Genomic DNA, 72089 nt, shown 5'->3' with positions numbered 1-72089 from the left:
GTCAAGTGAGGAGAGGTGGCTACAAAATAGCATGCACAATGAGATAGAGATCTGGACCTTGACATGGAAAGGGTGTCAATGGAGACGGCAGACTCAGAATAAGCCCCTGTTCAAGTAAATAGCAGCCTTCCAGTATCCATTTCTCAGTTTTGGTCCTTTTGCTGTGGGAAACTGGTCCAACATTGGACAGGAATTTAGTGTTATCTTTGTGATCTAGAATTAGTCCAATGTTTAAAAAATGGCTTTAAAATTATATTTTCATAGGAAATGAATCTTTAAAAAGATATAGCCAAAAAGGTAAATACTGGGTTTTGTTTTATGTTTGTTCAAGGGAATTGTTTTTTGTTGTTGTTGTTTGGTTTTTCTTTGTGTGTGTGTGTGTGTGTGTGTATTTGCCAGGGACAACAGGGACTTTTGCGTTACTTTAAGTTGTTTTATTCTTAAGTAGCTGGACTTGGGGGTGCATGGCTTTAATCCTAGCACTTGGGATGCTAAGGCAGGTAGATCCCTGTGAGTTCAAGGCCAGGTTGGTTTCCATAGCATATTCTAAGACTCTTAGGGCTACATAGAGAAATCTTGTCTCAAAAAGAAAGAAAAAACTTGTGAGTGTATGTTGTGAGTATTCCTGAGTTCATGTGTGTTCCTGTGGAAAGCAGGTACATTGCACTTACTCAGCAGGAGACCAGAGCTTGACTGTCTTTCTCACCTTACTCTTTTGAGACAGACTCACGGAATCTGGAATCCATCAACTGACTGGATTCTCCGATCTGTGAAAGCCCCAGGACACTCCTGTCTCTCTGCCTACTAGCCCTGGGATTACAGTCATTCACTGGCATGCCTGGATTTTTTATTTTATTTTATTTTTTAATGTTTATTTATTGTGTGTGAATGTGTTGAGTTTTCCTTTTTTGTTTGTTTGTTTTTATTTTGTTTTTTGAGACAAAAAGTTACTGTATAGCTCAGGTTAGCCTTGAACTTGAGACTCTCTCTCTTCCTCCATAATGTGCTTCACCAAGCCTCATCTTGATGAACATATATTTGTTTGTTTGTTTGTTTGTTTATGGTGTGTGTGTGTGTGTGTGTGTGTGTGTGTGTGTAAGTGAAAGGACAACTTGCCTGAGTTGGTTCTCTCCTTCCATCATGGGGATTCTGGGGAGCAAACTCAGCATTAAGCGTGGCAGCAAATGCCTTTATCCTATAGCCATCTTGCGGTTCAATACACGTTAATTTTAAGTAGCAGAAATAAAATGAAATGAAGGAAGGAGGGAAAAGAAGAGAATTGAGTAGCCAGCACCTTGGCTGCCTCTGCACCTGTCTCCAAAAGCTAGAGATGGGGAGACCAGGGCTGAATGACAGTCCCTGACAAGGGCTCCATGGTGAGCGAAGAATCCAGGAGAAGCACTTTGGAGAGGGTGAATGAAGAGCAACCAGGAAGGTTGCAGGGCAGCAGCTGGACCAGGCCTCCCAGCACTGAGCTTCCCAGCATGCCAAGCTTCAGGATGCTATGAGAGTAAGAGAAGAGGAAATCGAAAGCACTGACAGAACCAGATGGCTCCTCTTCCCTCTCCAGCCCAGTTCAGGGATGCTCATGGCCTCTGGGTCTTGGGGTCACTATGCCCCACCCTAATGGATGTCACAGGCCAGAGAGCCTTACAGCTGTTGACAAATGAGGTCATCACTCTCATAGCTCAGGTCACAACAGCAGGCTTGGAGAAAGCTCCCCTCAGAGAATGTTCTGGAACCCTTCTATGAGGAACCTGTCTTTTGCATTCAGACTTCCTTGTTGAGGTTGTTGGGCTCTCCTTCTCTGACCTGACCAGGGGAATCCCCAGCTGTAGCTTCAACAAGCAGGGGCAGAGTGTGGGGGGAGAACAAACAGAGCAAACCAACAGGATGGGGCTTGGATACTGAGTCCGTTCCTGCTGGAGAAAGCTCATGGCTTTTTCATGGACAAAGTAGTGTCTAGAAAGGGCTTCAGAGGGCAAACTAAAACTAGGATCATGGGGCGCCAACCAGAACAAGCTTTTGAAGAGGTCTAGAGGGAGAGAGAGTTCACCTGGAGACAAGGCCCAAGTGATTTCAAGTAGACCTTAAGCAAGGTGGAGGACACTGAGGCATTGGAAACATCAGGGTATGGGGAGGGTGGATGAACTGCGCTCTCTCCCCCCCTTCCCCTGCTTCACAGGTACCACATGAACAGCCCAAGGTGCTTCTTCTTGTGGGAGCTTCAGTAGGAGGCTACACTGGGATTAGTTAGACACCTGGCCAGCTACCTGAGTCAGGCCTCTGAGATCAATGCATAAAAATAAAGCTGTCTCCTTCCTCACAGAGGAAAGCGAATCCCATACCTCCCATTAAGTCTCCCCACCCCCACCCCCTGTGTCAGTCACTCTCCCACCTGAGTGACTGCAGCAGCAAGCCTCAATGCCAGGGAGTCAACTGTGTATCTTTGTGAGCACTTGAACACTGAGATCTGACTCAGCTCAAACTGCCTGCAGGGCTAACTACCCCATTCAAGAGAATGAGGAAGAGCCAGAGTTTTAGCCACTCCACTTCCCGAGGAAATGGAAATTCTTCACCAGCTAGCCTCTGTCACCAGGAGACCGCTCCGGTGAAGCCAATGTGGGCTGTGGTATCACAGCTCAATAGACATCACAGCTGTCAGTTCTCATCCCACTAACGTTTGTTTAAATAACAAGTGATAGCCGTGCTGGGCATAGGGTTAGGTCACTCTGCCTGCAAGGGTCAGATGAAGGATGCTTTTAACAAGTGGAACATCCTTGGACTCAAAGCAGGTGTACCCATCCTGTCTTTGGTATGGACTTCTACATTCAGTGCCACGATGAGGTAGAAACAGCTAGAAATAGGTTCTGCCTCAGAGAGATAACAGTCAGCCCCGGGAGACTCAAAGTGGTGTCCAGAAGTGACTCAGCCCTGTGTCCCCAATCACAACCTCTGCAGGCTCTGCACCAAGCCTAAATGTAAAGATACTCCTGGCTCAGTGAGCCAATCAGGGAAGTGGGCAGAGTAGAGAGGCACTGGGTTTTTAGGATGCTGGTAAGAGGGTGGCGAACACTGGGTTTCTGTGCTGGGCTTCACCTGGAGTTGGTTCTCACAGCTGTGTCTAAAGTGGGCAGGGACCATTTTGACAGTTGGGAAAACTGAGGACAGGCAACTTGCCTAAGATGGGAGAGCTGAGGAAAGTGAGTCTTGAGTGCCCTGTCCTGCCATATGGGGATATGGGGACTGGCTCTGATGAGCCAGCGTTAGCACTGGACCCAGCCATGTGACAGCAGCAGCAGGCCCAGACAGAGTTCACTCAGCTGAGGATCACAGAGAGATTTGGTTTGATTGTTTTTTACTACTCCAGTCGACAGAGTAGGAAGAGCAGAGGGGTCAAGAAGGGGCAGGAGGATACAAGAAGGGGCAGGAGGGTACAAGGAGACACCCTGGGCTCATGTCACACAGCACGAAGAAGAGAAGGGTGAGAAGTCTTCTACACTGTCAGTGCTCCCATGGTGTTTACTCAACCGGTGTGCTAAATGGAAACTGAAAACCAGAAAAACATTGGAACCACAGCAAGAAAGATGACAGCCGGGCTGGCAGAGGGACTTCCCGTGGTGTCTCAGCAAGCTATAAAATCTAACCTTGTTCTTGTGTCTACTGACCCTGAACCCAGTGCAAGGTAACCCAGGGTAGCAGGCAGGTGAGATGAACTGGCTCCTTCTTAAGGGTCTGAGGATGCTGAGAATTGGGATGGCTAGCAAGGACCAGGAGCTGTGTGAGCAAGGCCAGCGCCAGAATGGCTCTGGTAGTACTCACTGCTGCAGCTGGTCCCTTGTGTGTCTGTGTCTGAGGAAGCCAGCGGGGTTGATACCAAGTTAAGTGGCTATAAAGTGATTCTCACGGTGCTGATGCAATGCTCAAGATAACAAGTGAGCAAGTCATTAATAACCAGGTTCTGAAGGAGCCTCCAGCCACAGGGTGCACACAGCTTATCTGGCCTCTGGGAAGGAGCGGCAGTCTGATCCAGGTATCTGGGCAGGGACATGGGCTCCAGAAGTGGTTGTGTTGAAGCCTAAGGGCTCCGGGACAAGAAAAGGGAGCAGGGATAGCTACCTTAGTTCAGTGAGACAAGTCAGATGCCAAAGCAGTACATGAGACCACATCAGCCATCTTGGATGTATGGGCTTCACCAGGAGCACTGAGGCAGTACTGAGACCAGAGGACACACAGCAGACACTGGGTCAGAGGAGGGGCAGCTGTTCCTCCACCTCTCTCCTCACTTCTTCCAGCTGGCTTCTCTCCTCCTACCCTAGCTTAATCTCATGCCCATATCCAATACAGGTACTCTACAGACCCAGTGGGGCATGAAAACCAGGACAAGGGAGCTGGTGAGATGGCTCAGCGGTTAACAGCACTGACTGCTCTTCTGGAGGTCATGAGTTCAAATCCCAGCAACCACATGGTGGCTCATAACCATCTGTAATGGGATCTGATGCCTTCTTATGGGGTGTCTGAAGACAACTACAGTGTATTTATATATAATAAATAAATTAAAAAAAGAAAAGAAAAGAAAAGAAAACCAGGGCAAAAAGTCAGCCCTTACTTGAGCTGGCTTGTCTATAACCCATGCTATATGCTAGGGACCTGACTTTGCTGAAATAGATGGATTCTTCTGTAAGATTCAGATGGCAGAATTTATTGCACAGGCTAAAGGGCCAGTGCACATTGGAGTACAGGATGGAGCACTCCCCAGGAATCCCACTTTCCTGTCCCCAACCCCTCACCTGCAGCTAGCTCTCCGCCTTGGCCTGCAATGCTTGCTTGTGTGCATGGCACCAAGTTCAGATCACCTCTGTCAGCACATGCCATGGGTCCCTCACAGCTGAGAACGGTGAGCAGAGGGTGTCCATTCCCCTTTATAGGATGACAGCCCCGCACTGGAGAGCAAGCGATTGGCTAAGGGCCGCGTGGGCAGAATGGCAGTTCCGGCTGTAACTCTCAGTGCTCCCCTTGCCCTGGGCTCCCCTGAGTCACATGGACATTTCTAGAACCTTCACAACCTTCTCAAGCATCAAAGACGAGAGAGGTGCCACCAGCAGTGCATGGAGTCACTCCCTCTCCTTCCACCCAACCCCAGGAGGTAGAACAGTAGGCTTTTCGAAGCCAAAACCTACCCTATCTTATTCTTAAAGGCCTCTGGGCTTAAACAGGAAGCCAGGGCCCTATCAGAGATGTAGGCATACCACCCTGGGGGGAAAGGGGGGGCTGATGAGAGATGAGGAGTCCCATGTGTGAGCCTGCATAGTCAAGGCATGTGCCAGTATAACCCTACATGGGCTGTCCCCAGCCTTGGGGACAGAAGCCCTTCCTACTGGGGAAATACTCTGTGTTTTCTACAAGCTGATGGGACCTGAGTCATGCTAGTGTCTTGGTGAGCACATCTCCTTTGTCTACCCAGACAGTGTGAGCAGAAAGATTGTAGCTCATTTAGTGAGTGTTCTTGCCTGGGCTTCCTGGTTTTCAAAGTGGTTTTTGTGTGCAACCTGTTATTTGGTTCTTACAATGACCTTGAGAGACAGGTGTTATTATGGGGCGGAAATGTAAACTCAGAGGAGCAATGAGTGACTTGCTGGGCCACAGAGCCTCTGGTGCAGGAACCCAGCCTTGCCCTCTTCTCTTCAAACTAGGTCATTCTCTAGGGAAGGCACCCCTAGGCAGGACTGTACACTGTATGTATCTCTGCTCCCCCTTTAGGAAAGGAGCATTTTTCTTCCCTAGAGGAAGCAGCATTCTGGCCTTGTGCTGTAGAATCCCCAAACATGGTGGAAGATCAGAGAGGAGGGGGAAGGTGTCCAGAGGATGTGTGGCTGCCCTGTGTCCTTCCCTGCTGGGCAGCTAGTCTCTTCTGGCTCTCACACTCTGTTCTTTGGCTTAGGCCAGGCTGGAGTTGTTGAATACATTTTGCATTTTGATTCATGTCCCTTCCCACTGTGGCTGTGAGTATGTACCACCCTCTGCCCAGACAAGGCCACATAGCAGCTTCCTTCCATGTCCTGGTCTCCCTCAGGCTTGGTGTCTTTGTCACACGGAGGATTATTATATATTCCCCAGAGAGAGAGAGAGAGAGGCCTGTTATTAGGAGCTGACTTCCCACCTCCCTGAAGCCACCATTTCTCCTGTCCTCTCTAAGAATAATTCAACTTACTCTCCCAGGCCGTCTCCCACACAGGCTGCAGAACGGATGTGGGTGGGATAGTCTCTAGCAGACCAAGGGCACACAGGGTAACTCCCTGGGGTTGGTCACCTTTGTCTTAAAGAATTGATGTCTCAAAGAAATGGAGCCGCTTTGACTGCTGCACTCTGCCTACCAGGGAGGGGAGGAGTCAGACAGCAACAGGTCTCTCTCAGATATCACTATGGAGCCCCTCCCCAAAGGTCTAGGAAGCTGCTGCTGTTGCTGCTCTTTCTTCTCCTCCTCCTCCTCCTCCCCCTCCTCCTCTTCTTCTTCTTCTTCCTCCTCCTCCTCCTCTTCCTCCTCCTCCTCCTCTTCTTTCTTCTTTTACTTTCTGGTCTTTCCAGACAAAGCTTCTCTGGGTAGCTCTGACCAGCCTGGAACTCGATCTATAGATCAGACTAGCCTTAAACTCTGAGATCTGCTGGCCTTGGCCTCTTGAGTGCTGGAATTAAAGGTGTGTGCCTTTCAAAGCCTGCAGCAGAGCCCTTGCAAAGGACTGGTCCCCTGGGGTCAGCCCTTCATTATCGCCACACAGACCTCTTAGACAGGCCCTTGACTCTTTCCAGACAATAGATATCTTAGGGCCCATAGTCTTCACAGTCTTAACTCCGATTATAGCACATAAGAAGCCATAGATATCAGTGAAGGTGGTATTGAGTCTAATGAAATGTTACCAACAAACATGGAAGTATAAGTTTCATGTGTCGCTCAAAGTAATTTCTTCTCTTAAATGCTGCAGATAGAACCAAGGGCCTTGTCCTGGCCAGGAAAGGCTTGGACCAGTGAGCTACACACCCAGCCCCATCCTCCTTCAATTTTTTTTTTAACCACTTAGAAATGTAAAAACCAGGATGGGAGAGATGGCTTAACAGTTAAGAGCACTGGCTGTTCTTGCAGAGGATGGCAGCTCAGTTTGCAGAATCCACATAGTAGCTAATAACTGTAACTCCAGTTGCAGGGGACCTAGTGACTATTTCTGGTCTCCATGGGCACCAGGCATGCACATGGTAAACAGATATACATTCAGGCAAAATTCTCATACACATGAAATAAATAAATCCGAAAAACAAAAACACAACAAACAAAACTCTTCTTTCCCTGTGGATCATAGAACCCCATTAGTAGCCTGGCCTCAGACTGTGGTTTCTGTGTCCCCCACCCTGCCACCACCCTATCAGAGTGCCTGCCAGTGGCCAGCTTCCGTTCGTAAGTGGAAAGTATGACAGCGCTGATTAAAGGTATAAAGAAGAACTTCATAGCCCACAACTCGAAGCTGTTCCTCTCTCTTGGATAAGCTCGTGGACGTAGGTTGAAGCCAGAGTGTATCCCACACCTATTTCTTCTTTCATATAATCCCCTCGTCCTCTCCAGACTCTCATGAGAGCCACATGGTAGCAACGTCCACTGTATCAATGAGGAAAGCTCAAGTCAAAAGTTCTGCCTCTACCTGGGCTTGTAGGGCACAGGTGCTCGTGGCTACTGCTCTTTTGCTCTAAGACCCACATTCTTCCCATCACATGGGCCTTTCTCAGTCCCAATGAGACCTCAGGTGCTCCCCTTGGCACCCCCACAAAATAATTCTTAGGCTCCTTTATTATCTGGGGGCACATAGGTGAAGTCCCTACTGATGCAGAGAATATATTCCCTCCCCAGATCCACACTCCCTCCTGACTTCGGATGGTGATGCAGAAGGTCAGATAGGATGGAGCTTGTACAGTAGGGCAGGGAGAAAGCCCTGGGGGTGATGTTTGTGCTGATCCTGAGAAGGCACCCTCCCCTCCCCCGGGGAGATCTAGGAGAGAAGCAGTAGGAAAATGGAATTTGGAGTTTCAGGAAGAAAGCCAGTCAGGGCAAGGGGAAACAGAAACAGGGTCAGGTAAGCTGGCAGAAGTCAGAGTGTGTGGGTCTCATTCTTCTGTAACGGGCAGTCCATCAAAAGGACACACAGAGGTTTGACAGGATTTAATTTATAGTTTTAAAGATCACTTTGGAAGTTGTATTTGGTGGGGGGGGAAAGTATCAATTCATCCACTGAGAAAAAGTGCTGATGGTGATGGTGGTGGTGGTGATGGTGATGGTGGTGATGATGGTGATGATAGTGGTGGTGGTAGTAGTGATGGTGGTGGTGGTGGTGATGGTGGTGATGGTGGTGGTGATGGTGGTGATGGTGGTGATGGTGGTGGTGATGGTAGTAATGGTGGTGGTGGTAGTGGTGATGGTGGTGGTGGTAGTGGTGATGGTGGTGGTGGTGATGGTAGTGATGGTGGTGGTGGTGGTGGTGATGGTGGTGGTAGTGGTAGTGGTGATGATGGTGGTGGTGGTGGTGGTGGTGGTAATGGTGGTGGTGATGGTGGTGATGGTGGTGATGGTGGTAGTAATGGTGGTGGTGGTGGTGGTGGTGGTGGTGGTGATGGTGGTGGTGGTGATGATGGTGGTGGTGGTGGTGATGGTGGTGGTGATGGTGGTGGTGGTGATAACGTAGTTTGATCCCCATAGGCTCAGAGATTTTAATGCTTGGTCCTCAGGGAGGGGAACTATTAGAAAGGATTAGGAAGTGTGGCCTTGTTGGGTTGTTAGAGGAAGTGTTGTCACTGGGGAAGGGCTTTGAGGTTTCCAAAGCCTACATCAAGTCTAGAGTCTCTCTCCTGGCCAGTGGATCAGGATGTAGCACTCAGCTATTTCCTTAGCCTCTTTTCTGACTGTGTTCCACCATGCTTCCTACCATAATGATCATGGACTAAACCTCAGAAACTGTAAGCAAGTACCTGTTTCCTTTTATAAGGGTTGTCTTGGTCATGGTGTGATTGCTCTGAGAAACATACATCCCTAGAATCACATGAAGCACTCTGTTTAAAAGATTTTATTTGTGTGTGTGTGTGTGTGTGTGTGTGTGTGTGTGTGTGCGTGTGTGTGCACGCAAGCCAATGCCCAAAGGCCTGAAGAGGGCATTGGATCCCAAGAAGTTATAGATGATTGTTTGCTACCCAATCTGGGTGCAGGGATCTAAACCCAGATCCTCTGGGAAAACAGTCCTTCTAGCTCCTTTGAAATACTTTAAAACAAAACTTTAGCGGTGGACACAGGAAGGGATGGAAGGTGGTTTGTTGATAAAAGGGCAACGTGGGAAATCCTTGGAATGTGTAACATTCAGAGCTGGATTCTAGTGATGGTTGTTCACATATACATTGTATAAACAAACGCACACACACACACACACAGGCCCACTCATCTGTCTGCTTCCCACTCCCTGGCCTGCCCAGTGGAATATCTGAGTAAGAATGATGGCTGCATCCATGCTGATATCCTGGGCTCTGGTACCATACCATAGTCCCACACACTGTTATCATCGGGAAAGACAGGGCAAAGTGTTTATGGGTGAGCTTTCTAAGTAGATTTTTTCCCTATTCTTCTCCTGTATACCTTGGTATTGGGGAATCAAAGCCTGAGTCCTATTCGTGCTAGGTAAGTGCTCTACCACCGAGATACCGTCCACTTTTCTATTTATTGGTTCTCTGGGATGGGGTCTCACTATGTACCACTGAGTAGCCTGGAACTCATATTTACTTGCTTCTGCTCCTCGAACGCTGAGATTAAAGACATGTGCCACCATGTGCAACTTTTTTTTTTAAGTACGAGAATACAAAACTAACTTTTTTAAAAATAATTTTTGTGACAAGGTCTTGTGTAACCCAAGCCTTGACTTCTGATCTTCCTGCCTCTATCTCCCAGCTGTTAGGGTTATAGGTATGTGCCACCGTGCCACTAATTTAGACAACATGAGGGATTGAACCTGGGGCTCTGTGTGTGTTAGACAAATGTTCTATCAACTGAGCTATGTGCACAACCCTACAATAACATCTTTAATTGAAAAAAACAAAAAAAGGAAGCTTGACTGGGGTTTGGTTCAGTGGTTTATGGCAAGCCCTTAGTTCTGTCCCTAATGCTATTTTAAAAAAAATAATTTTTTTTTTCAAGATTGAGAGATCTGTCCTTATGGGTTTATAGTCTCTAATGTATCCTGGCCTCTTCTTTCTGGTTCTGAAGAATCTGGCTCACTGTCCTGATTTTCCTCAGGGAAGAAACTGCTGACTAGCCAGCAAAGGACCATGAATTCATTTCCTCATTCCCCATCCCTGTCACCCCCAATGGCTGGTATTTTGTTTTTCTGGAGAACTGGAAGGGATGACTAAAAGGGGGAAAAGAGCATCCTGGCTCCCTGCCCTTACCTCCCAGTTCTCTCTCCTCCTCCCTTTCCACAGTGGTCCCCAAGGGTCACATCCTGCACTGTGCTATAGGAATGACCACTCTAGCAAAGCAGCAGCCCAGATGTTTCCTGTCCCCACAGCTGTCCCCTCTGTCTCCTCGCCTATGGCCCCACAGAGACTGTTTTCTAAAACCACCTGCCAGGGAAGGCACTGACTGAGGAAAGCCTAGTGGTAAGCCTGTCCTGAGACTCCAGCCAGTGTCACCTGCTCCCCACTGTGTCTGTGCTGACCAGCCAAACTTAAAGCGCTCATTTCTGTGTCCAGGAGCTGTCCACAGCAGTGGCAGGGGACAGACACACTCCCAGGACAGACACACTCCTGGGCATCAGCTAAAGGGCTGAGAATAAAAACCTTGACCCTTTCAGGGTCCTTCTCCAACGTATCATCTCATCTTTCGCTCAGCTTCTCTGGAAGTGCTCATGTCTCAGCTCTGCCTTGCGGCAGGTTTGGAAGCTTCTGCAGGCTGAAGGAAGCAGTCGCTGTCCCAGGCTAGACTGGGCTCCCTAGCAAGAATAGAGAAGGTACAGGCGAGGGAAACAGCTTCTCTTCTTTCCCTTCCCAGGATACTCATGAGGAGGGGGCATCAGGGACTTGGGTTTCCCAGCTCAGCCCTGAAACTATTTCCTTTCATTACAGAAGCATGTAATTTGTCTGGGGAAATGGGAGAAGTCTGAGGAGGAAAGCATCCCAGCATCCCAGAGTTTGCCTCTCTTTTTAGGGTTCAGAAAACAGTGTCTCAAGAGGAAGGTCCCTGAAGCCTCATTTGAGGAATTCTCTGGTCTCTTGTCTCTCACCTTTTCTGCTGAGACAAGCTCCACCCACTAGACTTTCTACCTTCTCTCAAGGTGAGATACAGATGCTGAGGTCCTTTTCCCGAAGCCAGCCTTCTGAACTCTAAATCCCTCTTTCTGTAGAAGAGTTGACCATAAAGGGATTTTTGTCAAGGTCAAAGACCACTCCCAACTCTCTCTCTCTCTCTCTCTCTCTCTCTCTCTCTCTCTCTCTCTCTCTCCAGCAGTGTCCCACCCCACAAGTCACAGAGAGGCCAAGGAGAACCCAAACAGCCTTGCTGGGTCCTCCTTGGTTGTCATTCCAACATGCAATTTTTCTGTTATGTCTGTTCCTTCTTCATCAATTCCACATAAACATGGAGAGTTTCCCCTGGGTCTTTGGGTCTTCAATCTAAAGGTTTGCATGTCACATAAAACTTTGATTACATAAATCTATTTTCTTTCATTAACATGTCTTTTGTATTAACAAAGGGTGAGGACAGAGGACTGAGAGCAAGCTGTGTCTGGATGCAAATGTGGGCCAGTCTTAGAAGGGTAAATGGCCTGGATAGCTGGGCGGGCTGCAGTGGTCACTATGGAAAGCAAAGGGCTTTCCTTGAGCTCCTCTGAGCTGCGTACAGAAATTAAGGGCCAAATGTTGGGATTCTTCACATCAGTCCACTCTACCCTTGACCCTTAGAAGGGGGTCTCTGGAACAAAAGCATCAAATCAAGTCACTAGGAGAAACTCCCAGGAAACAATTAGGTTGATAGCTTTCAACTCGAGGCAGTTTTGTCTCTTGGGGCACATTTGTGTGTCTGGAGACATTTTTTATTATACCATGGAGAAGGGGAATTGTTAGCACCTGCTGAGTGAAGGTCAAATATGCTGCTAAAACATCCTTCAGCACAGACTTGGCCCCCAGCAGAGAGTCAAGGTTGAGAGGTCCTGATCTAGATAAACCAATTCTTCTGAGGTTTCAGTTCTGAATTTCTCTTTCCTCTCCCATTCCAAAAAGAGGAATGAGCCAAGCTGGATTTCTAGCATTTGGGAGACTGAGGCAGGAAGATTAAGCGTTTGGTATTCTGCAAGCTCCACAGGGAGCCAGAGGCACCTAAAGTTGTACTGGTGGAATATCTTAATTGAAGCCAGCTCCACAAGACTCAGGCAGATTCAAACAGGGTCCAGCAAAAGAGAAGGAAGAGCTTCTGGGATTCTCTGGCATCTGCTCACCCTTCCCCCTCCACTGCAACATCAGAGAGGGAGGACCAGGTAGGAGCTCACCACAATATGTTCCTTATCAGACTAACTAGGGGATACTAATTATCTGCCACTCCCACCTGCTTACCACCCGTGGTCCCTAAACGGGAAGATCTGATCTGCCAAGAGACTACTGGGAGGTAGGCCTAGCTTGTACCCGTTCCTAGATTCTAGGACATTCCAACAAAGGCCCTTCTCTGGATCACACTCCACATGCATAAAGACGAACAGAAGCACCTTGTTTACCAGTGGTTCTCAGGATGAGAACAAATAGACAGACAGTACCTAAGGCAAGGCATGCAGAGGGAAGGCACACTGAGCGGAAGGCTGTGTGAGTCCCAGCTGGCACTCCCTTTTGCTTATTCACCTAGATGACGCCATCCTTCCACCCTTAGAGAAAACAGTCAGAACGATAACTTCCCTGTGCAACAGGAACGGTCGGCACTGTGGTCCAGTTGCTGCACCTTGCTTCTGCTCCAGGTCATTGTCCTCCAGAGAAAAACCTTCTTTGAACCTTTGTAAGGTATTTCCCGTGTGTTCCTCACAGCGATGATAAGAAGCATTTGCTACAGACAGCTCACAGCAGCAAAAACTGGAACTCAGGAAGACTAAGGAGCTGACTGAGGCTCTGGCTGGTCAGTGGAGAACCAGAACTCAAACCCAGACCCTTGCTTTTTCCTCTATGTTACTACAGCCGTGTTCCTTTTATTTAGCCTTTGGTCGCCTGGTGCTTTTGCCAGAAGCTGTTCTGGGACACATGCAAAGGGAACCAAATTGCAATTGATCCCAGTTTGACTTTAGTCAATACATATTTGTCCAGTGTTGGGGTATCAGGCTATATGTGATGTGGATGGGGAGCCCATTGTCTAACCATCTCTAGGTTCCAGTTTCTTCCTTTTTTAAGGACACTCATGTCACCTTGTTCCATGTAATTGTGTGTGCTGTGGGCCACGCTTGAGTATGATCACCTGAAGGTATTTGTCCAGTTGTCTTTCTAGAGTGGGAAAAATAATCCATACAAGGCCTGACTCTGTAGGAGGTCTGATAGCAGGCAGGATTCTTGGTGAGTTAGTGCATATGTGCATGTTATACAGGTGTGGTGCATGCACATGGATGTACAGGTGGGTGTGCCTGTGCACACACATATGGAACCCAGAGTAAGATATAGGATGTCTTTAAAAAAAAAAAAAAAAAAAAAAAAAAAAACAAAAAACAAAAAACAAAAAAAAACAAGCGGTCTAGCCCTGGCTGTCCTGGAACTTGCTCTGTAGACCAGGCTGGCCTTGAACTCAGAGATCTGCCTGCCTCTGCCTCCTGAGCACTGGAGCATCAGGTGGCATCAGGTCTCTTCTATTGCTCTCAGCTTTACTGCCATGAGATGGGGTTGCAGTGAACCAGAAGGTCACTCTTTTAATGAGGTTGGCCATCAGCAATCAAACTTGTTGGAGCTATCTGTCTCTGAGACACAGTGTTGGGCTAGAGGCCTGCTCAGTTTGTTTGTTTGTTTGTTTGTTTATATAGGGGCTAGGGACTCAAACTCAAGTCCTTGTGTTTGCAAAGCAAATGCTCTTACCTATCTATGCAGCAATCTTCGAAGCCTCCTCTTTTAAGACTTATTTATTTGTGTACACATGCACACGGACTGGTACATGAGGTACAGCTTTCTGGAGTCAGTTCTCTTCTTTTACCATATGAAGTTCATGTGGAATTGAACTAGGTGGTCAGGCTTGACAGCAAGCAGGTTTATCCACTGAGATATCTTGCCAGCGCTGTATTGGTGTTTTACATTTTCTTGTTTCTTTTTTGTTTTTGCATTTTGCTTGCTAAGGACAAACTCACCAAGAATTCCACCTGCTATGAGATTTTCCACAGATTCAGGCTTTGTTTGGATTATTTTTCCCACTCTAGAAAGACAACTGGGCAAATACCTTCAGGTGATCATATTCATGAGTGGCCCACAGCACATATACAGCTTCATGGAAAAAGGCAACATGGCTGTGCATAAAAAAGTCTCATTCTGTAGCCCAGGCTAACCTAGAAATCACTATACAACACACACTGCCCTCAAACTTGTAGTTTCTTCCTCGGCCTCTGGTGTGGTGGGGTTACAATTACAAGCCAGCCACCGTACCCACTTAGTAAACAGGATTCTTGAGTCCCAGGATGAAGGGCAGTGGAGTCAGCAGAGGTGTGTAATAGAGCTAGGGAGGAAAGATAGGTCACTTCTATTCCTGGTGACTCCAACAGGGGGAATGAAATATCCAGGAAAGAAGAAACCGATTACTTCTAGGCAGGCCAGAAAGATGTCTCCATGGGTAAAGGCCCCTGCTGTGTGAGCCTGAGGTCAGTCCTCAGAACTCATGGAAGATGGGAGGAGAAAGCCAACTCCACAAAGTTGTCTCTGGCCTCTGTACACATGAGTGGCATACACACACACACACACACACACACACACACACACACACACACACAAACTATTTACCAGGAATAGTAGATGAGGATGAGGTAGTAAGAAATTTCACTGGTGCTGTTAACCAAACCATCAGCCTCATGACACCGTAACTGCCTGTGCCAGTAATTTCTAAAGGCAGTGGGGGGTGAGAAAGAGAAATGGGGGGTGGGGGAAGATGGGGAAGGAGATAGTGAAACTGAGCTCAGTTTCCTTGGGCATACTTCACACTGGACATGGTCATCAGAGTCAGCAGGAAGGCTTGTTTAACTTGAACTTCTCGGTCCTATGCCCAGTTTGGGATTTAGCAGGTCAAGGCAGTACCTAGGATTTTACAGTTCAGACAAGTTCCCAGCTAAGACTGAGGCTACTAGCCAGGGCTATGTTTGGAGAAGCCCTGATATAAAATACTTTTATGGGTAGCCAGAGTATCAATTTGCAGAGTCCTTCCTTATACCTTGTTTTCCAACTGCTCTGGGGTTAGAAAAGGGAGAAGAATATGCTTAAATTCCAAACTTCATCCATACCCTAAATTCTAACACTGGGGAGGCTGAGGCAGCTTGGGCTATTGTCTGAGGTAAGACTGTCTTAAAAATAAAATAAGACATTAAAACCTGAGAATCAGTTCTACAAGAACTGGACAGCCTGGAGGAAGAACATGATTCTAATTTTCAGGGTTTTGTTTTGTTTTGGTTTGGTTTTCAGTACTACTCTTAATGGGAACAAAAATACAGTTCTCACGACCTTAAATGCTGACACTTGTCCAAAATGTCTAGTAGGGGGAAGCGTGTGTCATGCACATTAACGGAACGCAGTGATAGCAACTGAGCAGAGAAAACCGAAAATTTGACTACAGCCAAAACGAACAGCCAGATAACACAAGAGGAACTTAGGACTCCTGGGAGTTATCTATTTAAAAAGCCGAAGAGATGCCTTGCAACGATCTGAGGGAAGATGATAACAGGTTCCTGACCAACTGAGTATTTATCCAGGCTGACCACTGCCCAGCAGACATAAATCACACTCTTTACTATCTGCTGAAACTGGGTCTTTGTTCCCTGCAGATTGAAGAACTCTTGGGGGGGGGGGGGAGGAAGGCATCCATCTTGTAGCTTGTCCCCGGGATCAGCTGCCAAAATATTACTAGTCATAAAGGGGCTCATGATTGGGCCCCAGAAAAAGTATTTCTAGCATGGCTTTAGCATTTGAGAACACGGGGCATCACATTTCGTCAGCTAAGTGATTCTGCTGGGGATTGTGAACCTACTTTTGTGTCTTCCTTTCTGTTTAAATTCCAAATGCAAAGGACACCAAAACAGGCCCATTTCATGTACCAAAAATATGCCATTTTTCTCCATTGCTGGGGATGGAAGCCATGACCTCATACAACACAGTGATCAGTAAGTGCTCAACCACTGAGCTCTGCTCCCTAGCGCTTGACAAACATTTCCAATCTGTTTTACAGACCCACATTAACATTTCTCTAATTTGACTACATCATATAAACTAGGGATACAGTTTGGAATCACTGGGTAAAATTCCCTTTTTCCTGCAAGAAACTGGAAAGATGAACACCAATAGTTCTGTGTACTGACACTAAGAAAAACCACCCCAAACTCCACATTAGTAGTACAGGTGGCTTGGATGCCATGGTCACTGTCTTTCCCTGTAAAAACCACTCCTACTGTGGGCCCGTTAAAGATTACCTTTCTGTAAGTATATGTTCTTACTCATCTATACTTGACAACACTAAAGTCTTTGGTGTGGCAGGAATGGGGCTTTAGACTCCAGGGTACCTTGCTTGGAGATAACATTGCTGCTTTTCTGTGAAGCTGGCGAGTCTACAGTGCCAACAGCAACACTGTGCAGGCAGAGCCTGCTTTCCAGCCTCCCTCGTGCTACAGTGTCCCTTATATCCTCATCATAGAAAAGGACAGGGAAGTTGAGGGGTGGAGAGGCTGGTGACTTGCTCAAGATCTTCCTGTAAATTGATCTTCTGACTTATCAAGACCAGCCACAAGGCTTCTCTGAAGTCACTGGGTCAGAGCGGTTGATGTACGTGTGTTGGGGTGTGGAAAACCAAACCTCTCGTGCTACAGTGAGTACCCTGGGAGACTCTGCTTGCCCCGGTACCTTCTCATTTTCTGAGCAGCTCACATCAGTTTCCTGGGATAATCTACTTATCTATATTGAGCTTTGGTTCCTTAAGTCATAAAATACTGGACATGCCAATGTTCAGAGACCTAAACTGCTCTTAGACTCATTCCTGTCAAGAAATCTGATGCACTGTTTATGAAGTTGTGTGTGTGTATGCAGTTGCTATGTTAGAATATAGTTGCCGTAATTTCCACTGTCAATAAAAACTGCCTGCCAATGATGAGGAATGGGCCTTCTTCTAGGAACGGTTGTTTCCACTGCCTGGCATTGCTAGTGTGTCCCCCACTTAGACTCATGTTTCCCAGAGCAAGCAAGCACCTACTTCTCAGACTGCTAAGCAGTGTTGACTTCTAAAGAAGGCTGAGTAGCCCAGAGGGCAAGTAGTAAGTAGGCTTTATTGCTCCATGGGAGTGGGTGGGGAGGGAATCAAGGAATACCGAGTGCCAGAGAAGATGACCTGCTTTGCCGATGGCCCAACACTGACCCGTTGTGCAAGGTCTAGGACAATACCCACACTCTTCAACTAGATAGTGTCTATATCCTGCACACCTAAAGCCAGACCAGCATTCACAATAGAGCTATGGAATCTAAGCTCTGCATTGTTCCAGGTTTACAAGGAAAGACTGTTTGTCTTGCATTCCGGCCAACTGTGTGGCTCTCCACAGGACAGCTGGCTCCTCATCCACCTCCAGGGGACTGGTTTCCATCTAAATAATGTATTTGTCTCAGAAAAATCTAAGCCTATGGAAAGGAACTGTCTGTTCACAACAACAAGCAGAGGAAAAAGAAATAGTGGCAAATTAGACCAGATGTAGGAGGCAGAGATAAAACACTGAGCTTCTAACTGGGATGAGCCATGCGGTAGTTATGAAGTTAGGGTACCAACTCCCAGGTAACAGTCAAAGATCTAAACAGAATGTCAGGGCTAGGCATGGTGGTGCACACCTTTAATCTCAGTGCTCAAGCGGCAGAACTGAGTTTAAGGTCAGCCCAGTCTACAAAGAGTTGTAGGCTAACCCAGGCTGCATAGTGAGATCTTGTCTCAAAAAACAAACAAAACAAACAGAATGTCAGCTGAGTCTGAAAATATTAAGTATCTTACAAAAGAGCTTTGTTATGTCACTATTTTTAATTACTTTGGAGTAAAACCATCGATTTTTTTTTTCTGTGTTTCAGCTAGATTAGTGAACTGCAGAGTCAGTTGCCAGGATGTGTCACTGTCTGCATTTAGTAAAGACCAGTGTTTCAAAGCCTACTTCTGGTTAGCTGTTTCACTAAACACATTTAGCTATGTGTGCGTAAGAATCACCTCTCACTACATGTATAGTCCTCTGGGAGTACTAACTCGTGGTTATTTTCTCCTAAAACTTAAACTATCATTTTTCTTGGACCAACAACTTCACTTACCTGCCCTAGTCTTATGTAGAAAGGAACACATACAAACTACCTATTCCTGTCCAAGATGAAAAAAAAAAAAAAAAAAAACAATTAGATATATACATAACACTCTACCTCAGCCAAAGATGTCTCTTTCTTAAATAAAAACTGTGTGTGTTTGTAAGGGGGTGGGAGGGAGAGAGAGACAGAGAGAAAATGGATACAGATGCCTCCAGCCTCCAAAGCCCAAAGGCAGTGGATCCCTTGGAGCAAGGGTTACAAACAGGCAGTTGTGAGCCAACTGACAGGGGTGCTCGGAACTGAACTTGAGTCCTCTATAAGAGCAACAAGTGTTTTTAACCATTGAGCCATTTCTCCAGCTCTGAAAGAACCGTCTTTCTTATACACTTAAACAGAAAGCATGTATTTGTGTATATATACATACACATCAACTGTGTACATACACACACACACACGCACACGCACACCTTAACACCTAAAACATTATCCATCACACATGCTGTACACACATCCTTGTTCTGCTCCTAGATTTCTTACTAAACCATCACTGCAGTGTCTGCTTAGAGCACTAAGACCAGCAATCATTTCCAACATTTTGTTATCATGCTTAAAGTAACTATTTGTTTTACTAGGCTGAAAACTCTGGCTACACCCTCTGGCTCCCTGTCCCCAGAATCAGCACAGCTTGCATTCCACAGTATTTGTCCAGGACTTCATTATCGAAACAGGGAGCACACCCCAGAGTACAGATTTCTCCTGGCAGTGGCCCAGCCAGAGCATGTCAAAATGGGTAGCTGTCCACTGGGCTGAGAGAAGGGAGGGAAAGAGAAAAGCCATCAAAATCAAGGAGTGGCCAGCTACTCTACAGTCTGAAGAAGAAGGCTCTGTATTTGTTGTGTGAATACTTGTCGGGGCTGAAACCTTCAGTGAGGAGGACAACTGCAGAAGTCAACACCCGTTTCAAAACAAGAGTTGCCACTGAGTTTTGAAACCTCAACGCACACATTCGTTTTAAGGTGTTATCTACAAAGCTTCAGAATTCTAAGTACAAGAGAACATGTGCAAGAATCAGGAGACCCGACTTCCCATTTAAAACCCAGATGGTTACTGCCACACGTTCCAGTGGACTCACCAATTACAGACTGTAATGCAGAGGTGGCAGGCTGCGCTAACAGAGGGAGGATTGATAAGACAGAGCATCTGAAAATGAGGAGTAGGCATGGCTGGCAAACACTGCCCTCTATTGGCAGAGGACGACTGCTGTAAAGTTAAGCCGATTGTTTTTAAATACACATCATACCTGAGACTAGGGCTATTATTAGCTCTGGCTGTCCAGGGACTTGTATGTAGACTAGGTTGGTCTCAAACCTAGAGATCCACTCGCCTCTGCCTCCCACGTCTTGGTGTTAAAGGCAAGTGTCATTATGCCTGGCCCTTAATAACAATCTACAGACATAATCCTGCCCTTCCATTAAATCTGTAATATAATTTTTTGGACTGGTTCAAATGTCTAAGGTATATGAAGATGCCAAAGAACAGCAAAGGGCGGGCTGAGGATGCAGTTTAAAGGTGGAGCCTTTGCTTATGTGCAAGGCCTCAGGTTTAATTCATAGCACTGTAGGGAGATTGGGGGTGGAGAGAGGCAGGAAAGTTTGAAAGTTTCCAATGAAGTAGGACACCCATATGTCCCCTATACACAAAGCCTCAAATTATTTGAATACCTTCGATTTCTGGTGATGTCTAAATATGGTTATTAATGGCCAGGTGTGATGGTACACACATCTGAAAAATGATCCTGAAAGCAGGCACACCACTCGCTCAGTGCTGGCAAACACTGCCCTCTGTTGGCAGAGGATGACTGCAGTGAAGTCAAGCTGATTGTTTGGCAGAGAGTCTATTGTGTAGCTCTGGATATCCAGGAACCTCAGCAGGCACCAGGCATGAATATGGTGCACAGACATACACGCAGGCAAGCACTCACACACAAAGTACAACAGATGAACCTTGAAAAAGAATTCTACTGAAACAACTTTAACCTGGTGCATACAACTCCATTAAGAATACAAAGTTTGGGGGCTGGAGAGATGGCTCAGCGGTTAAGAGCACCGATTGCTCTTCCAGAGGTCCCGAGTTCAATTCCCAGCAACCACGTGGTGGTTCACAACCATCTGTAATGAGATCCGATGCCCTCTTCTGGTATGTGTCTGAAGATAGCTGCAGTGTACTCATAAAAATAAATAAGTCTTTATAAAAAAAAAAAAATACAAAGTTTGCCCGGCAGTTGGTGGCGCACACCTTTAATCCCAGCACTTGGGAGGCAGAGGCAGGCGGATTTCTGAGTTTGAGGTCAGCCTGGTCTACAGAGTGAGTTCCAGGACAGCCAGGGCTACACAGAGAAACCCTGTCTCAAAAAAAGAAGTGAAAAAAAAAAAAAAAAAAACAAACAAAAAACAAAAACAAAAAAACAAAGTTTGCTGCATGTGATGGTGTAATGGTACACACCTTTCACTCCAGCACTCAGGAGGCAACTTCAAGGCCAGCCTGCAAGTTTGAGAGTTCCAGGACAGCCAGGGCTACAGAGAAACCCTGTCTTGAAAAAAAAAACAAAACAACAAAAAACCAACAGCAGAACAGCAAGTTTGAGAGGCACGGTGGTACATACTGTTTAGTCCAAATAATCAGGAAGCAGAGGCAGGTGGATCTTTGTAAGTTCAAGGCCAGCCTGGCCTACATAGTGACTTCTAGGACAGCAGGGCCTATCCAGAGATTCTGTCCTAAAACAAAACAAAGATACCATTTGTTACAGCAAATATTTGGCTATTTTGGCAAGCAAGTACTCAAATAGCTAGTCTCAGCTGAGCTCCAAAGAGGGCGCATATGCCACGTTCCCAATCTAAGCAATACCACACCACAGAAAAGGACTATGGTTTTTTACCCTTGGGAAAGGCACTTTTCCTTCAGAAAGTAATTCTGGCTTCAGTAGCTGGTCTGGTACTGTGTCTATTACAAGATGGCTTAGCGTATGTAGTTCCAGTGGGTACTTGACACTATGCGTCATGTAAGCATAAAAAGCATTGATTTCCTTATACATCTGGCTGTTCAACTTCAATTGCCCTTCTCACTTTCCAACTTTACAGATGAAAAAAAACCGCAGAGATCACATACATTCCCAATCCCTCTTCATCAATCAGAAACTTAGTTAACCTATTATCCCGTGACTCAATGTTCCTAGGCACTGACTTCTGATATGTGCTCCTTTTTCAACACAGGTGGAGTCAGTGATGGGCTAAGGTAACTGCTGCACAATGGTCAGTGTAATTGCTTTGAATATCCCAAAAAGCACACAAAGCACACATCTGGGTTACAAAAGCCCTTTTATAAAGCCATTTTTAAACAAAACAAACCAAAAGGTTTACAAAAGAAAAGAAAAAGATACAGAAAAAGAATAACTTGCTTCATATGTCCCCAAGAGAAAAAAAAAAATAAAGGGGACAATACCAACATGCTCAACAATAAGGGGTTCTTTTCCTTATTTCTTAATACAAAATACAGGCAAAGGATACACATACTGAAAACAAAGTTCAGGGGCAGACAGCAGTCCTGGAGATCCTTCAATTGGAGCAAGGCAGGAGTTTGTTGTTGCTGTTGTTTATGCAAATGCGTACAGACCAGGATATGTAGATGTATGAAATGAAGTATCACATCAGACCATCACATGAGTCTACCAATGCATGTCGCATCTATAATCCATGAACATGGTCAACAAAATCATGTTTGCTTCAACTCGGTTTCATTTAAAGAAAAAAACCTTTAAATAAAGTGGTTACATTCAAACTTTAGCTCCCTTAGTACCACGCTGCAGATTTCAGCACTGCTAAGGTATTGCAGGAATGCCCAGCCCTCTGTTGTCTAGCTACACTGCATGTCTAGCCATACTGCAGTATGAAGAAAGGGATGCCAGGCTCTCAGCCCATGGCCTCAGACAGTTAGGCCAGTTTTCTGACCCTTTCTGCTCAGAACAGGAAAGATTCAAGACTAACATCGAGGAAGACTAGGAGTTCCTAGAACTGGCAAATTAAGTCTGAAAGATGAGCGAAGGCAAACGACGGCGTCAAAGATGATCGTGGCGGCTGAGCAACCTGGCAATCTCATGCCCTGCGGAAATGAAGCGTGTAAGGTTTGCTGCAGTACGTTCACGGTACACGGACTATGTAGAGCTCCTATGTACAGACCTTGTAACAAATACTTCCAGAGGAAAAGGGAAAAAGTTCACTAACTTCCAGAAGACAAAGGTTTAATCGCCAGACATTTACAAGTGCGCACTCACACATACCCACATCACACTTCAGGGTTTTATACATGTTATTTTAGGGCATAACTGAGTACTATACTCCCTAACCCTCCATAAAAAGCAAAAACAACAAAAACTCTAAAACAAAACCACCAAAAAAAAAAAAAAAAAAAAAAAAAAAAAAAAAAAAAAAAAAAAAAAACCAAAAAAACAAAAAAAAAAAAAAAAACCCCAAAACCAAAAACACCCAAAACTGGGGAAAAAAAACAACACCCCCCCCAAATCAATTCACCCTCCCCTATGATCTAGAAAACCCCTCACCCAATATACAAAGTGTTCACCCAACTGTGATTCTCGACAGAGCCACAGAGCATGCTCAGATGTCACCAGTTCATTCTTCATTGGCATGGCAACAGGTAGGCATATGGGGTCTTCCTAGTGGTTAGTACAATCACACCACTGTGAATTAGGCTTTGAACAAAAGTATAATCTATGGATTTGATATTCAGAATCATGTATTTTCTAAGACAAAGGGAAACAGAGGTTCAAATTAGCAACATGGCTATTGACAGCTTGACATTGTAATACTCAAAAAACCCAAACAAACCCCAAAACCAAAACAAAAAAACAAAAACCCAAACAAAAAACAAAACAAACAAGAACTCCCCATCTTCAAGTAACTCAGCAGCTTCCTCCAGAGAGAAAATGATAATATTCTACCCTCAAGAGCAACCAGTGGCTTTAACTTTCCCTCTCCTTTGGCAAGAAGCGTGTACTGCTTGTTTCTGACCTCTATTTGCACACCATGAAGTGCTGAGCCTGCATTGCTTCCTACCTGGTCACAGGTGGGAATGTTTCTAGTGTAGCTTCTGGTGCTACCAGTAAAGAGAACTGTCCAAACAGGCACTGAATCCACAGCAGCAACAAAGCTTTGTTTCTTCTATTCAAGTCTGCTCTGGCAGGGCCCTAAACCTGAGTTTTGTTTACACTATTTCCCTCTCCAACCTACATGTCCGTGGACGTAAAAATAAGAAAAGCCCACTTTAAAAAGTGTCACCTGTCATAGTGGCATTAATCCCAGCAGTGTTTGAGTGAGGGGTGGGGGGGGAAAAGATTCCGACAGATTAGAGTGAAACAAGGCCTCAAAAAAGGTCAAGATCCGCTGATTATAGTCATCAGAAAAAGTCCTTCTAGATTATAACCTCAAATTCCACTGATTTTTATGTGCTATCTGAACTAGTACCATATATAAGCTTTGAAGACAGGAAAGAAAATCAGTTATTTTGAAAAAACAAAACATGAGTTTAAGATCAGGCATGTAGCAAAGTTCAAGGCCAGCCTGGGGTACACAAAATACTGGGGTTTTTTGGTAAGGTGTTTGTGGGGATCCTCTCATTACCCTAGAAAAAGAAACATTCATCCTACCACTAGTTTTCCTTTGTAAGGTTAATATGGAGAGGGAGGTACTGAAAGCAGTTAAGTGTTTCAGCAGATATTTAAAATACACCTTTTGGGTCCTCTCTCCCAAATCCCATCAGTGGTAGATGGTTAAAAGCAGCAGTAATTGCCACTGGGCAACACAGAGGCTACCACTTCTGACAGGGGGAGACAAAGGCTTTAACCAGAGCCTCAAGAACTAGAATGTAGTGTTAGCTGAACTGCTGCATCTATTAAAGAGGTAAACCTAGCTGAGCTTCGGTAACAGACAAGCACCTTCAAATGAACATCCCATTCCTGAGCACTGCAAATTAAGACAGTGAATACACTGCCACTTCACTATAGGCACACTAGAATGAAAGAAAGAAAAAAAGAAAAGAGGACGGAGAGTAAGCCACGGAGGTGCCAAGGGCCAGTTATTACGAACATATGAACATACCCTCATGTCATTTCTACACCTAACTGCTGAGCACCTGTTTCCAGTTGAGTCACATTAAATGTCTTCCTGTTTGCATGCATGATTGGAAGGGAAGACCAGAGTGTTATAAACCACTAAAAAAAAAAAGTGAAAACAAGGTCACTTAGAGCCTGTGTGCTCACTTGTGACACCATTAACCCAACCAACCTATAATTAGAAAATGTATTTTCAATCTAATGTGTTGGTTTTAAAAGGGATTCTAAACAAGAGACCAATCAGACACACCTTTTGCACAAGTAACCTAGAAGACAGTATTATTTCTCAGTTATAGGTAGATAAAATCAGAGATGTTAGTGCAGATTATTAAAGACTGTTAAAAAAATTGAGGCTTAAGTTGAAAGAGACCCTATCCACAAATTCATGAAACATAATCCAAGAAAAGCCCACATGTCACTAGGAATGTAAGACTGAGTCATAAACCCCTAAAAGGGAGAGATGCCTAGTGGAAATAGTGAGTCTCTTCTTTCTTTAAGGACGGGTTCCTGAGCAAGCCCACCACAGCAAATAGAATAATCTGTAATACCCACTACACAGCTCACAACTATACATCTCATTACAGAATAAGAATACAATAATCGAACTGCTTATGTTCAAGTTTCTATTTTTGGCCATGTTAATACTCAGCAGTGCAGGGTTGAAATAACTCTCTGCCACTAGGTGTTTTATTTATTCATTTATTTTAAAGCAGATCTAAGAATGTTCTTTAAAGTGTCTTAAAAACCAGAGTAAAAATATTTCTTAAATAACCCTTTGTCCTACGAACACCTATAAGAAAATGACATTGTCTGAGACAAACGTCACTTAAAAAACACAAAAGCAGAATACTGAGGAAGCAAATTTAGCTTAAGTGCAGAAAAATATACAGAAATTACTCCCCTAAATCTTTAATTTAGTAGCATAATAGGACCCTCAATCTTTGCATCTATTGGCGAATGGGACCTGAATGTGGAGGATTCAACCTACAGATCTGTCCTTGATGCTTTCCTCAAGTATCTAGACTGTTATCAATGGCACACAGGCACCCTAAAATACAGTTCACTCACCCCGTTGAGGCCCAGGCTCTTGCTTTAAAAAGAAACATGAATAGAAAAGACAGGTCACCAACTAAGAAGCAAATAACTCAACAGTAAGAAAGCAGCAGGAGGAAGTTGTGAGATTATGTCATTATCGTGGTACTCTGAAGGGAAGATTTAAGTATCAAAAGGAAAGAACTGTTTCTATCCCCAAATAGAAACGGCATGGTTCATGGGCCCTCATTTCAATTTTTTGTATTCATACAGTATAAATCTCAATCTTTTGTATCTGCACTTCACACTAACTCAAACTTTATTTGCTTAAAACTTTATCAGCCTGTGAAAAAAACGCACTGTGAGGGGTAGACTCATCTTGTCATCAAAATTCAAAGAAATCCTTTTAATTTTTGATCACTGGTAAAACTTTACCCCAAACCAGGATGTATTTTAAAAACTTGAATCAATGAAAACATGAATGAAATATGAAATTAAGACTGATTCTGGTGGCCCACTTAAAAAAAAAAAAAAAAAGACCATTATCAAGACAAAAGAACCACTGGCTCTGAATCTCTTTGAGAATAACAAATATCCTAAGTTCCAGGAACACCACTCCCTCCACACTCAAGGAAACAGTGTGAGTACCGAGTTAACAATCCAGAATTCATGTTCACCTCCCAACTGCCTGACTAGTACAAATTTAGTCATGATTCTTTTTGACATTTACAGTTTAGACACATAAGCTCATAGTAAATGACAACTGGTCTGTCAAAAGTACAGGAAAAGAAAGAACAATTATTTAATTAAAACCTTACTAGTTTTTTGTTTTTGATTATTGTTCATGTTGCTATTCTCTAGCAAAAAGCAGTTTCCATAGCGTCCACCTCAATTGTATTGCTTTGCAGCCATGGCATTCCTTCCCTCCATTAAAAATACAAAGATAAAACAGTCAATCCAGTGATTAATTGACATGGCTTTTGTGGGGGGGAGGGGACTAGCAAAGAAAAGGCTATGAGACAAAATGGCAACTTAAACACGTCAGCATACAATGGTTTTGAGAGAGATAGATGAAAGAGAGAAAAACATTATTCTAGACAAATGAAATAGCACTGAAAGCCCATGAGTCAAGCCACAGCCCAAACCGTGTCCTACGAAGGTTTCCTTTTTTGTTTTTTTTGTTTTTTTTTTTTAATAAAACCTCTCCCCAAATATCACTTTTAATCTTCCCCCGATGCGGCCTCATCTTCAGACCCTTCATCTCCAGACTTCTCGAGTGGGGGGCTTGCAGACGTCTTCTTTTCTGGAGGGCTTTCTGCTTCCTCCTCCTCTTCTTTGGGAGAAGGAGTTTTTTCCTTTGATGTCTTTGAAGCCGTGGGGCGACCCACTTTCCCTTTGCCTTTCACTGGACTTGGCGTCACTGAAATATGGAAAGTGACAATTTGGGAAACAGAAAAAAATGCCTTAAAAAATCAGCTACAAAAACAAAAGTCTTTATAAAAATGAATCCCATTTTACTAAAAAGGAAACACAAGAAAAGCCGCATTATTTCTAATGAGGATAACTTAATGTTCTGAGCAGAAACTAGAGCTCAAAAAACAGGTTCTGGAGCTCCATCACCCTCAAAGGATGGAGAGATGAGTAAAACTTTATAACAAAAAAAAATATTAATTATATTTGCTAGAATAAAACTCTAAGCAAATCTAGATGTCTGATTTAACAAACTAGCGCCAACCAAGAAAAATACCTGGCAAAAGCTTTGAAGACCCAGGAGATAAACCTTTACTCTCAAGGGTGGTTTTGTTTTTGTGATCAGTATCGTTTTATCCTGACAGAACAGAGGATGAGGACAGAGAGCTTTCCCCAGCTGCTAGGACTATTGGCCCCAGATAGAGCCACTGGACCCTGAATAGAGTAAGGAACACTGTGCCCTCAAACGAAGAGCTCACTCCTACATATAGTTCAGGCCCACTGATTCTTTTCATTTAAAAAAAAAATATCTAACTTATTTTTATTTTCTATATAATGGTGTTTGCCTGCATTCATGTTTGTGTGAAAGCGTCAAGTTACCCGGAAATGGACTCACAGACAATTCTAAGTGGCCATGTAGGTGCCTGGAATTGAACTCAAGTCTACTGGAAGAGCAGCCAATGTTCTTAACCACTGAGCTATCCCTTCAGCCCATTCTGTTTGTTTTTTTCCAAGACTGTATCATTTTTAATTATATGCTTATGTGTGTGCCTGTGCATGCATGCAGCGTAAGTCAGCTGGAGTCAGAGCTAGCTGTTAGTCACCCAATGTGGCTGTGTATCTGAACCTGGGTCCTCTGGAAGCAGTATGAGCTCTTACTGAGCCATCTCTCCAGCCCTCAGCAGTCTTAAAGGGAGCAAAGGCACATGTATAAGACAGAACCCCTTTGGCTTTCTTGTATTTCTACGAGATACAGGACCAATGCTGAGGCAACAGTTTAGTTCTTGAAAAATGTGGTTTTCCTCACAGGCCTCACCTGTAGCCTTTAGTCTGGGTTTGGGCATTTTCTTTTCTTTTCTCTCAGGTTTGGACTTCTTAACCATCTTTTTATTTTTCTTTTTTGAACTGCCATAATCACTATCATCGTCGTCTTCCATTAGGAAATCTTCGTCGCTGCCAGAATCTTCTGAGAGGAAAGAAGAATTTCAACGTCCAACTTAAATGTACACATCCTTCCAAGTGAACAAAGGGAAAGAGTGCTGAGAATGCTGGAGGAGCGGGGCATGGGAGCTAAGCGCTACTGAGTCAGTGAGAAGGCATAGCTTTGGAGTCGGCCTTGCCCACTGTAGAATGGGTACAGTACAGACCTTACATATGCTACTGTGACTGACTTATTCTAAATACTTTTTCTTTTTTAAACTTATCAACAACTCTTTTGAAGAACTTGTTGAAAATGGAATGTGTAAGACACAAGATCTGGTCCCAGCATCCAAGAAGCTTAAGTCAGAAGATGGCAAATTTAAAGCCAGCTCTAGCCACATAGGGAGACCAGACAAGGTTGGAAATGAACAGCTCAGAGATACAGCACTTGCCTGTACTCACTGTGCAGAGCCCTATTATTTTGAATCCTAGTACTAGAAGATAAAAGCCTTAAATACCAAGTGACTCTTGGTAGTTGTATCACTCTCGTGTATACTGTTGAAACTAACCTGAACTGATCTGGTAGTTTTTTTACTACCAAGTGTGAATAATCAAACAAGAATACTCTATATAAAGTAGGACTTCATATAATCTGAACAACCTGTGTGTGTGTGTGTGTGTGTGTGTGTGTGTGTGTGCGTGTGTGTGTGCGCGTGTGTGTGTGTGTGTGTGTGTGTGTGCGCGCGCGCACGTTGAAGTCTAAATCCTCTGCCAGGCTAAGGTGCAAATCGTAAACACAGTATCCATTATTAATGATTATTATAATATTCATTCGGTGTTTGAACACAGAATAGAAACTGATAAATGATGAACAACCACAAAATTCTCTGATTATGTAAAAAAAAAAGTCAATGTATATATCAAATGTATCAATGTATATATCAAATGTATAGCAGTCATCACCTTTTTAAAATTCAGGATTGGATAGATCTATTGCCAAATTCTACTAAATCTTTAAAAAATGTTTTTATTTTTCACTTATATAAATACACATGCATGCGAAATCCTCTGGAAGAGAAGCGGAGCCATCTCCCTATCCTCATAGTTCTATTTTTTTCATTTCCTTTTGTCTCAAGATGGGCAAGTACCACTACAGATGCAGTTTTATCTTTTAACAAGTAACATCTACTTAATATAAGGAACTGGATACAAACATTTACCTAGAAAATACTAAGCCAAAATCATAAACTACAACTGCAAAGAAGGACCAGGACTGGAGCCGCAGCTTCACTGACAGAATCTTGACCACCATGCAGCCTTGGGTTAGAGCCCCACATCTCCATTAAACCAGGAACGGTAGATGAGGTGCATCAGAGCAGCTCCAGGTCGCCCTCAGCTACACAGTAAGTTGGTAGCAACATGGGCTGTAGCATAATCCATCTAAACCAGCAAGTAAAGAACAGTAGGCAACTTTACATACTCTCCTGGAATGGTGCCTCATCATCTTCTTCCGGCTCCTCCTCACTGCCGACATCTTCCAAGAGCATCTCTCTCTGCTTGGAAGCTGCTTTAGATGCTGCCTGTCGTTGCTGGCGTACATTTTTATGATCATCTTTTTCATCTTCACTGTCTTCTGCAATATAAAAGTTACAGTGATACAACAATCAAAAATTTTGCATCTGCAGATACAGGATGTAACAGCTTATTCATTCAAAAAGAAATGAAATCTACCATTAAAAAATTCTACTTAGAGGATGAAGAGTTCAAGACCTATTTGTACTTCGAAGACTGATTTAAAAAAAAAAAATAAATCTTGGGCTGAAGAGATGACTCAGCGGTTAAGAACACTGACTGCTCTTGCAGAGGTCCTGAGTTTAATTCCCAGCAACCACATAGCGGTTCAAGAACCATCTGTAACGGGCATCTGATGCCACCTGCTGGTGTGTCTGAAGATAGCGACAGTGTACTCACATACATGAAATAAATCTTAAAAAAAAAAAAATCTTAAAAATATAGTGCTAATGTTAAAAATCAACTTAAATTAAGAATGAGGTGGAGCACGAACCTCCTTTGGAACCCACAGGCACGCCAGTATCTATGGTTGAGGCGTTTCTGTTCCCGCAGCAGTGGTGCTGAGTGAAGTAGGATTAGAAACTCATTTTCAAGTTTTCTCTATAGAGCTTTGAAAAATTAAATAGTGCTTCCTAGAACCATCAAGAAGGAGAATGTCTGTGACACTGCATACAGATGTAGGAGATATCAAGATAGAAGTCTTCTGTGAGAGAACACCCAAAACATGTGAGAATTTCATGGCTTTGTGCCAGTAATTACTATAACGGCTGTGTGTTTCATAGAAATATCAAGGGCTTCATGGTTCAAACAGGAGATCCAACAGGTACTGGAGAAAGAGGTAGCAGTATCGGGGCAAGAAGTTTGAGGATGAATACAGTGACTATCTGAAGCACAATGGTCAAGGTGTTGTATCTATGACTAATAATGGCCAAATACCAATGGGTCTCAGTTCCTCATCACCTATGGCAAGCAGCCCCACTTGGACATGAAATACACAAGTGTTTGGAAAGGTAACACATAGTTCCCAGTAAATGAGGAGACATACAGACCTCTTAATGATGTACACATTAAGGACATAACTATTCATGCCAACCCATTTGCTCAGTAGCTGTAACAGACCCAGACATACACTTGGCAAACACTTAACTGGAACACACCCACTGTGGTTTATCCAGTTCTGATTCTGTCAGAGACTAATCCTTCTGGTATTTACAGTGATAGGCTCCATGTGAGAGCCCCGCAGCTTCACATGCCCCCACCCCCATCTTGAGCATATTCTGTGCCATTGCTGTTGTTCAATATGTTTACTTTAAATGGAAAGCAATGTCTTTTTTATTAAAAAAAAATTAAAATAAATGTATTGTGATAAAGACCTGGGTGGTCACAAAAATTACAGAGACCTACCTGTCTGTGCCATCATGCCTGGGTTAGGCGTATACTTTAAAAAAATGCAAAGCTAAATTATAAATTAAAAATTATGAACACAGTTCCTCTAACACTTTAAACTTATAGCTGTTTAATCTTAAAATTATCAATTATATGTGAATCTACGTTTACAGAGTTTAGAAGCTAAAGTAAAAAAAAAAAAAAACTTTAAAATAGAAGAAGGCCTTCCAATTATCTCTCTCCTAAAATATAAAACACAAAAACAATATTAAACTATTATTCCTTTCAATGAACTGGTGACCTTTTCAATTTAGAATCAGGCAGAGAGAAATATTTAAAACACATTTAGATGAGACAGCTAAAGATCTTGTAAACAAGCTTATAAAAATTATTCTCATATACTGCAATTAATGTTTCATCAATGGTTAGTTTGCTCAATGTAAGGCAGGCTGCTAACCTACTAGTTTCAGACTAAACTTCAATTCATTCATTCACTCATTTCTTCTTTTGGGATTTTTTCAAGACATGGTGTGTGTGTGTGTGTGTTTGCACACGCATGAATGTGTGTTTAAATAAGCCAGTAAGTCCAATTAGTGTTGTCAATGTGTGAATGGGTATGAGGTCTTCCACCAGAGCATGGGCAAACTAACAGGTCACTTTGCAGGAGCTATTGACTGTCAAAGAGTTCCTAAGCCATGGTTGAGTTTTGTGAGGCTGTTGTGTGTTTCACACACACCATGAAATTAGAAGGGGTGCGTGTTGGGAGTTACTCCCAACTTCAGGGAGTTGGAGTAGAGTGGTGGAGGATAGTTGTGATCAAAATGTGTTATATATGTGTTCTTCTCAAAGAATGAGTAAGTAAAAGGTACTATGTCTTTACTTTTAATATGTACCAGTGTTCGTCTGAATGTATGTTTATGTAATGTACATGCCTTAGGTCCACAGAGACCAGAAAAGGGTAGTGCCAAAACTCTCATCTAGAGACAATTATAGAATAAAGCTGACTAATGCAAACCATAAACCAAACTGACTTGGGAGGAGTTGTGCTTAATACAAGTACAGAGCACTCAAACTCAATAAAGGCAGGAAATTCAAATTAGTGCTCACACGGCAAATGAATGCCAGACCACGCTACATTATCTTAGGGGACAACTTAAGTAGTAAGGAAGGCGAAACATCTCAGCAGAGAAAATTTAGCTAGCAGAATGTTGATTCTCTTTTGTATTTTTATTCAACAGTATCAAGAAAAGGGACATCCAGGAAGACAAAGGAGGGGCATACTGGTCAAAATTAAAGTACCAAGAGACACTAAGGACTACAACTCTCAATCCTCAAGAGTTAAAACACCAACAGTAGGATTGACCAGGCTTTCCTCAAACTCAGAGATCTACCTGCTGAGGTATTTTACTTTCAATTATGCATACTTGTAAATTATGTGCATGTAAACACAATTGGTTGAGAAGGCCTGAGATATCTCATTTCCCCAGAGGAAGAGTTACAGAAAGTTGTAAGCCACCAGATGTGCGCACTGGAAACATAACTCAAGTCCTTTGCAAAACCTATCTCAAAATTAAAGGCCCTTTGAGACAGATAGGTTCTCCTTATGGAACCTTGGTCGGCTTTGTACTTTGCAGCAATCTAGAATGCTGACATTTTAGGCATATTCCACCATATCTGATTCACATTCATTCTTTTAATTTTTTCATATTTTTTCATATGGCTATTGCTTTTACTTAGTTATAATTTCTTTATTCATATACAAGTTGATTATCAACTGGGGGGCATGATGGCACACACCTTTAAACCAGCACTCAAAAGCAGATACAGGTAAACTGAGGCCAGCCTGGTCTATATAATGAGTTCCAGGACAACCAGGGCCATATAATGAGATGCTGTTGCAAACAACAAAATAAAGTATTTTAGACTTCATCTTTAAAAAAAAAAATGTACATTGGTGTTTTGTCTACATACAGTCCATGTGAGGGTGTCAAGTTCCCTGGAACTGGAGTTGTGGACAGTAGAAACCCAATATGAGGGTACTGGAAATTGAATTTGGGTCCCCTGGAAAAGCAGCCAGTGCTCTTAATCACTGAACCATTTCTCTGCCCCCCTCCCTCCCCCACTAATAAAAGGGTTTTAATCTCAATTTTGCATGAAAATAACCTGTAGATACTTAAAAAAACCAAACCAAACCAAACCAAAACCTAATCAGCCAACAGGATGGAGAATAAATTTTTACCTCTGTGAAAATAGAAATGTTTTTATAATCCCAGTATTTGAAAGAATCTGACATATAAAACTGCTCGTTAATAAATGATGAACTATTCCTTATAGAGAAAATCTCTTGTGTACTGTATGGATGCAATACCTGTCAATTAAAGCTGATTGGCCTGTAGCTGAGGCAGAAAATAGAAGGCGGGACATCTCACAGGAAAAGGATTGTAGGGTAAAGCCAGGTGTGGGGAGGGTTGGAAATCTGAAGAAAGGTAGTCTGCCACATGGCAGAACCTAGATTAGAATGGGCTATTAATTTATGAGCCAGTCAAAACAAGCCAAAGTTTACAGTCAAGATGTTTGTAAGTACATTTTAAATCTCAGAGTTGTTATTCTGGGAGCTTGGGACCAGGAGGAAATGGCCCACTACTACGATAAATATGGTTTACCTGCTGAATGAGAATCATCCTTCTTGGCCTTCACATCTTTTTCTTCCGAGTCTTCACTATAAGGCAAAAGAAAAAAGAAAACACTTAAAATTCTTAGATCAAAGGTTGAAAGATCACTGTGGCTACACTTGTAATCCCAAGGTAAGGATGTCAGACAGGAGGACTGACACCAGCTCAGACCCACACTGGGCTACACAGTTTTTTAGGTTAGCCTATACTAAAAACAGGACCCTACACTGGGTATAGTAGTAGACGCCTTTAATCTCAGCACTTGGGAGGCAGAGACAGACAGATCTCTGCAGTCAATGCTCATGGCGACCAGAAGATGGCATTAGATCCCCTGAATCTAGGACTGCAGATAGTTGTGAGCTGTTATGTGGATGTTGAAAATAGATCTTGGGTCTCTAGAATGACCACCAGTGTCACTGAGCCATTTTTCCAGCCTCCAAGATTTTTATAATGCTCAAGAAATATTCTTTCTTTCCTTGAACTGGCATCTGTATGTAAGAGGAACAGTTGGGAGTGCTATAGCATGACGGTAAAAAGTAAAGTTTGAGTTCCCCCAGGTATAGTCTCAGAGTCTGCTATTCTAATTCCTTGGCAACTCCCTGCTTCAATTAACAAATTCTCAACCTTATAGATGCGTTGTAAGAAGTAAATGACATAAAGCACAATACAACCTGACACTAATATTCTCCTACTCCACCCACCACGTTTTCAAGTAATATACTATGAAAAGTGTTTGTGCACATTGAAAACCAGGAGCAAAATTTAATCATCCTACTCTCAATGTAGCTATTTTACAGTTCAACTGCAACTCATGTGAACACATTTCTAAAAGTAGGGGAACAGAGGTTTGGAGCACATGTAAGATCCAGGCTCCACTGTTAGCACTACAGTAAGAAGAGAAAAAAAATTAGGGAAAGGCAACTGTCAAAAATGATTACCTGAACAAGAAAGACTTGTTTTAAAGTACAATTCAATAGAATCCAAAGCTTAGAACTGTACCATCTTTAGTTATGATTCTGCTATAGATCTAACTGAAGAGGACTACAATGAAATGTCAACACCAACCTTTGATAACAAATCAGAACTTAAAACTTTCTTTTGGCTCATGCTCTTAAGTTCCAGCAAGAAGCATTCTTGAAGCTCACTGCTGATTAATAGCTGAGACCAAATTGCTTCTGGGGAAGAGGCTGACCCTCCACGCCTGAAGCACACCTCCATAATGAGAAACAGACTGCACAGAGAAACCTCACCAGTTTGTAGCCCATAGACTGTCTTTACTTCAGACAATGTAAGTAGGAAGATACCAACAATGATGCCTCCTACCTGTCTTCCTGTGAATTTTTTCCAGATCGCCTCTTATTTTTAGCCTCTCGGGGAGATGATCGAATCTTCTTAGCAGGAGGGCCTGAATCTCTTCCGTAATCTTCATCTAAATAAGAAAAAAAATTTCAAATTCAGTTAACTGTGTTTACATGCTGAAATCAGACATTACTCCTCATGCTTTTTAAATAAATGGGACCAGATCTCCCCCCATAGTTCCTTTAAAGGGGGGGGGGGAATGTGGAGAGATAGTTCAGTGGTTAAGAGCACAAATGCTCTTCTTCCAGGAGACCTAGGCTTGATTCTCAGCACCCACACAGTGGCTCCCAACACTAGCTCCAGAGGATCTGATGATGTCCTCTCTTCTGGCCTCTGGAGATATCAGACACACACGCAGGTAAAACACACAAACAAAAAAGTATTTTAAAAACTTAGGACTAGGAACATTTATTACCTAACATGCAGAAGACTGAGCTCTATTTCTATTACCATAAAAATAAATAATTTAAAAGGGAAAAGCAAGATGGATCAGCAGTTCCTGGCACTTGACTGTGCAAGCCTAAGACTGATTTAGATCCCTAGAAGCCATGGTAGAAGAACTCATTCAAAGCTTTCCTAACTTCAACTTTGGCCCACTCTTATGCATATGCATCACAAACAAGCAACACACAACTAAAAATAAATAAAATTCACACCCCCAGTCTCACCTATTTTAATTCCATTTTACATAGTGTCTGGTCCTTATATAAAACCGGCCACACATCCATACCATAGCTGTTATTCTGTAACACTCCCATTTAGTTCAGGATTTCCCCATGCTTTAACAACTTAATATATTCTTTTGAAAATTATAGCAGTATGGTTTTATCATAATCATTAGAAAATAAGAACCTAACATTCCACAATCTTTTTTTTTTTTTCCAGAGTTTCTCTCTGTATAGCACTGGTCATTCTTGAATTCAGAGATCCGCCTGCCTCTGCCTGAACTGCTGGGATTAAAGGTGTGCGCCACAATATCTGGTTTCAAATTCTACACTCTTAACACAATATTCACAATACTGTAATCAAGTAAATTACTCTAACTGAAGTAATAAATGTATCACATACTCTGGATTCTTCTAACGTTAGGAAAACACCCTACAATTTCAAAAGCCTCATGAGAAACACTCACTATAGCTGCTGATTACTCTCAAAGCTGTTGCTCTGCTTCTACAAGTAATGGTGAGAAATGAGAAGGAGGCTGGCACTCCAGCAATTCTTAAATTGCTGGATTCATTATAAATTCTGTAATAGAATTTAACCATTTTTAGAATTTAATTCTAATCATTAATAGCAATACTTATTTTAACTATGTGTGTATAGGGTATATGTGGGTATGTGTACATGAACACAGGATATTGACCTAAACTCAGGTCCTTTGCTTCTTAAAAATAACTTAAGAAAAGGAAGAGGAAGAGAAAAACAGCCCTAAGTGTGATGAGAGCAGTGCCCAAAATCCAACAGCAAGACCCTTAGGCATATTAAAAAAAAACAAACAAAAAACCAGCACAACAAAACAACCAAACATGTACTGTTAGTGTAGCAGACAGAAGACTATCTGTAGGAGCAGTTCTCTCCTTCCACCATGGGTATTCTGGGGGTAACTTCAGTTGTCAGACTGGGCATGAAGCATCTGCCTGCTGAGCCATACTGCAGTTCAACTGCATTTTTAAAAGATGGTGAAAGGCGAGAAGAAAAAGGTCAACAGAGCTATACCCAAACCAAGGGACACCAAGTCTCAACTCTACTTCAGTTCCCTACGTGTCAAAGGAGACAAGAGATCCCACAACAGCCGTGCTCTTCAAAAATAACTTCTTAGGACTGGGCCTGGTGATGAATGTCTTTAATTCTAGCACTCAGGAGGCACAAGGTGGACTGCTGAGAGAGGCCAGCCTGGTCTACACAGTGAGTTCCAGAACAGCCAGGGCATAGAGAAACCTTGTCTACCTGCCCCCAACCAAAACTTTATTAAACATAAACATTTAGAACAATTTCTGGTATGTTTCAGAGACGAAATTACTTATCAACTTTTAAATTCATCTGTTTATCTTCCAAGCCTTCTCAAGGGGTACATTATCTTTATAAAGTAAAATTAAGATCACTGGTTGATCTTCCAGATGACCAGGGTTCAAGTCCCAGTTTAGTTAGCAGTGGGTATTTTACACAAATAAAAACTGCATCAGTTACTGAACATTAACCTTTGGATCCTAAAACCAGATAAAAAAAAGTCAGGTGTTCATTTCAATGATTTACAAAAAAAGTTACAGGCCAGGCAAGTGGAACACACCTGGGATCCAACCATTGTGAGGCTTGAGTTCAAGGACAGCCGAGGTCACATAGCAGACCTTATCTCAAAGAAAAATGGGCAAGTCCCTTTGCCTGTTTTCTTTGACACACACTACTGAGTAATTTTAAATAACAGAGACTACTAAAAGCATGACATAAAGTATATAAGCTGACTGTGTGTCAGCACAAAACATGTCTTCTAGAACCACATTTACAGCAACAAGACATACCTGCGTCATCTGACTCCTGAAACTGTGAATAATCAACGACCTTCCTATTTCTGTAGAAAGAGACAAATTCAGATTATTATTAAAAAAAAAAAAAAAGTACACCTTCTGAAACATCAGAATACTCATTTTAGTTTTATAAACAGAATAAAGATTCTTAGGCCAGGTGTAATGGTGCATGCCTTTAATTCAGTTCTTAGGAGAGAGGTGGGTAAACTCTGCCTCAAAGAACAAAAGTGTCTCAGACTTACACTACTCACCCCAGTAACAACTTAAACACTGTTCTCAAATTTTACATTTTCCACCTCTCCTAAAACACAACAGGCAAGCTCACCATGTGCATTCATTATATATAGACTATTACATCCACAGGTTAAATTTTTAAGTATTATTTTACCACCCCATTCCCATATATTATGTAGACATGGTTGTCCTAGAACCTGCTTATACAGACCAGGCTGTCCTCTAAGATTCTCTTTCTTCTGCCTCCCCAGTGTTGGGATTAATGATATGAGTCACAATGCATGGCTGTTATTTTATTCTTACTGTTATATATACAAACACTTATATGTGAAAAAACAAGATTACTGCTAGGCAAAAAACAGCTTTGTAAGGTATAATAGTTATAATGCTATCAAATATGATAACATTAAACTTTCAGAAAAAAATTTTTTTTACTGGTGTACTCAAAGGATGCTTTAAAACAAAAGAAACATTGTATACATATATGGATGTTATCTATGTCTGTGCATGCATACCATGTGTTTTGGTATCCATGGAGTGAGGAAAAAGGTCTCAGATCTGGAGCTGGAGCTACAAGTGATAAGGTTGCCTAATGGTGTTTGCTTGTTTTGAGACAGAATCTCACTATGTAGCAAAAATTGACTTAAACTCAGGATCTCCTGCTATAATTACAGATGTGTATCTACCACACCCAACCAATGGAATTTTGCCTTCAGTTTTGTTCTATGAAAATTATGAAATCTGGAGATGATTTTGAAGTGTAGAGGAGAATGTGCACAGGTCACATACAACATTTCATATAAGGAACCTGAAAGAAAAGTGTTTGGATGCTTGTTGTATTACAGCTAAAAAGTACCTTTTAAATGAACTTGGTCTTGTGACACTGGAAACTGAGAAAATCTACTACGATCAAAATTTAACATTTAAGAGGGAGATTACTTAAGTACAAGGGCATGAGATGTTCTGTTCTATCTATTCCTAGCCAAAACAAACAAAAGTCTAATCAAAATCCTACTAGGGAGCCAGAAATGGTGGCACACACCTGTCATCCCAGCCCCCAAGAAGGTCAGGAGTCTAAGGTGCACTGGGCTGGGCTACAGAAAGCCCTAGTCTCAAACTTCTACTATTTAAATGCCAAGTGGAACTAACTCTCCAGTTGAACAATACCTACCAGAAACGTGAGCAAATATAGAATTTCAACACAGCACAGATGACTAAACTAGAATGAATCAGGGCTCTGCCACAAACTAGTTCTATGTCCTTGAGTAAGGGATTTCCCTCACTGACCATGGTTTTTCAACTGTAAAATCAGGAATATGAACTACTCAGTTGTGGGGCTGGAGACAAAGCTGGGTGGTATATGTGGCTCTTGGCCAGGTCTATTCCCAGCAGGTGGCCATCAAGTCTTATAAATCTAGCTCTAAAGACTCTTATCCACTCCTCTGGACTCCACACGTACACACTTACACATAACTAGCAATGTTTGTTTGTATGTATGTATGTATGTATGTATGTATGTATGTATGTAGACAGTGTCTACTAAATACTCTTGGCCAGCTTGAACTCAAAGACCTGCCTGCCTCTGGATTAAAAACATGTGCCACACCCAGCAAAAATAAATCTTAAAACAAAGTGACTCAAGATTGTCCCAGGAATGAGTGATAGGTAAATAATGACTAATAAAAATCAGTTGTTATTACTTCTACCTCCTTTCTTTTATGTTAATTTATTTCCAGCATTTTCAAGGTTCCTTTTAGGTTGAGAAGAGTATTCATTTGATTTCTTAATCACAGTTCATTCAGAAGAGGGCAACAGATCCTCTGAAACTGGAGTTATGGACAGTTGTGAGCCAATAACATGTAGGTATTGGGACTTGAACCTGAGTCATCTGAAGTGCTCTTAACCACTGAACCACCCCTTTAGTCCCAAACAGTATTTTAGAGGCATCAATTGCATTATAGCAATTTCCATCATTTAAGTCAATGGGAGTTCCATCCAAACAAGTCTAAAAACTTTGTACTAGAAAGAAAATCTCCAACATAAGGAAACATGAATGCCCCAGTTTCAGGAGGATTATGTTGTTGTATGTGAAGTCAGCCTTAGCTATCCAGAGAGATTTTGCTTTAAATAAAAAGGAAAAAAAAAATACACTTTGGGGGCCAGAGTATATATAATTCAGCAGTATAATGTTTTATTAGTGGCTCCCCAACCCAAATAAAATTGGGGCAGGGAATGCTTGTTTACAAGCAACTATTTGGTCTCAAACATGGGTAAGGGGGAAGTAATTTAAAGGTGACAGGATTTTTACGGTGAGGCACGATGGTCAAAATTATAATCTCAGCACTTGGGAGGTAAAGGCAGGAGGATCAGGTCTTCAGCTACACAGGTGAGTTCAAAGCTATCCTGTGCTACATAAGATGCTAACACCCTCACCCAAAGCAAGAGAACTTTAATTGTAATTATCAATTTTTTCCTACTAAATATGCAACAGAAAGTTGAGGGTTGGTAAAATGGGTAAAGGTGCGTGTCACCAACTCTGATGACCTGACCTCAATCCCTAGGACCAACGCGGTAGAAAAGGAGAATGCCTCCCAGAGTTGTCCTTCAGCCTTCACATGCACTATGTGACACGTGCATACCATACCCACACACAGTAATTTAAAAAACAAAACCCAAAAATGTTGGGCTCACATACTAGGAACTTCATTTGTCTGCTGTAAGAAAAAGTATTCCCTCTGAAGAATGAAGGAGTATAGTGTCTTAGAATTAGAAATTACCATGTTTTAAAATTATTTCACTTGGGTCTGGGAAGATGGCTCAGTGGTTAAGAGCACTGACTGCTCTTTCAGAGGTCATGAATTCAATTCCCAGCAACCACATGGTGGCTCACAACCATCTGTAATGGGATCTGATGCCCTCTTCTGGTGTGTCTGAAGACAGCTACAGTGTACTCACATACAATAAATAAATAAATAAATAAATAAATATTTCACTTAACCTCCTTAATTCTACAGTGAGAAACTGAGGTCATGGAACTCAGCTCTCTGTTTTGTTTTGAGACTAGGTCTCATTATGTAGCTCTGACTAGCCTGGAACTCTGTAGACCAGACTGGCATTAAAGCTGTATATCACAGAATTTAGCTGTAACAAGTCTGCACATCTATCTTAAATCTAAGTAGGGATAGCTGAATTAACACTGGTAATTGACTGTCAAACACAAACCCTAATTATCAGAACTTAAACTTTACATCACACAGAGCACAGCCATTAAAAAAAATTAAATCCAAGAGATTTTTAAACAATCTATAGTTGTTCACAACCACTTCTAACTCCAGTTTCAGAGGACCCAACACTCTTTTGGCACAAGACACTCAAATGGCATCCCCTTACACACACCCATTTGCTAACTTCATTCGATAGTTGGTGGTCAACATCTCATTTATCAGATGAATGAAATTCTGCAGAGCAAGGCTTTTCAATTTATAGGCCACAGACCTCTGTTACCAGGCCTGAGAATCAACGTTTTGGTACATAAATAGCATTTTAAAAGAAAAAGAGCAAATTGACAGTAACAATGAAAAACTGCACCATAACATCTAAGCTCACAAAAAGCTGATTATAACTACATTTATTTCTGACTGGAATTCTACCAAAGTTCAAGAGCCACTTAGGGACAAAAGCAGATGGACTGCAGAGACACTTTGGAATTTTGGGTTTTACTTTTAGAAGAGAAACTGTTGATAACCTATATGCAAAAAGTGGTATTTGTGGGAATAAATGCCACACGTGTGCAGGTGCTCAGGGAAGAAACCAGAAGAAACAAAGTCTAGGTGTTAACTCCCCCAGAACTGGTTATAGATGGCTGTGGGCAGCAGGGTCCTCTGGGAGAGCAAGTGCTCTTAATCACTGAGCCATCACTTCAACTCTTCCTCTTCTATATGTATATTTTGAGCCCAGGTTTTGGTGCGCTTTCTACTGTAAGCCTCCTATATGCTGGGATTATAGAAGAGAACCACCAATCCTGGCTCAATTTTTTTTTTTTTTTTTTTTGCTTGAGAGAGCAAGCATCTTACTCTGTAGCCAAGCTGGGCTCCATAAAAACTGCTTAAGAGTTTAAACACTGTTAGGTGTATGCCTTTAATCCCAGCATGTGGTGGGCAGAGGCAGGTGTGGGTTCTGAAGCCAGCCTGGTCTGTATAGCAAATTCCAGGACAGCCAGGGCTGTCTAAAACCAACCAACCAACCAACCATTACTAGATTCTGATAGTGATAGGGAGACAAGTGGTAATTTTGAGCAGATTCATTGAATTCTAAATAATCTTATCCAACCTTGGAATTTTGTCAACACAATCCCAAAAGAGAACTAAGAACCACTCATGATCTCCAAGGTAGTTTATAACAAAAAAATTTCACTCATTAAATGGTTCTTCATAGAGAGCCCAAATCTGCCTCTACCTTCTTCTATTGACTAGTTCACATGTTCTACCTACTGTAATCACCATGTTAACTCCATCTTTTCGTCCTCAGAGTAACCCTTAACATTTTGTTAACCTCATTTTTTTTCCTTCAAAATAATACTATGCTTTTGTTTTATTGGTTGGTTTTGTTTTTCTGAGACAGTCTCTGTATTGTTACAATATATGTTATAGACAAACCTCTCTAGTCTCTGTATTGTTACACTATATGTTATGTATATAGACAAGGCTGAATTCAAACTATCTGTCGGCCTATCTCTCCCCAGTGTAGGACCTAACCCAACCCCTAAACGATATGGTTCAACAACTCATCCATGACAGATTTCAAGTGCCTTCTTCACGCTCTAGTTGATCTCTTCCAAACAAAAGATGAAATAAAATCTGCCCAGTAATGCCCACAAGGAAATGTAATGATGTGGCTTATAAATGATAGAAAGCAGAATAAATGAGGGCTATGCCCTTGTTCTACTCATTTTACTTTACGCTGCTAAAAACACAAACACAACCCAAGATCTCCGTTGTCTTTGTTGCATCATACATTGAAGCTCACGATACAATGCTACCAACTTCCCTCATACCACCACTTCAATGTATTTTTTCTCCGAACTTCCTATCTTTCGTCATCAGCCTGCTACCAGGCTCCACCTGTCATCAAGAATAAAACAGGCCTCCTTCCCTAAAACAAAACAACATGATGACAGGCCAAAAACAGATTACAACACTTGTCCATCTAACTGAGACACCATTCTGTCTGGATTTCTCCATCTTCCAAGATCCTAATGTGAAACTGAAAACCCTTGTTAAACTACAGCATTTTCACAGAATTCTTTTGCTCTAATAAACCTTTTCTGTTTCCTTTCTGTGATGATGGGGTAGAATTTAGGGCTTCATACATGCTAGTCAAGTTCCTCTAACAGAAAGCTACGTCTGTCTCATTTAAAACACCAAAAAAGGGCAAAGAATTTATTTAAATCAGTGAACTTTTTAGTACATGAAATTAATTAACTATTTCAAAGTAAAATCAGGGCTTGCCCATTATGCACAAAGTTTGGATTAAAACCTCAACACTATATACAAATTAGGCCTGGCATCAGGGGTTTGTAATCCCGAGAGGAAGTAGAACAATCAATCAGAAACTGCTGGCTTTACATGATCCTGTCACAAACAGTAAAATTAACATTTTAAGAGCACACATTTGGGTGCAAAGGCATCTATAACTCAGCAGCAGAAAACCTGACAGTATACATGTCTTATAATTTACATCTAAAAAACTTTGTCTTATGGACTAGAGATGGCTTAGCGTTTAAAAGCATCTACTGTTTTCTAGAGGTCTTGAGTTTAATTGCCAGCAACCACATGGTGACTCATAACCATCTGTAATGGGGTCTGATGCCCTCTTCTGGTGTGTCTGAAGAGAGCAACAGTGTACTTACATACATAAATAAATGCTGAGATTAGAGGGTGTGCATGCCTCTAATCTCAGCACTTGGAAGGCAGAGGCAGGTAGATCTCTGTTACCTTAAGGTCAGCCAGGGCTACAAAGTGAGTTCCAGGACATCCAAAGTTACAGAGAAACTCCCATCTCAAAAAACAAAAATGTATAGGTCAGGCAGGCATGGTGCTGCCTGCCTTTAATCCTAACAGTTGCAACTGGCTCACCAGGCCAACCAGTCTCTGGAGGAGGGTTTAATAATTTATGCTTTTATAAAGCAAAGCCAACCCCTTATTCAGTCTTTATAAGTTTATGATTTCTGTAAAACGTTTTCCTTATTTTTGGCTTTTAGAAGACAATCTCATTATATAGGCCTTGTTTCATTATTTCTGCCTCAGTCTCTAGTAAGTACTGGAATGATAAGATACACTATCACATCTAGATTTATAAAATACCCCTGATGTTTTAAGAATTAAAAGTCTACAGGTAGAAATTTCTTTTAAAGCTATACTTGCTCATAGACACATATACATCTGGAAGTAAATAAAAAAGGCTCATCTCTAGACACACATGCTCTTATATTTATTTGTTAAATTCTAAAGTATCTCCAATTTTCAAATTTCCCACTAAGCTAGAGATTTCTTTTTTTGTTTTATTTTGTGAGACAGGGTTTCTCTGTGTAGACCTACAGAGATCTACCTATCTCTGCTTCCAGAGTACTGGGATTAAAGGCATTCAACACCACTGTCCAGTGAACTAGGGATTTCTTAAAACCACACAGCAAGTCTAAATAAGACTGGCTTGGAGTTGTATAAGACCCCAGCTCAAAAACCAAGCAAATAGGGCTGGAGAGCTGGCTCAGCAGGTTAAGAGCACTGACTGCTCTTCCAGAGGTTCTGAGTTCAATTGCCAGCAAACACATGGTGGCTCACAACCATCTGTAATGGGGTATGATGCCCTCTTCTGGTGTATCTGAAGATAGCTACAGTGTACTCATATGCACAAAATAATTCTTAAAAAACAAAAAACAAGCAAATAAAAAACCCCACAAAACTCAGAAAACAATACACTCATAGAGTGCCATGCCTCATGAATACAAGAAGTTTGGATGCCAACACCCACAATAATAAATTAAGTGTCCCAGAGCATGTCTCACATCAAAGAGTGATAAGAGGACATGAGACATCTTCTTTTGGCCTCTCTCTATACATACACACACACACACACACACACACACACCTCAGAGGAAAAGTCCAGTGAGACAGCTCAGATGCTAAAGGCACTTGTGCCAAGGCTACAGTCAATCCCCAGGACCAACAAGAACAGAGGTGACTTCCACAAGTTGTACTCTGACCTTAACCAGACAGGTAGCAGTGCATACCCACATACATACAGGAAAGTAAATGTAATTTCATTAAAAAAAAAAAAACAAAACAAACAAGTTTTAAAAAGTAAACAAAGACAATATAATCAGCTACAAAGGTCTCAGTGCTGATCTGAATGGCTTCCCACTGAGGAGAAAGTGTACTTACTACCTGGACCAAGAAACCTGGGTGACTCTCAATCTTTGCATCTTTTCTTCCTTTTTAAGTAAGGCAGGATCTCAGTGTATAGCCATATTTAGCCAAGAACTCAGCCACCTGCTTCTGCCTCAGGTGCTGGGATTAAGGGTGTGTGTCACAGTGCTGCCCAGGTCTCATCTTTTATGAGCAACAAGTTTTCCTTCAAGGCTTGAGAGTCACAAAAGCCCTCTGAAGCTTTTTAAAAGGTGACATATGTTATGTGCTTTAATCAACACTGGCAACATACTATTATTCATCAAGTGGTCACTGTGGAGGTGGAAAAATGAGCAGGACTCTGTTAACTATAAAATCTAGGTTCTGTAGGCCACTTGGATAGATGTCTACTACCATAAATTTTGCCACCTAATTTTTTAAGTCCCTTTGAAAACAAAACAAAATATCCTTTTAGGCCAGGTGCCTTTAATTCTAACACTTGGGAGGCAGAGGCAGGCAGATCTGTTTGATGTCAGCCTGGTCTACAGAGGGAGCTCCAGGGAGCCCAGGCTCTTACACAGAGAAACCCTGCCTCAAAAAAACAAAACAAACAAACAAAAAAAATGGAACAAAAAAAATCCTTTTAGAAAACAATACTATTGTTTTGTGGAATAAGGGGGCATTTTTGAGGTACTCCCATGCCTGCAGGAGTTGTTTAGCATTAAAAGCACAGTGCAGGCCCATACCCTATCTGCAAGTACAATGTGAAAGGGAAACATAAGTTTTCATTCCAGTAATCTTTACTTAACTTTCAATAGCCACCCAGTGGGACAGTCTGGTTACAAAGTTAAATGAGATGGGAGTAGTAGTGTCTCACCTTTTTGTAAGGCTGAGGCAGGCTGATCTGTTTCAAACCAGTCTGGTCTACAAAGTTCCACGCTAGCCTCGGCTATGTAGTGTGACACCCTCCCCCCAAATTAAATTAAAAAAAAAAAAATCTTTTTAGCAAAGGAAAAAAAAAAAAAAACCTAGGTTCTAGTTCCAACTAATGTATTATACAAGAGACCTCACTTTTATCCAGGTCTCAGTTAAGCTGCCAGCCCCCCTACCCCACCCCAGAGTTTACCTCACTTTTTTCCTCAACCCTGGACTATGTTATGCAATTAACTTGAATCTAAGGCCTAAAATAATTGAGCTGCAGATACAAATTTAGACAAATTTGCTAAAATATCACCAAACAGGAATTACTTCCAAGCCCAACGAAAATCCTGAGTAAAGTATTTGGAGTTGGTGGTACAGTTTGGTTAGTTTTATGTCCCCAAAGTACTCACTATATAACCTGGAACTGTCATACTGACTACTTCTCAAACACCAGCAAAGCTTTCACAGAAGACATGGTAATTTGGAGGTGCGAGTTGAAATAGAATGGAAAAAGCAAGCTGGTAGGTAACTCATCCTCCGCAGTTCCACCTCACGAGTGGGAGGAGTATGCAGCCCCAAACTACCATCAATAGGAGATTATCTTGTCAAGGAGACACAGTGGGACACAAAACCGTTGCCAGATCCAAACCTATCCTGGTATTAGGATACTCTCGATACCGAAACTTGAAATGAAGAAGAATGTATAACTGTAAAAACACTTAAGAACCAATGGCAATGGGGCTAGGTAACAGCTCCTGTACAAGTAACGTATTGACTCTGGTCTCCGTCTCTGTCCCTGTGTCTCAGGCCTCAATAGATTGGACTAAACCACACCCTCTACCCAAGGCACATTCCATATAACAGCTCTGGAGGACATTAAAGAGGAGGCCACCGAGTGAGAGGAAACCGAAAACTTCTTGAAGCCACGTGAATAAAAGTCTGATTGCTAGCGGATCGTAGTCCATTTACGATTAACCTCACACGGGAAAAGAGAAGGTTACAGAAGTAGCAAGAGACGTGGACTGCGGGGTGAGGGGGAACGAGAACCACACGGGATTTGGGTCGCGCGGTTAACACGCACGTCCCCGGAGGAAGGGCATTTATTTGCAAGCGGTAGAAAGAGAAAACTTGGGGTTAAAGCGTTCAGAACTCCCAAGTGGGGAGAGGCTGTGGCCCTTATTTTTCGGGGCTCGGTGGCAAAACTCACTTTTGCCCCAAGGGGAAAAGAAAGCGTGGGTCCCGCCCAGGCCGGGCTAGGAGGCGGGGCCTGCCTCGACCGGAGGATGGAGGCGGGGCCGGGCGGCGGGGCACAGGCAACTCGCAGGCCAAGATGCTAGCTGCCCGCAAAATTTGGGAGGACCGGGTCCCGCGCGTTCGTCTCCGGGTCAGCCGCAGGATCTAGCAGGATCCAGGGGTGCGGCCTACAGTCTGCCTGGTGCGCGCAAGGCCCACGCCAGGGCCATGGCGGAGGTCGGGGCGGCCGCGGAGCCGACCTGGACCCTGCGGGGTGGAGGCGGCGGTGCGCGCCGCCGCCACCCTGCGCGCCACCGAGCACCCACGCGCAAGGGCGCGCGCGGACCCCGAGAGAAGGCCGCGCGTGGTAGTCAAGAGCACGACTCCAGGCCCGTTGCCCAGGCTCTTCGCCACTCACCCCAGCCCGTCCAGCCCGCCTCGGGCCTTGGACTCCGCACTGACCTGACAGGCCGAGACATGTTCGCTGTCGAGGCGCGACCAAGTCGAGGAGCCGAGGACCAGGACCCCCCTCCCCGCGCACTCGGCGCCCCACCCCCCCGCTCCGGCCGATGAGGCCGCTGCTGCCGAGCCCCGAGCTGCTGACTTCTCAGAGTCCGCGGCTGCTTGTTTCAGGTCCCTGGATCTGACGAGCCCCCCGCTCCCCCGTCTCTTCAAAATGGATGAATCAAACCAGCCGAAAATGCGCCAAAGCCGCGGTGCAACCAAACCCGTAGGGTTTGTGCGCTCCGCCCAGCACGCCCGTTCATTGGTGAATTCTGTCAGATGCGCCCTAGTCATTAGTCCATTTGAATCATCACGCCTCCGAGTCCCGCCTCACTTCCCGATAGGCCCCGCCTCCTCCATGGGGTCCTGCTAGTCAAGATGCGCTGAGAGCGCACGGCCGCAAAACAAAAATGGTCGCCGATTGCCCGCCCCCTGGTTTCCACACCAGAGCTGCAGATTCGGCTTGGGTTATGTCTTGCACTCCCTACCAAATAACCTGATTTATATAGAGTTCAGCGTGGACTACGTGTTTCTGTAATGGATTTAATTTCTCCTGGCTTGTTTATTTTGAAAATCAGCTAATTGCAAGACTCGTGGGATAGGCAGCAGATTCGTTACTTAAGAGACTACTTCAGAATTGGAGGGAAATTTCTTAGGTTCAAAAATTTGACCTTAATCTTAGAAATTCTGTACTCTGGTTTCAACGTTAACCTCACAGGGCTCAGTGACGCTGCTGAAGTTGAGAGTTATGTTCACAAGGAATATCTTCTATTCAATCTGATCTTTGAGCTCTAATTCACACTTATTAAAATCCCAATTTCTGACATTAGCATTTCAAAGAGAAAGAGGTGAATGCATGATGATTAGGAGGGAGAGTGGTGACAAAACACTTGCTTCAAAATCTTCTAAGTCCACAACTTAGTACTTGAATAGATTTCCCTCTCTGCACCTCAGTTTTATGATAAATAGAATGGGATACAAGACTACCTTATTATTAGAACTAAAGGTGCTATGTTGAAAGGCCTTTAGTCCGGGCTTAAGTGCTAGGTTCAGTTTTTAATAGAAGATAAAAGTAGTTTGGGTTGCCTCAAGACTAAATGCCTAAATCAGAAGTAGAGCTCAGTATCCTTTTATTAATACCTAGGATTTACTTCATGGTATAGTTTGAATTCTATGTCCCTAGGGACCCATTTGCTGAAGATTTAGAGGCCAGCCTGTGATAGTGTTTATGAGGCAGGACCTGGTAGAGGTTAGGACATTAAGAGTGAGCGCTTTAACATGATGTTGGAACCTTGACCCCCTCTGTCCCTCTTTGCTTGTAGCCTGTAGCCGCAATATGATCAGTTTTACTTTGATGACATGCTTTTTCACCACAATGTTCTTCCTCTCTACAGACCCAAAGCCATAGGACTAAGCAACCCTTGAAACTGTAGAAAAATAAATCTATTCTTAGAAGTTGGTATTTCAAGTCATAGGGTTAGAAAACACACTTTATTATATTGTAGATCGGTTTCAATACATGCCAGAGCCAGTGTTCCACTTCAAGAGTGGGGATGTTGCTCAGCTCAGAGTAATTGTCCAGCACACAGTAAGCACTGAGTTTAATCTTCATCACCTCCTGAAACTGGACAAGAGGGCACACACCTGTAATGCCCTCAGTCAAGGAGATAGACATTCAAAGTCATTCCTGGCTACGTAGGGAGTTCAAGGACGGTTTGGACTGTGAAAGCCTCTGAGTCAACAACAAAACCAAGTGAAGATATAGTCTCCAAACAACAAACCACATCATTATCTGCTTCCTGAAAGTCTCCCAATGTAAAATTCTACTTATCTAAGGGAAGAAAACAGCATAATACAAAAGAGAAGGATTTCAGAAGTTATTCTTGATCCTTTCCATTCAACATCATTTCCTCTTCACTTAAAAAAAAATGTGGTAAAAAAAAATCTATAACAGCTAGGCAGTGGTGGCAAATGAGTTTAGTTCTGGCAGTTGGGAGGCAGAGATGAGCAGATCTCTATGAGTTCAAGGCCAACCTGGTCTACAGAGCAAGTTTCAGAATAGTCAGGACTACACAGAGAATCCCTATCTACACACACACACACACACACACACACACACACACACACACACACAAGAAAAAAGAAACCTACATAAAATGTGCCATCTTAGCCATTTACACTCTGTGGCATTAAGTACATTCATGTTGTTGTACAACCACTACCAAAATCCATCTCTAGAATTTTTTTTACATGTCTCTGGTGTGTGTGCATGGAGCATGTGTGTGTACCATAGCAAGAATGTAGAGACCAAAGAACTTTATTAACTTTTTTCAAACTTGATTCCCAGGCTGCTTCAGCTTAATTTGCTGCAAAGAATCAACTGTGTACCAACAACCAAAAGGAGCTGCAGTGTCCATGGGCTTGAACATAAAGATATTAAAGATGTAGGTCTTATCAGAATCATGTAAATGTGTTAAAGCAGTCATGACATGAAAGAGCAGCCCCAGTAACTTCTCCAAGTGTCATCTTCTTCACACATTGCCTCAGTTCAGTTTGTTCCAGTTTCGAAAGCCTCATCAAAATTCTCCACAGGACCTGCAGCTTCATCCTCCTCTTCAGTAGCAACTGGTGCTTTGCCATTCCTGGGTTGCTTGGGCAGAACTACTGCCATTCTCCTTCACCCAGTCAGACTGTCTGCACCAAGCTGGTGTAGGATGCCTGGAAGCGTTTCTGCAGGCTTCTGTATTGCAGCCTGGCCAGTAAAGAGAATCAAAGTTCTAGTTCTTTATCATCTGCTGTGGCTGATCCAGGAACCACCTTCATTTGGGAATGGTTCCTTTCCCACCGATATGCACTGTGCCTGCAGTTTGGCAAGGTTTTCCCTGGGTCGTGATAGTTTCTTTTCATTTTGCTGGAGCAGAAAAGGGGCTGTGAGGGGGACTAGGGTTTGTGTTCAGGGTGTCTCTGGCAGAACGGCTGAGATTAGATGTACACACATGGGGATCCAAGAAGGCAGCTAGAGGGAGGTGGGGAGTCCTGGGAGCGTTTAAGCAAGTTTTGTGTGTACTCTGTGGAAGGCATATCTAGTTCTGTTTTCTCTTTCTTTCTTTCTTTCTTTCTTTCTTTCTTTCTTTCTTTCTTTCTTTTTCACAATGTATCTATTTATTATATATATATGAGTACATTGTTGCTATCTTCAGACACACCAGAAGAGGGCATTGGATCCCATTATGGATGATTGTGAGCCACCATGTGCTTGCTGGGAATTGAACTTAGGACCTCTGGAAGAACAGTCAGTGCTCTTAACCACTGAGCCATCTCTCCAGCCCCTCTGTTTTCTTTCTAGCTCTAGTTCTTTAGTTTTGTTTTTCCTCTTCCCCCTCCCCTCTTCCTTTAATGAGTCTCTGTCTCATTAAAACTGACTAAATATGTATTTTATGTGTATGGGCATTTTGCCTGATAACCAGACAATGTGACCAATCTTCACTGGACCTTATTTAACAGATTCAGACGACTTGGTCAGCCTATGCTGGACCAAATCTAACAGATTTCTAACACCACCAGCAATAAACAACACAAACTGAATTAGACATGGACACACTGCCACAAGAGTGCAACAAACGCCGCCCCAGGTGGTGGTCAAAAGACCACCTTCAAACAGAGAAGGGTCATTCCTGACCTTTTCTCCCATCATTCTCTCCTAGTTGAGGGGGTTGTCACAGTCTGTCCCGTTCACAAGTAACACGAAATACAGATAGAACAAACACACAAGGAGACTAACAAAAACCTGTCTCAATCGAGAGTGCCAGCCGGGAGGAATTCCATGTCCTCCCTGGCACCCAGATGGGAACCTCCCAGGCATCCCTGGGGGTCCCTGTCCTCCTGGGACATCTCCCAGGGCGCAGCAGTCAGTGGCCCACCAGCAAGTTTGCCAGTCACCTGCTTGTCTCCTCCTGAGACAGAAATGGCTGACAAACCAAACTGAAAGTGCACTTTTCAGAAACCAAACAATCTAGACAGACGGGCACACAACAACAAGACAAAAGACCATGGGTGAAATCTTACCTCCAAGTGGGTTCTTGGAGATTAGGGTGGTCACAAGTTCCCAGCCCATGCACCAAAAATGTAAGACCCCTACGAAGGGAGGACCTCACCCAAACCTGAGGAATTCAGGGCCACCCAATAACTCACAAGACACCCATTTTGATGCAATCAGCAAGAGGTATATTTCAGGATCAACCAGCTGATGGTCAACTCATAACTCACGCAGGAGCAGAGGAATTGACAAAGAGCCTGGGGAGAGGAGGGCATTTAAAGGAGAAACCACAAACCAGGGGGGTGAGGGGGTAACCAAGGGAACATATCATAAAAATAGTGAAAAGTCCCAGCCCATAATTCAGTCAGTCATGTGTGAAACACCTTGTATACACATTTTTCTCAAGAATGCAATCTTGCTCAACCATTCATCTTGTGGTCAGCTAGTTCCTGGAACTACCCAGATGACTTTGCAAATTTTTCTTTGTGGTCAGCTAATTCCTGGAACCAGCCACTTACATTCTTGGCTCAGCTCTAGGGGACATAGAGAAAGCTTTCTATACCTTTTAAAGAATTTTCAATGCTTTTCATGTGTGCGTGTGTGTCTGGTGCCTAAGGAGGCCAAGAAAGGGCATGCGACACCAGGAACTAGAGTTATAGACAATTATACTCTGCTCCATGAGTACTGGGAATCAAACCTAGAACCGTTGGAAGAACAGCCAGTTGTTTCAATCACCAAGCAATTTCTTCAGACCCTACAAGAAACTAAAAGAATAAAATCTTACCTTCAATCTGCTGACTTTCTGCAACTCTAGATGACTCCATGGTTTAGCAGAGATCTGCCTCTTTGGTTAGTCCCTGTACATCCTGAGGCTGAGACAGGACATGGCTATGTGTCTCCATTTTTTCAAGTGTTTTTTTCCCTTCCCTTCTTTTTTCCTCCAGTTCTCCTTCTCCTCCTTCTGAATCAGGGGCTCAGGTATCCTTGGTTAGCCTTGAACTTGCTATATAGCTGAGGATTATTTGAACACATTGTCCTCCTGCCTCTGATTTCCGAGAGTGCTGGCATGGTAGGCCTGATTTATGCAGTGCTGGGAATCGAACCCAGGACTTTGTTCATGATAGGCAAGATCTCTGCTGACTGAGCCACATATCCAGCTCTCAAACATTCTGTTTTTTTCTTTGTTGTTGTTTTGATTTGCCACTCTAGACATCTTTCTTCATCTTCGCTTTGAAGAATGTTAAGAGCTAAGCTTAGATGACCATCTGTTGCTAAGACAATAAAGATGTACAACTTGACATTTATTTTAAGCTGAAGGAAAAAAAAAGCCAAGGACTAGTGCTTGTTGTTTTACTAGACACCAATAAAATCTATAGAAAACTCAACCCATGTGGTACAGAAGGTTTACAGCTTTATGTATCTAAACCACTAACAAATTCTGTGCTGTGAACACTGCTGAGAAAGAGAGGCCCTGAGGTATAACAAAAGCACACTGAGCTTGTAAACAAGAATACTTGTCCTGGGGCTGGAGAAATGGTTTAGTAGTTAATGTTTGTAGTTCTTCCAGGAGAGATTTGTGACTCCAGTTCTGGGGGACTCTAACACCCTCTTCTGGTATCCCTGGGTACCTACACACACATATATACTACCCCCATCCCCCATACATGTAAAACATTAATACAATAAATATAAAAAATAAAAAATAATAGAATATATGTCTCTGGTAACCTAAAAAAAAATTCTTGGAGTAAACCTAACCAAGAAAGTGAAAGTTCTTGTCTTAGTTAGGGTTACTATTACTGTGATGAAACAAACGTAACCTGGGGAAAAAAGTTTATTTGGCTTATGCTGCCACACCATTGTTTATTACTGAAGGAAGTCAGGGCAGGAACTCGAATAGCACAAGATCCTAGAGGCTATAAAGAATCGTTGCTTACCGGCTTGCTCAGCCTGCTTTCTTATAGAATTTAGGACTACCAGCCTAGGAGTGTCACCACCCACAATGGACTGTCCCTCCCACACTTATCACTCATTAAGAAAATGTCCTACGGGTTTTCCTGAAGCTTTGTCTTAGAGAGGCATTTTCTCAGTTGGGATTCTCTCCTCTCAGATGATCATAGCCTGTGTCAAGCTGACATAAAATTAGCTAACATAGATCTATGAAAACTTTTTGTTTGTTTGTTTTGCTTGTTTTATTTCTCAAGACAGTTCGTTGTTGTTTTCTTTCTGTGTAGCCTTGGGTGTCTTGGAACTCACTCTGTAGACTAGGCTCGCCTCAGATTCACAGAGATCCACCTGCTTCTGCCTTCTGAGTGCTGGTATTAAAGGCAGTTGCCACCACTGCCTGACCTACAATGAAAACTTAAAACAATGAAGAAGGAAACTGAAGAAGACATCAAAAGATGGAGAGGTCTCCCATCCACATAAACTAGCAGGATTGATATTGTGAAAATGGCCATCTCACCAAAGCTATCAACAGATTCAATGTAATCCCCATCAAAATTCTAACACAATTCTTCCCAGAGATTAATAATTAAAAAAAAAAAACCTCAAAATTCATATGGAAAACTCCAGAAAGTCAAAGCTATCTCCTACAATAAAAACATTGTTGGAGGCACCACCATTCTTAATTTTTTTTTTAATTTATTTATTTATTTATTTTGTGTAAGTACACTGTAGCTGTCTTCAGACACCCATATGAGGGCATCAGATCTCATTATGGATGGTTGTGAGCCACCATGTGGTTGCTGGGATTTGAACTCATGACCTCTGGAAGAGCAGTCAGTGCTCTTAACCACTGAGCCATCTCACCAGCCCCCATTCTTAATTTTTAATAACAGCATTATACTGGCACACATCCAGGAACAGTGACCAAGGAAATAGAACTGAGGACCAGATGTAAATGTAAGTAAGCCCAAGCACCTACCACCACCTGATTGATATTTGCTTTCAGTGCCAAAAACACTGAAGAAAAGATAGCACCTTTAGTAAATGGTGTTGGAAAAACTGGATATCTACATGTAGAAGAACGAAGTAATCCTTTTCTCTCTCCTCACATACAGATTAATTCCAAACAGCTCAAAGATCTTAATGTTAGACCTAAAACATATAGAAGAAAGAGACCACTTCAGGTTCAATTAGGAACGTTCTGAGCAGGATCCCAGTTGTTCAGGGACAGGATCAACATTCAACAAGTAGGACTGCATACAATAAAGGAGCTACTGTATGCAGAGGAAACTGTTAGTCAACCAAAGAGACAGCCATACAGAATAAAGACAAATCTTTTCTACCTGTAATTTTCTAGCGAGAATTAGTGTCTAGAATAGCCAAGAAACTAGAAAACTAAACACCAGGAAAACAAATAACCCACTCAAAAAGTGGGTGACAGAGCCCTGTGGTAGTAGCAAAGCCCTTTAACCCCAGAGTCAGGTGGATCTCTGCGTTTGAGGCCAGCCTGGTCTATAAAGGGAGTTCCAGGACAGCCAGGGCTACACAGAGAAACCCTGTCTCAGCACCCTCCAACCCCCTCTCACACACACACTATCACATATGCACATGGGCTGTAGAATTGAAGAGTTCTTAGAACACAAATGGCTAAGAAATGTTTCTAAAAGTAAGCCACCAGGAAAAATGCAAATTAAAACTACTTTGAGGTTTTCCTTTACCTTCCTCAGAGTGACTAAGATTAAGGCAACAAAAGACAGAGGTTGGAGAGATGCCTTAGAGGTTAGGAGGGCTTGATACTTTCACACAGGACCCAAGTTCCCTTCCCAGAACTCACACAGAGTAGCTCATAACCACCTTTAACTCCAGATTCAGGAGATATGATGCCCTCTTCTGGCCTTCTTGGGCTGGTACACTCACACACACACACACACACACACACACACACAGAGTGAGACACAGACACAGGAAATTTTTTTCTTTTTAATAAGACCCCCCCACCCCCAACATCCTGGGCAGGCTGTAGAGGGAAATAGGGAACCTCATGCATTTTGGGTAAGAATGCAAACTGGTGTTGCCACTATGGAAATCAGTAAGGTGCTTTCTGAGAAGACTTGACATAGATCTATCAAATGACTCAGCTGTACAACTCCTGGGCATATACCCAAAGGACTCTGTTTCTTACTACAGAAGCACATGCTCATCCATGTTCATAGCTATCCACAATAGCCATGTGAAACAATCTAGACATCCCCATATGCAATGGAATTCTATTCAGCGGTTGAAAAATGAAATTTGCAGGTAAATGAATTGATCTAGGTAACATCATATGGAATGAGGTAACCCAAAGATAAATGTTGCATGTTCTCACTCATAAGTAGAACTTAGGGTTAAATATTTACATTTGTGTGTTTAATTTAGAGTGCTTGTAGAATCTAAAAAATAATGTCAGGAGATGAAAGAGATACTTTAAGGCAGGAGAGATAGTAGAACACAGATGTTATTAAGGGAAAATAGAAATAATGGGAAGGACAGTTAAGTGGGGGGAAAGGAATGGGATGGTAGAGCCAAGAAAGGTCATAGGGAGGATTACCTAACATTTAGGATGTTTGAAAAGGTCATATGGAAACCTACAATCTTATATTATTGATATTTTTTTTCATTAAAGAGTTTAGTTGGAGTTACCTTACACAGAGGATTATGCTGTCCCCAGAAGCTATGGGTTGTTAAAAAAGAAAAAAAAAGACCAATGACAAACATGGAATGCTTCCCCTCAAGTTGTTGGTCAGAAGTACTCCAGAGACCTTCAAAACAATACAACCAGAACTTGACTGCAAGACCCTATTGCTCAAGACACCACATCCACTAGTTATAGATAGAAAAATCAAGTTGGTACTGAACAGGAAGTTCCCTTCCTGATGGGCAGCTTTCACAGTACTGGAAGGGGCTATGCAGGCTGCTGTAGGAAAAATGCCAGCTCCGAATCCTCTGAACGTGAATAGCGACCATCTCGACCAGATATAGCCATGGGCCTAATAGTGGCATGGATATTACAGGAGGAAGCAAACACTTTCTGATTGGATTTCAGGAGTAAGCAAGCACTTTCTGATTGGATTTCAGGAGTAAGCAAGTGAAGACCCCCATACTCGGGAGACCCTTCCTCAAGCCTCCGGAATCGCGACCACCCAAAAATCACAAGAAACCATACCTGGATGCAATCAGCAGAGGTTTATTAGGGGAGGAGCCGGCGGTCAAAAACGACAAGCTCTTTAGCTCCAAGAGCAGGGTTTTTGGCCACGTGTGGTGGGATAAAGGGTCTTTTATAGCATGGGGTGGGGGGAGGAAGGCATTTTCGCGCGCTTACACATGATTGGTTGTTTTACAAATTTTGAACATAGCACTGGGAAGACCAAGGGAGGGGTAACCAAGAACAGTGGAACATTTCAGAGAATCTAGCCCAAATGATCTAGAGTCATTTGAGATCACTCTGCACACTCATTCTTCTCAAAAATGTGGTTTTCACCATGCTATTGTGTCCTATTCTGCCATTTCAGATTACTATCTTTACTTTTTCCGGCTATAGGGCTATGGCCCCACCTAGGTGATAGCATCTTTATCTGTAGTCAGGAATGCCTTCCTGCCTTGGGCGAGGCTTGGGGAATGTAATCCAGCAAGTGTCCTTCACCTGGAATGTGAAGGCCTGAAATCTTATTTTCAGTTCCGAGTTCTATAAGGCGGAAAAATCTACACATATTTCATAAAATGGCCTTTATAATTTTTCACTCTACACAAGCACTTTCTGATTGGATTTAAGGCCTGTTCCACAGGGGGGAACAGATGCCTGCTACTGTAGAACTCGGAACTGAAAATAAGATTTCAGGCCTTCACATTCCAGGTGAAGGACACTTGCTGGATTACATTCCCCAAGCCTCACCCAAGGCAGGAAGGCATTCCTGACTACAGATAAAGATGTTATTGAAAGATAGAAAAATCATAAGTTGATCCCCTGAACCCTACTTTTAAAGCAAAGACATAAAAACCTGTAAGTCAAACACTGTGTTGCCTCAGTCCCAGGAAATTAGCTGACCATTTGAACAGATGGCCCTAACTAAACAAATCTTAAGATTCATGGTGTCAGGATGCTATGGGCCCGAGATTAGCTTGGCCGGGCTTTGAACTAACAGCCCTGAGACAGTTGGTGCCAGGATGCTAAAAGTTTGAGATAAGCCTGACCCCCTTGAACTGGAGCTCATGATATATAGTGTGAAACTACTTCGAAATAGCCAATTATAAAGTGACACACCATGCATCTTAGGAATTTGAGATCAAATGTATCCATGACCTAGTGACCTGTTCTCCCTCCTTCCCCCTTCCCTAACTCCACTCTCAGCCTTCCCTCTTCCCTAACTCCACCCCCACCTGGTTTGTAGATGCCCCCTTAAAAGCTGTAAACTTCTTTTGTTCTGCTGCTGAATTCCGATGCCCCTGCGCGGGCTTGAAGGAAAGACAGCCCTGGCTAGCCAGTAAACCTCTTGCAATTTGCATCAAGTTGTGTTTCTCGTGAGTGATTTGGGGTGCGTCTGCAGTTCTCCATGGATTGGTGAGGTCCTTTTCATTTGGGTTTTACATTATCACCTAGGTGGGGCCATAGCCCTATAGCCGGAAAAAGTGACTCTAGATCGTTTGGGCTAGATTCTCTGAAATGTTCCACTGTTCTTGGTTACCCCTCCCTTGGTCTTCCCAGTGCTATGTTCAAAATTTGTAAAACAACCAATCATGTGTAAGCGCGCGAAAATGCCTTCCTCCCCCCACCCCATGCTATAAAAGACCCTTTATCCCACCACACGTGGCCAAAAACCCTGCTCTTGGAGCTAAAGAGCATGTCGTTTTTGACCGCCGGCTCCTCCCCTAATAAACCTCTGCTGATTGCATCCAGGTATGGTTTCTTGTGATTTTTGGGTGGTCGCAATCCGGAGGCTTGAGGAAGGGTCTCCCGAGTATGGGGCTCTTCACTACTAAATCCAGCCAAGAACTCATGATTGAGGTGCTTAGTCCCCCAAGGGTGAACTACTTCTATTATTCTGTTAAGTGGACATAGTACCAAAGTGCACTTTAAGTTTGTGTCCCTCAGACGGGTTCATGCAGCTCTCAGATCTGACCAGAGACGTTCCTTTGTGTAGTAGACAATGGTTATCACAGAAACTACAGTTAGTCAGAGTTCAGGCAATAAATATTAGTGGAGTGCTCGGCTACAAATGGGGTGTCTAGATCACCCTCTCCGTAAGGCTCAGGACTGTTGGAGAAGACAGGATGAAAGGGTTTTAAGAATCAGAAGCCAGGGACTGCTGGAGTGAACCATGTCTTCTGGGCATGAAAAATCCACTGCACTCATGAACTCACAATAGGTACAGTTGTCTGCTTAAGGTCTGCACAATAACAAGCCTGTCCACACACTCTCACATGGAGGGGGAAAGGCTTCATGAGTGCCCCCCCCCATTCCTAACAGAACTAGTTATGGATGGTTGATGACTTCTCTGGGAGGGAAAGTCAATTTTCTTCCAAGGGTGTGGCTTCCGGCAGGTTTATCATTCTATAGAGCATGGTCTTATATCTAGGAGAACATGAGTGACACAAACTGGATTCAATGGGCTATTTAAAAAGATGACACAAGAGATGACTCAGTGGTTCCAGACTACCCAAGTTCAAGTTCAATTCCCAGCACACACTTGGCAGCTTACAACTGTCTGTAACTCTAAGATCTGCCATCCTCACACAGACATACATGCAGGCAAAACACCAGTGCACATAAAATGAAAATAAATTATCATTTTTATAATATTTTTAAAAACATTTATTTACTTATTTTATGTTTATGAGTATGTTGTCTTCATGTACACCCGAAGAAGGCCTCAGATTGAGAAGGCTAGGCTGACTCCATGATAGACTTCAAACTGGGAGTTAAGGAGACTAGGCCTAATAGGCAAGCTCAGGCGAGTCAATTACTAATAGAAAGACTCCAGGCTCCTGCCTTGGTGCGCAGGTAATGGAATGTCTCAGCCACCAGCCCTGAAGCAAGGACAATGGGTCAGCAGCAGTTTCCAGACTTCCTCAACTACTTCCTCAGTAACAGTTCCCAGACCTCCCCAGCAAGTTTCCAGCCTCCACACCCCCAGCAATGGAATGTCCTTAGAGGTGGACCCAACAGATTAACATAGAGGTCACCTACCCAGGAATTCCCTAATGTGCTTTAATTAAATCAGGCCTGCAAGCTCACTTGGGTGTCTTTCTATTTTGGTAATGGGAGACCCCTGCATGCTAGACTTCTGCAGATTAAAACAGTCTTTGCATTTACATACTATTTGAGTCCGTATCTTTCTTTGGCAAATCACGGACCCTTACAAGATCTCATTACAGAGGCTTGTGAGCCACTGTGTGGTTGCTGGGAATTGAAGTCAGGACTTCTGAAGGAGCAGCCAGTTCTCTTAACTACTGAGCCATCTCTCCTGCCCCCTAAAAACAGTTAAAAAAATGATGACACAAAGTTTAGAGGTGGGGTAGGGAGGAGGGAGGAATCTGGGAGCAGTTATGATTGGTAAAGGTGAATACAATAAAAATACATTGTAGTACATTCTTTAAAAAGTTTTTTTTTTTTTTTTTTTTTTGCTGGGCAGTGGTGGCACACGCCTTTAATCCCAGCACTTGGGAGGCAGAGGCAGGTAGATTTCTGAGTTTGAGGCCAGCCTGGTCTACAGAGTGAGTTCTAGGACAGCCAGGACTATAAAGAGAAACCCTGTCTCGGGAAAAAAAAAAAAAGTTACTTTTGTTGTTGTTTTGTTCTTTGTTGTTGTTGTTCTTTGTTTGAGGTTGTTTGTTTGTTTTCTGAGACAGCGTTTCTCTGTGTAGCCTTAGCTGTCCTGGAACTCTGATCTGCTGGCCTCTGCCTCTGGCCAAGTGTTGGGATTAAAGGAGTGCACCACCACCACCTGGTGAAAATTTCAAAAGTTAAAAAAATATTATATTGCCGGGCAGTGGTGGTGCATGCCTTTAATCCCAGCACTTGGGAGGCAGAAGCAGGTGGATTTCTGAGTTTGAGGCCAGCCTGGTCTAGAGTGAGTTCCAGGACAGCCAGGACTACACAGAGAAACCCCGTCTTGAAAACAACAACAACAACAACAAAAATTATATTTTTAAAAATACCTGACAGAGCTTTGTGGTTTACTATCTAGATGATGATCACAAATTTCAAACACACTGGGCAGTGCCTTTGAAGACCCCCAAACTCGGGAGACCCTTCCTCAAGTCCCAAGAAATCACAACCACCCAAAAAATCACAAGAAACCATACCTGGATGCAATCAGCAGAGGTTTACTGGGGGAGAGTTGGCTAAAACTGCTCGTCCATGCAGGAACAGAATTTTGACAAAAGGCCAGCAATCTGAGAGGCTTTTCTTATAGCATAGGGTGGGGAAAGGGAGGAATTTTCGCGCAGTTACACATGATTGGTTGCATTTTCGTGAGGTTACACATGATTGGTTGTTTTACAAATTTTGAACATCAGCAGGCTGTAACACTGGGAAAACCTCAGGGGGTGGGTAACCAAGAACAGTGGAAAGTTAGCTACTTCTTGGAACCATCCCTTTCTGTGCTCTGGAATGTGTCCTCCTGCCCTGGGCCTTTCCCACCCACAGGCGGGTCCCCCTCCCTGAGGCCTGAGGAATATTGCTCTTCCCTGAATGTATCCCAGGGCAGTGGCAGTAAAGGCCTGAAATCTTACATCCAGTTCCGCTTTCTGGAACCTGCACTCTTTCTGCTCAGGTCTAAGGGCAAAGAAAAAGCCTGCATATATTTCACAAAATGGTCTTTATAATTTTCCACTCTACGCCTTCATCCGCAAAGGGAAGATAACAATATTGGTTCTTTCCCACTTTACAAGGTTAGCAGAATAACAAAAGATAAAAACGGGGTCTCTTATGGATGTAGTTCGTATTTATGAAGCACTGTGTGCATTGGGCAGCGTCACATTGTCTTCTCTAAAGAAAAAAAAAAAACCAAAAACAAACAAACAAAACCCCCTCAAAGTCCAACAGCGACTCTATCCCTCCGGTAGAAACCGCCAAGGGAACAGTTAACGCCTATCCACAGCTCAGAGAAGGCTGAGCAGGAGGCAGGCACATAGCCGGCTTGCTGTGAATGTTCCGGATGCTGTTCCCCTAAGGCATTCGCTCCACCTGTGAGCCTTGTGGGTGTGCTTCTAGTAGCCTGTGCTGCTGCCTTCTTCAATTCTGTGTTCCAGCCCAGGATCACACTGTCTAAAACACACACGTTTCCACTTGGGGATCCAGAAGCTCCTGAAACTCAGCTTGCTTATGCCAAACAAATGGTCTTTCTTACCCACAGTTTTCTCTTGATATCCCCCGTTCTGTCGGTTATACCACCAGACTCATCGAGATATAACCGACGAGTAAAAACTGTAAATATTTAAGTAGTACATAATATTCAGGAGACATCATGAAATGATCACCAGAGTCAAATTGATATGCCTGTCACCTTGTATGTGGTGTGGTGAGAATATTTAAGACTTATTTTCCTAGAACATTTCATGAAGACAATTCACCACTATTAACTGCAGTCACTATGCTGTACATTATTAGGTCTATAAAATATATCCATTTTATAACTGAAGATTGCTACCTTCTATCATCTTCCCATGTCCCCTACCTCTGCCCTATGGGAACTTTTGTACTGTTTCCTATGAGTTCAACAGTTTTCAAGATTTCATGTGTAAGTGAAATATTTGTCTTGGGGTATCTGATTTATTTCACATTGTATAATATCCTCCATGCTGTTGTAAATGGTAAGATCTCTTTTAAATGACAAATAATATTCCATTATTATGGATGTCACATCTTTTTCCGATAACCATCAATAGACATATAACCCGATTCTGTACCTTGGCTACTATGAGAAATGCCGTAATGAATATAGTCACCTCTCTGTTTCCTCCTTTGTTTCATTTGCATATGTGTCAAATGACAAAGTTTACATTTTAAACTATATAATTTACTTTTTTATTGTTTATATGGGCACACATACACCCTGTGTGTGCCAGGGTATCCCTGTGGGGGTGAGATGATAACTTGGAGTCCACCACGTGGGTCCTGGAACTGAGCACAGGCTGTCATCACCTGGCTTGGTGACAAGTGCCTTTACTTGAACCATCTCTCTGGCCCTAATTTTTAAAAGAAATTTTAAAGGACTGTTAATACCTTTACCATAATGGCTGTATCAATTTTTATTTCCACTAACTGTACACAAGAAATCCCCCTTTTCCCAAGCCTTCTCCAACACTTCTTATCTTTTGACATTTTGATGCACTTTCTTTCTTTCTTTCTTTCTTTCTTTCTTTCTTTCTTTCTTTCTTTTTAAAATTGTTTTTAAACTGGGGATAGTAGCGCACAATTTCAATCCCAGCACACAGAAGGCAGAGGCAGGCAGTTTTCTGTGAGTTTGAGGTCAGCCTGGTCTACAAAGTGAGTTCTGGGACAGCCAAGGCTTTTTAAGACAAGAGAAACCTTGTCTTAAAAAACCAAAAGAATTTTTTTTTTTAGACTTATTTTATATGAATGCATAGATTTATTTTATATGCGTATGAGTGCATGTGTGTATGTGCATCGTGTGTGTGTCTGGTGCCCAGAGAAGTCAGAAGGCGTTGGATCCCCTAGAACTGGAGTTACAGATGGCTGTGAGCCTACATGTGGGTGCTGGGAACTGAACTCAGGTCATCTGCAAAAGCAGCCAGGGCTCCTAACCGAGGAACTATCTCTCTACCCCCATTAACATTTTCTTGATGATTAGTGAGGTTGAACACATTAAATGTTTATTCAGCTCATGGTAGGAGAGAGAGAGAGAGAGAGAGAGAGAGAGAGAGAGAGAGAGAGCTGGGAACTGTGGCCTGTGGAAGAGTGTATCTGTGAGGGAGAGGAGAGGCTGGGGAGTAGGGAGGGAGGCTGACCCACACTATCAACTCACTCTCTTGGTGGTAATTAACACAATGCAGTCCCATGCCACTTTACTCCTAGGAGATATAACACAGCCTCTAGAGAAAGACATTCATCTATTTATGAGGGTGGCACCTCTATGAATTAATGGCCTCCACTAGGCCCGGCCTCCAACAATCCTATCACCTCAGTACATCTGGGATCAAGGTTCTAGAATTTTTGGGGGTGGGGTGGGGGGAGCCATATCCAAGTCACTGTCTGCCTTTTCCATTCCCCAATCCATGCTTACACCACTGTAACAAACTTTCCCCTATGCTTCCTCTGTGATCTGTGGTAGGTACGACAGGCAGCAGTACATTTTAAAGACAGTCCACAGTAAGTCCAGACAGGTTCTGTAGTAGAATCTAAACTTTCTAACCCAGAATTTCAGCTACTGCAAGCAGATTCATCATGAACAAATGTGAGATTACTCTGCCGACAATCCATAGACTGTGGAACTCTTGTGACACATGGGAAGATAGATTAGTATACTAAACATGCCAGGAGCTTAAAGAATCACTAAGAGCCAGGGACACTGGCTCACTCCTGTAAGATCAGCTCTTGGGATGTCAGGACAGGAGGATTGTAATATATCTGAGGGTCAGTTGGGCTGCAAAGCGAGTTCCAACCACTGTTCTACAAGAACCTGCCCACAAATATCACTAAGAGGGAGTTGAAGGTGCAGGTCAGTTGTAGAGTGCTTAGCCTGTGGGAAGCCCTAATTCCATCCTTTGGGTGTTCTCTCACCTCTCTGAAAAGAGAGAGAGAGAGAGAGAGAGAGAGAGAGAGAGAGAGAGAGAGAGAGAGAGAGAGAGAGAGAAAATTCAAGAAAACAACAAAACCGAACAAACAACAATGAAAACCAAACACTATAAAGACAGATGTCTCCGTGATTATTGTGATTACTGCGAAATTGCTAATTGGCTGATCCTGAGATGGGGGAACTGACTTTGCTTATTCAAGTAGTTCCTGAGCAAACACAAGGATCCTTGAATGTAGAAAAGGAGGCAAAAAAAAAAAAAAAAAAAAAAAAAAGTTAAAAAAGTTGAAGTGATGAGCTTCGAGAAAAAGATGATCCACTCTTTCTGGATTTGAAGAAGAATGGAGGAGTTCATGAGGGAAGGAATGGGAGCAGACCCTAGAAGCTAGAAAATGCAAAACACAAAACCCCCCAAAACCCTCCACATATATATGTATGTGTATGTATTGTATATGTATTGTATATGCATATAATGTTTTATTTCCTATAAAAGCCACCATCCTGGCCCATACCTCGATGTAAGATATAAGCCTAGTAGACTTCATACAACCAAAGCCATGGGATAATAAATTTGTCACTTTGACATTTTAGACTTTTAAAGGAAGTGGTGATTCTTTGTTTCAGTAAGGAAAAAAAAAAACCCCTCTGTAATCCAAATGCTTCAGTGTTATGTGCCCCCCCCCAACTCTCTCTCTCTCTATATGTGTGTATGTTACAGAGATTTGAACCTAGGACCTTGTTTAAACACTCTTCCACTCTCATTTGTTTTAAATCCTTAGACTTTTTAAAAAAAGATCCTTAAACTCAACTCCTATTTTTTTTTTTTAAGGTTTATTATTCTTTTTTATTTTATTGAGACACAATCTCAACGATAGTCCTGTAAGACTCTTGTGAGCCTTACCTTACCCCTGAGTGAACCATGTGGAAACGTGAATCGATGCAAAAAGCAAGAGGAATTTTAATGATACAACACGTTGGGGTCGTCCTGCACCCAAAGAAGAGGCAGTGACCCTGGGCAGCCCATTTGGTCAGTTTTTATACAGTTTATGGGGTAGACTAGAGAAACAGTGACTAGGCACGATGTGATTGGCAGAGCAGTATGACTTTTAAACTGATTGGTCTTTAGGGAATGAGGTGGCAAGGACCTCCCTTGTCTGTAGGAAGGAAGGTCTTAAACCAGCGATCTTCCTGCCTCAGTTTCCCAAGTAGCTGAAATTATTGGCTGTGTAGTTTCAGACCTGTGGACAAGGGATTGAGTTGCTGGGGTTACAGACACACCATCATACGAGGCTTGCTGTATTTATGATTCTCTTAATCCCTATGTTTGATATGCGCTATACAAAATCCACATAGAATTTATTATGAGTTCATCAATACTCTTAGGTTTATTCTGAGGGATAAATGCCAAGATTGTTGTTTTAAATGTGTGAAGAACAATTAGAAATACCTTGTCTGAAGATGCCAACAGGTAGTGAAGACATTGGTAGTCAGGCAACATACTACTGACAGTGTATGAGAATCAGCTTAATGGAACACCCATTCCAGAAACACCCTTGTTTAAACCTTGTTTTTATTGAGCTTTCAAATTAGACAGGAAGCAACAGGGTATTTGATGAACACTGTTGGGAAAATCAGCTGTTGCGGGGAAGGACTCTCATCCTCACATTGAGTAGCACGGGAACATAGCACTTGCCAAGAGGCCCCGGGTTTGATCTTTAGCACCACAAAATGAACCATTGAGCCTTGCTTTCCTCATAGATCTCTTTCTTACAGTCGCCTTGAAGATAAAAACGGTCTGCCTGAGGTGCTTAGGAGCGTATGTGACATATAGCCAGCCACACCCAGTTACCATTAGCTCCCACCAGCAACAGCTGCAAATTAGTTACAATCCCTGAACTTTGCAAACAAGTAAATGGAACTGCTATTCACTACACCTGATGATGTCTCTCAGTACAACTGGACACTGAAATGTTGTACAGGATGCCTGTAGTGCTTGCTATTCAGGCTGCAGCTGGTTTGCCCCAAATTTCATAACCCATCTTGATCCCCCACAGGACGTGTCCTTAAAAGCAATATATCTATCACAAACCAAGAGCTTCAAACCCCAAAGGACTCAGTTCTGTTTCTCTAAATGTCTGAGCGTCTGAGCTTAATTTCCAAAACAGTTTTTTTTTTTTTTTTTTTTTTTTTTTTTTTTTTTTTTTTTTTTTTTTTTTTTTTTTTTTGCCAAATGTTTCCCAGAAACCTAAGTGACAGAGAAGAGCCTGGGAGTGAGGAGACGTGCAGTTATGTCTTGGCTCAATTACAAATGCAACCAGCTGCCTTGTAGTCAGTCAAATTTTTGAGACATTTGTTCCCTCAAACAAAAAATAGAAAGAATTGCTGCTTTTCTTATTTCAAAGACAGTTTAAGAGGCACACACACCTTGCAGATCTGAGTGACAAAATTAGGTCTTGCTGCCCAGTTCTTCTGATTCACATCCTGATAAATCACAAACTCTGCGGACCCTTCTCTTTCTATCCGCCTCTCTATATTTCCATCCCATGTAATTAGCTCTTGACTGGAACATGAATAAAACTGAAATTGTGTGTGAGGGTATCAAAATACTACATGTTGTTTACTAGGTATTATAAAGAGCTTGTAATTTCATGTCAATTTGGCTAGGTCAGCATCCAGGGATTAGGCCAAAAGCTATTCTGTCGTTTCTGTGAGTGTTTTGATGGGATTACCATTTAAATTGGTAGATTCTGTAAAGCAGACAGCCCTCCCCAACGTGGGAAGACCTCAGCCAATCAGCTGAAGGCCCGAGTAGAACAAAAGGCTGCTTTCTCTCAAATATGAGAGAGTTCTGCCTGACAGCCTTCAGTGAGACTGGAATAATAGATCTAGTTTTCTGGCCTTCAGGCCCACACTGGGACTTTTGGATTAGCCAGCTTTCACAATCATGTGAGACAGGTCCTTATAATAGGTGTGCACACCATTATTCTGCTGAAACTCTCCAGACGGTTCTGGAAACTACAGCAGAGTTTCTTTTAAACAGTCATAACTAGACACATTCTGCACTTTCTTTTTTTTATGTCTGAATTGAAAATACTTCCTACCTATTCTCACCTGCAGCTTTGGGAGGTATTTTTGGATGATGGTGGTGATGATGGTGGTGGTGGTGTTGACTGTTACTATTGAGATAGAGCCTTTTCTTATAACCCAGACTGACTTGGCATTTGGAATCCTACCTCAGATTCCTACGTGTTGTTATAAGTTTGTGGCACTGTGCTAAGCTCTGTTTAATAATGAGTAATTTACATAGTTGAGGAATTTTCTGGTGACCAGTAACCCTAGAGGGGTGGGGTGAAAAAGGTGAGGTGAAAAGAATGACAAGTTTTAAAAAAGCTTCCTGGGCTGGACTTGGTGGCACATGACTTGAATTTTAACACTCAGGAGGCAGAGAGGCAGAGAGGCAGAGAGGCAGAGAGGCAGAGAGGCAGAGAGGCAGAGAGGCAGAGAGGCAGAGAGGCAGAGAGGCAGAGAGGCAGAGAGAGGCAGAGAGAGGCAGAGAGAGGCAGAGAGAGGCAGAGAGAGGCAGAGAGGCAGAGAGGCAGAGAAGCAGAGAGGCAGAGAGGCAGAGAGGCAGAGAGGCAGAGAGGCAGAGAGGCAGAGGCAGAGTTTGAATCCAGGTTAGTGTCAACATAGTGAGTTCCATGCCAGCTAGAGCTACAAAGTAAAAAGAAAAGCCTCAGATAGAATGAGGTAGTGTTCCAAAGATACAAGACAGACCATGTAAAGAATGAAGTTAATCTGGAGATAATGCATACACCTGTGATTTTAGCACTCAGGATGTTGAAGCAGGAGGATGACTCTGCGTTTGAGGCCATTTGGGGCTGTATATAGAGTTTCAGGTCAACCTGTGCTATAGATTGAGACTTTAACTCAAAAGGACAACAATAAAAACAGGGAGAGGGAAAGTTAAAAATAAGGAATCCAATTATACCTTAAATAGTGACTTATGGAAGCCCCATGGAACAATTCTGCCTGCTTAGTAAAGATAAAGAGCAAATCTTCAATTAAATGCTGATGGCCTTGGCTGTCCCATGATTAGTTCTCCCTTGCTTAGTCGTCTGTTGTTCTGTTCAAAAGACAAAGCCAAGGCATGCCTGTTCTCAGTCATTGATTGGATTTTTTAGAACACACTGTAGAATATTCTTACCTTTTCATATTGGCCAAAGATTAGCTGATCGGTTGCAGGGGCTTTGTTCTAAATAATGTGTCTTTGCAAATAGAAAATCTTTATTTTGAACAAAGTGCTCTTTGTCTATCCCCTCCATTCCACTCCTCCCATGCATCCCTAACATTCCCCTCTCTACTTCTTATGTCTTTCCCCCCCCCCCTTTTTCCCTTTGGAAACCCAACCTGCTGGAAAGCTGACAGATCTAGTTAGCTTGATCTTGCAAGGTCTTGTGAAGGTAACCATAGCCACAGTGCATTCTCAAGTGCAATGCTCTCGTCTTGTTCAGAGGCAGCAACTTACAGCACTCTTCTCAACCCTCCAGCTCTTACCTTCCTCCTGATCTCTCTTCTTAGATGTTCACTGAGCCTTGCATGGGGCAGGTGGTAGTGTTGGTTGATACAGATGTCCTGTTTGGGGCTGAGCACTCAATAATCACTTAACCTTAGCAACTTAATGAGTTATAAGTCTCTTCATTAACTGTTAACCACTGCAGAGACAAGCTTCTCTGGCCAGTGTTGAGGGCAGTACTAATTTATGTGTATAAACATAAGTATTTAGAAGGCAGTTCGGCAGCATGTCTGTCTATTTAGTGAGCTAACTGTAAATGGCCTCCCACTTGGGACTATGGCTTTCCCACCCATGTACTAATAACTAACTTTCCTGTAACAAACATGGATTTCCTCCTATGGAACAGGTCTCAAATCCAATCCAAAAGGAGCCAGTTACTGCCATAACCTGTGTGTTACCATTGCACCAGCAGACGTATCTTGATTGGCAGGCCAGTATTGTGGCATGGAGGGTTTGCTGGTGGGTAATACTGCTCATGGCTTTTCTCCTCCATCTGCCTGGATAGCGCCTCCTGGCACTGTGAAAGCTATCCAGCAGGGAAGAAGACTTCATTCAGGTCAGTTTAAGTTTGGCTTCTCTGTGTCCTGCAATGAAAGTATGTTGTATCTTTAGCAACAGAGCCTTACAGAGTAGTTCTAGAGGACAACCAAGAGCAATGGCCATAGCCAGTGTCGTTTTGGGGGCCTTTGGAGTTTTTCTGACAAATAACTTATAGGGAGATATCCCACAGTCAGCACTTAGATTTTCATTCAGTTACTCACATCTTCTGGGAGATGCATAGTCCATCTGTGCAGGATACCTGTATTCAAACTCTCTTTTAATCTTTTTTTTTTTTTTTTCATTTTTTTATGTGCAGAACATTTTGCCTGCAAGCACAGCTGTGCATCACACCCTTGCAGTACCCTCAGAGACCAACAGAGGGCATCAGATCCCCTTGAAATGAAGTGATATTTGTGAGCCACCCTATGAATTCTGGGAACCAAACCTGGGTCCTTTACAAGAGAAACAAATGCTCTTAACCACTAAGCCGACTCTCCAGCCCCTACGCTCAGTGGTTAAGAGCACTTGTTGATCTCACAAAGGACCTAGTTGAGGTTCCAGCACTCACATGGTGACTTACAACCATCTCTAATTCTGTTGAGGTTCAGGGGACAGATTCCCTCTTCTCAGCTCCAAGGGGCCAGCCAGGCACGTGGTAAACACATGCAAGCAGGCAAAACACTCACACATATGAGAAAAAAAAATAAAGCTTAAAAAAAAAATCATACTTTTAATTTGTTCACAAGTGGTGGATTTCCATGGACTATTAGCTTTCCTGCCCCGACATCTTCCTCTCCTGTCTCCACACTGCTGTATCGGCCTAAGCCTTAAATCCCAGTATTTCTTCCTTCTATTTTCTTATCACACCCGTACTACTAATCACTTTCTCACAGACCCTTTCTAGCTTCCTGGGCTCTACAAATTAAGCACACAAATCTAAAACTTCAAAGCTAGTACCCACATGAGATGAACACACATCGTTTGTCTCTCTGGGCCTGGTTGTCTCATTTGATATAGTATCCTCCATCCATTCTCTTGCAAATTTCATCTTTCTTTATAGCTGCTATTTTGTCAGATATTAGAATAGGAATTTTGGCATGTTTCCTGGGACCGTTTGCCTGGAATACCTTTCCCGCCCTTTCACTCTAAGGCGATATCTCTCAATTTATGGTAAAGTGTGTTTCTTGGAGGCTCCTGCTTTTGAGACCATTAATAGTCACAATTGTTATGGAATGTTATGGGCTGACTCCTGCCATATTGTTGACTTTGTTGCTCTGTTTTATAAAAAGGAAGAGGAACCAGGATATGTTTGGTAGAGCGCGGTATGGTGAGGTGGGAGGGGGTGCCTCCGCGGGCCCATGCTGAGGCATCCCTTCCCCGTGAGGTACTGGCCATACGGAATAGAGTTTATTTAGGGCATGAGAAGGGGAGTTGAGGAGGGAAAAGAGACAGAGAAAGGGAGAGAGAGGAGAGAGAGAGAGAGAGTAAGGAGAGAGAGAGAGAGAAAGAAGAGGAGAGAAGAGGAGGAGAGGGGAGGGGAGAGAGGGGAGGAGAGGAGAGGCTGCCTAGGAACACATGGAGAAAAAGGGGGGAAGTGGAGAGAGGGAGAAGGGATAGGGAGAGAAGGGGTAGAAAGTAAGAGGGTAGGAGAGTGAGGAGGGGGCAAACAACCCCTTTTATAGTGAGTCAGGCGTGCCTGGCTGTTGTGGGGCGGAGCCTAGAAGGAATGCTAACACTTGTAGTATTTGTTCCTTTCTCTTCCTCGTTGCTTCTTGTTGTTCCGGCATGATTTATTTTTTCCCTGTGGCCTCATTATGGATGGATTTATTTTTCCTCTTAAGTATAAGTGTTTCCTCTTCAACTATCTTCTGCAGGGCTGGCTTAGTAATCACAAATTCCTTTCGTCTATTTTTATAATGGAAAGTTTTTATTTTCCTTTCGTTCTTTCAGCTAGTAGAGTATTCTGGGTTGGTAGTTGTTATCTTTTAGGTTTTGAAATACATCACTCCAAGCCCTTCTTGCTTTTTAAGT

General features: G+C 42.9%; 1 protein-coding gene, 1 long non-coding RNA gene and 1 pseudogene across 3 annotated transcripts in view; 2 read left to right on the top strand and 1 right to left on the bottom strand.

Moving 5' to 3' along the window:
- Positions 1 to 26897: 26897 nt before the first annotated feature.
- On the bottom strand, positions 26898 to 48380 carry Nucks1 (nuclear casein kinase and cyclin dependent kinase substrate 1). 2 transcript variants are annotated; one of them, XM_034512971.2, is made up of 7 exons: positions 48128 to 48380; positions 37869 to 37918; positions 35317 to 35422; positions 33985 to 34040; positions 29844 to 29996; positions 28260 to 28406; positions 26898 to 27173 (listed from the first exon to the last, which is right to left on the bottom strand). In XM_034512971.2, exons 1-7 carry the CDS (start codon positions 48142 to 48144, stop codon positions 26974 to 26976), a joined length of 729 nt encoding a protein of 242 aa, XP_034368862.1. In that variant the 5' UTR covers positions 48145 to 48380; the 3' UTR covers positions 26898 to 26973. The 2 variants fall into 2 exon arrangements, with proteins under 2 accessions (XP_034368862.1, XP_034368861.1); XM_034512970.2 differs by having other exon boundaries at positions 28260 to 28409; positions 48128 to 48270.
- On the top strand, positions 30547 to 31043 carry LOC117716094 (peptidyl-prolyl cis-trans isomerase-like 3 pseudogene; annotated as a pseudogene).
- Positions 48381 to 67994: 19614 nt separating the features above from the next.
- Positions 67995 to 72089, top strand: part of LOC143443654 (uncharacterized) — an 11584-nt gene continuing 7489 nt past the window's right edge. The window contains exon 1 of the long non-coding RNA XR_013112806.1: positions 67995 to 68071. This is a non-coding gene — a long non-coding RNA (uncharacterized LOC143443654). The remainder of the gene's footprint in view (positions 68072 to 72089) is intronic.

This window comes from Arvicanthis niloticus, chromosome 10, assembly GCF_011762505.2.
Source record: "Arvicanthis niloticus isolate mArvNil1 chromosome 10, mArvNil1.pat.X, whole genome shotgun sequence".
In the NCBI taxonomy this organism is placed as follows: Eukaryota; Metazoa; Chordata; class Mammalia; order Rodentia; family Muridae; genus Arvicanthis; species Arvicanthis niloticus.
The sequence above is the reverse complement of the archived record's forward strand: the minus strand, read 5'-3'. Positions and strand labels throughout refer to the sequence as shown.

Bases quoted from the DNA above. Each gene is read 5' to 3' on its own strand.
- Nucks1 (XM_034512970.2), bottom strand. The intron at 34,041-35,316 runs GTAGGAGGCATC...TTTGCCTTATAG, and splicing joins AAAAATTCACAGGAAGACAG to TGAAGACTCGGAAGAAAAAG. The intron at 28,410-29,843 runs GTATGTAAAGTT...CTTTCCTCTCAG, and splicing joins TGAGGCACCATTCCAGGAGA to AAGATTCTGGCAGCGACGAA.